General features: G+C 46.3%; 1 protein-coding gene across 1 annotated transcript; it reads right to left on the reverse strand.

The window, feature by feature from the left end:
- Positions 1-33,287: 33,287 nt before the first annotated feature.
- On the reverse strand, positions 33,288-60,357 carry EDEM1 (ER degradation enhancing alpha-mannosidase like protein 1). The gene is made up of 12 exons (XM_043885856.1): positions 59,705-60,357; positions 54,258-54,330; positions 51,029-51,132; positions 49,684-49,855; positions 48,467-48,650; positions 47,211-47,385; positions 45,146-45,266; positions 44,522-44,692; positions 42,447-42,520; positions 41,496-41,592; positions 39,178-39,381; positions 33,288-37,053 (listed from the first exon to the last, which is right to left on the reverse strand). Exons 1-12 carry the CDS (start codon positions 60,214-60,216, stop codon positions 36,964-36,966), a joined length of 1,977 nt encoding a protein of 658 aa, XP_043741791.1. The 5' UTR covers positions 60,217-60,357; the 3' UTR covers positions 33,288-36,963.
- Positions 60,358-63,339: the final 2,982 nt, after the last annotated feature.

Here is a 63,339-nt window from a genome sequence, read left to right on the forward strand (position 1 = left end):
CTCCTTCAACCTGCAGTTTAGACCAGTGGTTGGGGACTATCCTAAGCGGTCTAGTGGTTAAGACTGTGCTTCCAGTGCAGGGGGTGTGCGTTCAATCCCTGGTCATGGAACTAGAATTTCACACAGCAAGTGGCATGGCCAAAATATTTTTTTAATTAAAATAAAAGCACAAGAAACTGGCGGTAGGTCATGGCTGAGTCTCACAGCAGAAGATTCACTGGAGTCCACAACACACATCAGCCCCTCCCTCTGGCAGGGCCCCCATCTCCTTTTCCCACTGGATTCTAGTCCCTGTAAGCCTTGTTGGGCTTCCCGGAGAGAAAGATTGAGGCTTGAAACCGGGATCTGTGCTTCAGTTATTCTTAGAAGATCACCTTTATCAAGGACTTAGACACACCAACATTGTTGCAAAAATGAATCCCTTTTGATTTTTCACAGCAAACTTCTGAGGTGAGAACCCTTGTTGTTGCAATGTAACAGGTGTGGAAACTGTGGCCTCAATGTGTATGTTTATTTGCCTGAGATCACACAGGCAGAAGTGAGGTCACACAACTTCAAGCAAAGCATCGAGCTCCAAAGCCCGTGTTCTTGGTCCCTACACTTCACTGACTTCCTTAAAAAGCTTACAAAAGTCTGTACAAAGACTAACCGGTACACATCCTTCCAGGCACAGCTCAAGCTTCCTTTTCTGTGATGTCTTTTCTATTGACCCACCTGCATGACTCCACACAGAGTATGGATTAGCAGGGATTTCTATTTGTACTGAATTTTCACTTTCTAACCATCTTCTCTGTTTCCCAACTAAACTGTGAACTCCTTGAGGGTCAAAACACTTCCCTGCACTTCATATGTTTGTCCAAAAAGCATAGAGTTTCTCCAGCGTGGCATCTCAGAGTCACCCAGGGGCCTTGTTCAAATATAGACGACTGACCCCTAGCCCTGGACTACTGCAACATTCTCTCCAGGAAGAGTCCCAGCATCTTTGTAAGTTCTCCTGAGGCAAAGCCAGGCATGGAAACCACTTAACTACGGTATCTGAAACAGGTTTACAGATTACAGTTTTCTCAGGGTGTATACCCAGTAGTGGGATGGCTGGGTCATAAGGTAGCTCTATTTTTCGTTTTTTAAGGCATCTCCATATTGTCATACTGTTCTCCAGAGTGGCTGTATCAATTTACATTCTCAACAGCGTGTATGTGGAATGTTAAAAAAAAAAAAGTACAGATCAACCTGTTTGCAGGGTAGACATAGAGACTTGGATGTAGAGAATGGACATGTGAACACAGGAGGGGAAGGAGAGGATGGGATGAACTGGGAGACTGGGATTGACATATATGTACTGCCATATGTCAAATAGATAGCTACTGAGGCATGCTGTACAGAACTTGGAGCTCAGCCTGATGCTCTGTGACGACCTGGAGGAGAGGGATGGGGGTGGGAGGGAGGTCCAGGAGGGAAGGGATATATGTGCACACATGGCCGATTCGCCTCCTTGTATAGTAGAAACAAAAGAGACCCAGGACAGTACTAGCCCTTGAGTTAAGAGGCAGAGCCTGGCCTGACAGAAGGTCACACTCACACACACATCCCAGGCAAAGCTAAACTGTGCTGAGTGCTGTCACAGAATTGTGTGCACGATGGTCTCTAAAGAAGAGGAAATTGGGAAGGCTGCTCCAAGGAGGTTACCCTGGTGGAAGGATGAATACCTATTATAAAGAGTGGGACTGGGGATGAGTTTGGGAAAAGACCCAAGAATATGTATGAAAACAAAAAGAGGCAGTCAAAAATATCTGGGATTTTAAAAAAACCCAAATAACCCTTAAATGCCATTCATAGGGAACTAGTTATAAACAATAAAATAAGCTACATGGTGGAATACTACACAGATGGAAAAATGAATGCAATAGAATTAGATATGCTAATCTAAGATAATCTCCAAGAAACAGTATTTAAAAAAAAAAAAAGCAAAGTACAGAGCCCTGTGAATTGTATAATCCCATTAGTGCTGAAGAAAAAAATCAGGCATGGGAGGTGCGAAGACTGTGCATACACACACATTCACAAAAGCTTTGCCTAAGTAAGAATACTTCTGGAAATAAAAATGAAGTACACTGGAAAGAGTGATTGAGGATAGGAGGCAAAAGAAAGAATGTCTTACAATGTGTTCTTTTCATACCGAGATGCTAATGTGTGTATATTAATTCTTTGTTTAAAAAATGGGTTAAGTATTTTTAATTAATTTTTATTGGAGTATAGTTGATTTACAATGTTGTGCTAGTTTCTGTTGTACAACAAAGTAAATCAGAGCTATACACATATACATGCCCACTCTTTTTAGGTTCTTTTCCCACAGAGCTCAGTACAGAGTAATTGAGTAGAGTCCCCTGTGCTATACAGTATGATCTTATTAATTATCTATTTTAATATAGCAGTGTGTCTATATCAATCCCAAGCTCCCAATTTATCCCTCCTGCCTTCTTCCCTTTTGGTAACCATAAATTTGTTTTCTACATCTGTGACTTGATTTCAAAGTATTTTAAATGTATGCTGTTGGAGATCAAATAAAGGGAAAACAAACGCCATGTAACAAATTGTTCCTTCCTCTTAGAAAGTGTCCCATCACTAGGGGGCCCAAATAGAACCTTGTCAGCTGCCAGGCCAGAGGATGCAGGCAAGGGAATGAGATGGATTCAAGGATTGATGTTAGCTGGATGAGATGCCCTTCTGGGTACCAAAGCGCCCGGAGGCTCCCAGACTCCACATGTGAACATCTGCAGGCAGAGCTTGTATCACCGAATTCAATGAAAGGAGCCCATCATTTAGTACTCCATGAAGTCACTGAGTCCAAAACTTATTAAAACGTCTACATTCTGAAAGTCTGCAAATAAATAATGAAGCTGCACTTAACCAAGATTTAAATAAAGTTAAATTTGTGTCAGCAAACACACTATGGATCGGAATCACTACTTTCAACACAGTCAGGCAGCGTCTACTACAAATATTTTTTCTCGCATAGGCTGCTCCTTGGTTCTGTTGGAAATGGCTTGCCCATTGCCCCTGACCATCTCCTTCCAGCCCAGGGAGCAGTCATATTCTTCTTATGCTCACCTCCAGAGCAGCACAGCCTTTGTGATATGATCATTTAACTTTCTCAGGAAATTTCCTTCAAGCTCCTCATTATTGGAAAAGAATTTTCTCCACTGCCTGCAACCCACTGGTGGGTGTAATTCAAGGCATTATGCCTCACCACCAGGAGGGTGAATGAGGGCGGGAAAGTTAATCAAATTTGGAAACGATAAAGAAACTGTGGGTTCCGAGTGAACTGGTATGTGATTAGCAGCCCACATGATCAGATTTAAAATATGAACACCAGAGCGCCCTGTGGCTAACCTGCAAGGTTAAAGTACCAATCCCAGCACCCCATCCCCAGCCCTGGGCTGTGGCAACAAATACTATCTCCAAAGGCATTATGTCAGTGTCATTGATTTACTGGTTGTATTTCTTGTCTATCATGAACTTCGGTTTTTCAGAAAACTATAAATTGATGAATGTGGGATCACTGACTCAATGGTCATGAATTTGAGCAAACTCCAGGAGATCGTGAAGGACAGGGAAGCCTGGTGTGCTGCAGTCCATGGAGTCCCAAAAAGTCAGACATGACTTAGCAGCTGAACAACAACAATGTGGAAAGTCCCTAATGTGGCACCAAGGGCTTGGGGGTTTCATGAGTACATTTCATGATCAATGAATGTTTCTTGAGTGACTACCATATACAACAGACATTCAGGGACACGTAGTTGACATTTCATCAAAATAAGTCATTGTTCTGTGTGATATTTCTCCAACTATGGGCTTCTCACACTTTTTACCCTAGTGGAAATAGTCTCCTATCTTTCAAGATTCTCCTCCTCCTTCAAGGCACAGCTGAATCCTGCCTCTTTCAACAGTATCCCTGATTCCCTGATATCTTTCTCCTTTGAGATCTCACAGTGCTTTGTATGCTCTTGAGAGTATATTCCATGAATGTCATGATATAATAGTTCCCTGTATTTATTCCTTTTTCTCCTTCCCAGAGGGGAGGATCCTGATTGCTTGATCAGGATCTCTGCCTATGCAGTGCCCAGCAAAGAGCCTTAGAAACAGCAAGCTCTCAAAATTTTTCAAGTAAAGAAGAGAAATTATCGGACTTCCTTGGTGGTCCAGTGGTTAAGAATCCGTTCGTCAAGGTAGGAGACAAAGGTTCGATCCCTGGTCCAGGAAGATCCCACGTGCTGCGGGGCAACTAAGCCCACGTGTTGCAACTACTGAGCCTGCACTCTGGAGCCTGTGCTCTGCAACAACAGATGCCACTCCTATGAGAAGCCCACGCACCACAGCGATGAGTAGCCCCTGCTCACTTCCCCACTAGACAAAGCCCTTCCACAGCAACAAAAATAAGTTAAAAAAAAAAAAATTAACTGTCAGAAAACTAAAAAAAAAAAAGAAAGAAATTACCATGAGATTTTTGTAGAGAACTTAATAGTGGCCCCCAAAATATATGTCTGCCTAGAACCTGGGAATGTGCTTATTTGAGAGAAGGGTCTTTGCGATTAAGTGAAGGATCTCAAGGCAAAATCACCTTGGATTAACTACATGAGCCCTAATCCAATGACACAAATTCTTCTGACAGGCAGAAATGAAGGCTGAGATGCAGAAAAGGAGGAGGCCCTATGAAGGCCCAAAAGAACACAAAGGCAGGAGCTGGAGTGATACCTAGACAAACCAAAGAATGCTTGGAGTCACCAAAGCTGAATGAGGCCAGCAAGAATCCTTTCCAAGAACTATTTGGAAAGAACGTGACCCTGCCAACACCTTGACCTCTAACTTCAGTCTTAAAAAAAACTGTGAGAGAATACATTTCTGTTGTTTTAAGACTTCAAGTTTCTGGTAATTTGCTACAATAACAATAGGAAGTGAACACAGAGTTTCTGGCTTTAAAGCAAATAGTTGGAGGGGAAACACTGGCAGATTTTGTAGAAGGATATCCAAACATAAAAAGACAACAGTAAAATCCAGTGTTACTAGGTGCTATGTGAGTTGCACAGATTTCAGATACAGGTATTCATTCATTCTGTAAAAATCAGTTAATCGCCTCTTAGGCTCCAGGCTCTGGGAACACAACAGTGAACAAGGTGGGGCTGCTCCCAGCCTCACAGAGACTGGGAAGAAACTGCAAAGCCCAACAGCCCCGCCAAGCCCAGGTGGGTGATAGAAAGCAATTCAGAGGATTCTGATAAAATGATAACAAAAAAACTCACTCAGTTTCCCACTTATGATAAAACAAGGAAACAAATACTTCTTTACTTAAAAAAAAAAAATAGCAGCACGACCATGATGATAAATTACAGCAACACTCAGGTTTCATTTGGTGACATAGTTGGGGGAAGTGGGGACTGCAGCAAACCAGAGACATACCCCCACTAAAGGACAACTTCCTCTCCAGTCCCAGCTACTGTCATATGGAAATGGCAGCACAGTATTAGGCTTCCTATTTTTAAGAGAAATCAGAAATCTAGGTTTTTGACTGCCTTGTCCTTTGAATGAAGGCTCAAACATTTAAAAAATGACAAAACTGGAAAATAGACTAGTGCACAGAATCAAGCCATTATGCCTCTAGCACCTTTGGCTCAGATATTAAATGAGTTCAAAAGAAGACTAGCTCTCTCTGAATTGTACCAAAGAATGCACAGAACCTGGTAGACCTGACATGAACCCTGAGAAGTAGGAATGTTCTTGACAAAGAGAGGAAGAATATTCCAGTCTGGGGGAGTTTCTCATTGAATGTGAACCTATAATCAAAGATCACCAAGGTATTTCCAACCCCCAGCTGGGTCATAAAGATAGGAATGCATGGGAATGTTGCCAGATAAAGAAGACACAGATGAATAAAAGGTTTAAAAAAAAAAAAATAAAGCTGGTAAAGAGAAATAAAGGAGCCTTCCTCTTTAAACTCTGTGCTTATGTAAATCAGGTGGAAGAGAAGAGGTTCCTGAATCTTTTCATGCTCACACATATTCAGAGGGAAAAAAAAATTTCTGCTGATCATTTTATGGGAATTCTAAAATTCAGAGACATCTTGGAGAGAGAAGGAAAAAGAGGAAAGTAGTTGACAAAGCTAAAGATCATGTGTATGTTCGTTTATTTATAGTGTGGAGCATCCGCTAAGAGCCAGGAGTTATTTTAGGAGCTGAGGATGGAGCCCTGAATAAAGTAGGCAAACCCCCATCTTAAGGGAGACTCTGAGTCTCCCTTCCAGTGAAGGAAAACAGGTATCAAATAAGCATATAAATACATAATGTGTCAGTTGTGCCAGCCATGGGACTCTCTGGGGAAGAGTTTCAGACAGAGGGAACAGCAAGTACAAAGGTCCTGGGGTGAGACCTACAGCAGCATGTTTGAGGAATCATGTAGGAGGCAGAATTCTCCTCCCTTCCCTGATTACTCCCATGACTGTGCACTGGGATGGCCAAAAAGTTCATTTGGGTTTTTCCATAACATCTTCCTAAAAAAGCCAAATTAAATTTATGGCCAGCCCAATATGTTAAAGTAATTCTGCCACTGACATTAAGATTACTAATCAAAAAAAATTACTAATCAAATTTGGCCTTCACTGAGGATTATCCAAGTGGACCTAACCTAGTCATATGAATATTCCGGGAGCAGAGAGTTTTCTCTGGCTGGATGCGGGAGGGGGAGTCAGAGAGATTCAAAGCATGACAAGGATCCAAGGCACCCTTGCTGGCTTGGAGATGGAGGAAAGCATGTGGCAAGGAATCTGGGTGGCCTCCGGGAGCTAAGACTGGCTCTCCCTTGACAGCCAGCAAGGAAGCTGGGACCTCAGTCCTCTAACCACAAGGAACTGAATCCTGCCAGTAAGTGGAATGAATTCTGGAGTAAACCTTTCCCCAGAGCCCCCAGACAGAAGTCCAGCACACAAGCTGACTTTAGCCTAAGCTGAAAATGTGGTTGAGCCCACCTGTAGTTCTGATCTACGAAAACATGAGCTAACAACACAGGGCATGGGTGTTGGGGGGTTGAGGTGCTACCATTGTAATCACTGATGATACTTCAACAGAAATCCAACAGAAACAACAAGGGCAGGAGTGGAGTTACCAAACAAGACTGTTGAGAAGATCAAGTCTGAGAGAGAGCTGGAGGCTAGAAAATCCAAAGCTTTGTGGGCCTTGGTCAGTCCACTACATTTCAGGCAAATAAGATAGGGCACAGCTTGGAGGGTTTAAGCAGAGGAAACATGACCTTGACTTGATCCTGAGAGTTCAGTACTGCTTGATGAACAGATACCCAGAGAAAGAACTCCACTGATAGAGTTCCCGAGGAGCTCCAGAGGCACTGGTACATACTTGATTATAAAATATTCAGAAGAAGCTGGCAAAACAAATGGAGAATAGGCGGAGAGTTTGGAAGATGAAGCATATCAAAAACAGCATGTAAGATATGCCAGCAACTGAGAAGAGTGAATCCATCAAGAGAGATTACATGAGGCAGCCTGAAATGCAACCATGCTTCCCACTTTCCTCAGTTCCCACGTGCACTGGAGAAAATGCTTTTGGTCCACACATTTCTCTAACAGACATATCTGTGCTGTATAGATTCAGCCTCAGGAATATCTCAAGTTTGCCCCTATGCCTCTCTGGTAAATGATTAATGTATGATTAAACCTGATGATTAGCCATGGCCAGGAATTGGAGAGCGAATAGTCAGAGACTCGGGGGAGGGCACCTTTTATTAGCAGTCGAGTGCTTGACGGTAACTGCCTCCCAGAGGGAACTGGGGGATTGGAAAGATGACTAAGGAGCCCCGTGGTGGGAAAAATTAAACCATAGACCCATGAGATAATAACAGCAATAGAGAAACAGGGAAAGCTTCCCACGCACACGTACCAAGTCAGAAATACCTCAGGTATAATTAAACCCTTCTCCAGAATTTAGCACCTTTTTGTTAGAAGAATCTTTCTTGCAGTCCTCAGCATTCTGTTGCCTGGGCAGAAACCCTATCTCTTGACATTTGAGAGGTTTCTGTACCCTTTTTCAAATAACAGCACTGGCGAGCATGCTTTTGAAAATATGGTTTGTAGCCATGGATGACTTTACCATTGAGTGTGTATACTCCCATCCCATCTGACCCCAGGCACAATCTGTTCATTCCCTCTATCTGCCTTATCTACTTTTGCATCCCCATTTCACCACAATCCTGGGACTGATCAGGTCTTTGGGACCTGATTGTACAGGGTGCTGTGAGATCTTCATGTCTCATGGAGCTGGGGGAGGATACCTTTGTGTTTCCACTGTCAGGACTGGCAACTTGTCCTCAACCCTGGCTCCTGGGAAGCGTGGTTTCTTAAAGCAGGCTGAGCTTCCTCAATTTGGGGATGGCGACTTATGCTGTCTTGACTCATGTCTGATCAGTTTTATCCCCACTGCCAATTTACCCTGCATTTCTATTCTTGCCTGTATTTGCTTTCTCCTGGCTACCTGCTCTCCCTGTTCAAGATCCATGTGTCAGCTACAAACTGGCACTTGCCAAGAGCATTTGCCAGTGACTGAGCAACAACAAGGGCATTTGCCATCTGCCTCTGAGGAAACTGAACCCTGGGCTGCTGCAGCTGCTGACCTTCAACACCCACTGAGGGGAATTCAGGGTAGAGAGTGAGGCACTCTGCTCCAGGAAACTGGTGGAGCAGACATATTCCCAGGAACTGATTTCATGATCCCAATCCTTGCATCTCTTCATAACTAGAAAAGCACTAAGCCCCTTTATGGTAACATCAACTCCCCATGATTAGCAGAAAAACTTTTGCAAAGTAAATGCTTGATTGCATTGAACTCCACCCTCACCAAATTCTTTTTTCTTTTTTACTTGAAGGATAATTGCTTTACAGTATCTTGTGGTTGCCTGTCATACATCAACAACAATCAGCCATAGGTAAACCCATGTCGCCTCCCTCTTGAACCTCCCTCCCATCTCTCTCCCCATCCCACCCTCTGGATAGTCACAGAGCCCCTGTTTGAGTTCCTGAGTCACAGAACAAATTCCCACATACTGACCTTTGCCACTACCTCTTTGGAGCAGTTTACTGGAGCTATCTGAGGTGCTGTCTCCCGGGCTGTGGTGTTCATTTTGCCCTAAATAAAACTGAACTCACAACTCTCACATTATGCATCTCTTTAGTTGACACACATTGGGTCAGAGCCTAATGCTATTGGAACCAACTATAACTGGGAATTCTCTAAATTACAAAAACTCAACATTCAATCACAAAGGGGGACCGTGATGATTTGGAAGATAACACCTATAAAGCATCATGCAGGGAGTTGGCACATGATACTGGCTGAACAAACATGAGCTGTGTTTAGCAGGAAAGCTGGTAAAGAGGGGAAAAACATAAGGATGAAACTCAGAGACAGTGTTCCGGGAGGACAGGAACCTCAGGCTGTGCAAATAGAATTTCAGAATCCTACTTACATGCATGGGGCTGTCCTGGTGGTTCCGTGGTAAAGAATCTGTCTGCAGTGCAGGAGATGCCGGTTCGATCCCTGGGTTGGGAAGATCCCCTGGAGGAGGACATGGCAACCCACTCCAGTATTCTTGCCTGGAAAATCCCACAAACAGAGGAGTCTGGTGGGCTATAGTCCACTGGATCACTAAAGAGTTGGACAAGACTTAATGACTAAACAAGAACTGACATACAGAAGGCCATGTGTAGTAGACCCAGTTTCATGAGCATGGGTTCAGTCCTATAGCCACGGAAACAGAGACTGTGGCACTTGGGAGTTTACTGAAAGCTGTACGAGGGTGGGCATTCTCAGTTTGAAAATTCTAGGGATGCAAAGCTCACTTGAATCCTGTTTTAGCTTTCTGTGTCACAGTGATGACAGTTACAATGTCTTCATTCAATGACTACATATTGAGTGTGCCCATGTGGTAGATGCAGAAGGCAGTAGGGAGATAAACAGTTACTATGCACCCATAGTACAGTCAAATAAATATTTGTTTAAAAAAAAAAAAAAGCAATGGATGGGAGTAAGGGAGAAGGAGGATCTCAGATGGGAAAAATGGTAGTAATCTTTTACTGTGTTCTGAGTTGCTATATGCCAGCCCCAGACACGTCACCACATGTGACCCCGAAACTCAGAGAGAAAGGCACATTTTTCTCGCTAGGAAATAACTGAGGCTCCAAGAGCTGCAGTCCATCACCCAAGGAAAGTGGCAGCATTGACTAATATTGCATCACATTAGCATCTAGCTCTGATGCACAGCCTGGTTTTGGAAACCCTGGTCCAGAGCAAGGCATGGACCAGACTAGTAAGAACAGAAAGATGTGGCTTCCAGGCCAGGGGGAAGGCCAGAGACCACACCATGATTGATTTCAAATAATTGTCTTAGAGAGAAGTAATGATAGACATCATGTTCCAAGTGATGGTTTTGTGCCAGATACCATGCTAAACCTTCCACAAGCACCATTCATGGTCTCCTCCCAACACCCCCTAAGAGGAAGCCTAAGAGGAAGCACTGTAATCCCTGCTATGTGGATGAAGAAAGGGAGGTGACACTCACCTCCCTAACTTCTCCCCTTCTCCCTCCTCACCATGTCCCACACAGACCCAAGCAGAAGCTAGGATTTCAACCTGGAAAAAGGGACTGCAGAGATGAGGGATATGGTGGAACTTTCAACCATGTCATATGAGCACTGAATTAAAACTAGGTTAACCTGGAGAAGAAGATGTTTTTCTGAAACTCTCTTGTTTTTTCAATGATCCAATGGATGTTGGAAATTTGATCTCTGGTTCTTCTGCCTTTTTTAAATACAGCTTGAACATCTGGAAGTTCACGGTTCACGTATTGCTGAAGCCTGGCTTGGAGAATTTTGAGCATTACTTTACCAGCGTGTGAGATGAGTGCAATTGTGTGGTAGTGTGAGCATTCTTTAGCACTGCCTTTCTTTGGTTTGGAATGAAAACTGACCTTCTCCAGTCCTGTGGCCACTGCTGAGTTTTCCAAATTTGCTGGCATATTGAGTGCAGCACTTTCACAGCGTCATCTTTTACGATTTGAATAGCTCAACTGGAATTCCACCACCTCCACTACCTTTGCTTGTAGTGATGCTTCCTAAAGCCCACTTGACTTCGCATTCCAGGATGTCTGGCTCTAGGTGAGCCAGATGTTCACACCATCATGGTTATCTGGGTCATGAAGATCTTTTTTGTATAGTTCCTCTGTGTATTCTTGCCACCTCTTCTTAATGTCTTCTGCCAAAGCCTTTGACTCTGTGGATCACAACAAACTGTGGAAAATTATTAAAGAGATGGGAATATGGACCACCTGACCTGCCTCCTGAGAAATCTGTATGCAGGTCAAGAAGCAACAGTTAGAACTGGACAGGGAACAACAGACTGGTTCCAAATCAGGAAAGGGGTATGCCAAGGCTGCATATTATCACCCTGCTTATTTAACTTATATGCAGAGTACATCATGAGAAAGCTGGGCTGGATGAAGCACAAGCTGGAATCAAGATTGCCAGGAGAAATATCAATAACCTCAGATATGCAGATGACACCACCCTTATGGCAGAAAGTGAAGAACTAAAGAGCCTCTTGATGAAAGTGAAAGAGGAGAGTGAAAAAGTTGGCTTAAAACTCAACATTCAGAAAACTAAGATCATGGCATCTCGTCCCATCACTTCATGGAAAGTAGATGGGGAAACAATGGAAACAGTGACAGGCTTTATTTTGGGGGGCTCCAAAATCACTGCAGATGGTGACTGCAGTCATGAAATTAAAAGATGCTTGCTCCTTGGAAGAAAAGTTATGACCAACCTAGATAACATTTTAAAAAGCAGAGACATTACTTTGCTGACAAAGGTCCATCTAGTCAAAGCTATGGTCTTTCCAGTAGTCATGAATGGATGTGAGATTTGGACTAGAAATAAAGCTGAGCGCCAAAGAATTGATGCTTTTGAACTGTGGTGTTGGAGAAGATTCTTGAGAGTTGCTTGGACAGCAAGAGATTCAAACAGTCCATCCTAAAGGAGATCAGTCCTGGGTGTTCATTGGAAGGACTGATATTGCAGCTGAAACTCCAGTACTTTGGCCACCTGATGCGAAGAGCTGACTCATTTGAAAAGACCCTGATGCTGGGAAAGATTGAGGTCAGGAGGAGAAGAGGATGACAGGATGAGATGGTTGGATGGCATCACCCACTCAATGGACATGAGTTTGAGTAAGTTCCAAGAGTTGGTGATGGACAGGGAAGCCTGGCATGTTGCAGTCCATGGGGTCACAAAGAGTCGGACATGACTGAGTGACTGAACTGAACTGAACCTGGAGAAAAGAAGAATGTAAGAGACACCCACATCATGTATACAAAAGTCTTTCTTTTATGGAAGCTGAACTATATTTGTTGACCCCAGAATGCAGAACTCAAGACATTGGGTGCACTGAAGCTTCTAGTACACCTTCCTGCTCCCCTTACCAGACCCCTCATCTCAAGCCCAGGTGGGTGGACTATTGGCTGCCAGGTTCTCACGGTGGCACCCTTCTGGGGACAATACGCACTGCCGATGGTCCCCAAAGCCATGAGTATATGCTCTGTCCCAGTCACACTATTTGGACCCAAGGTTTTTTTTATTTTTCATTGGAGGATAATCACTTTACAATTTTGTATTGGTTTCTGCCATACATCAACATCAATCAGCCATAGGTATACATATGTCCCCACCCTCTTGAAGCTCACTCCCACCTCCCACCCCATCTCATCCCTCTAGGTCATCACAGAGCACCAATTTGAGCTACCTGCCTCATTCAGCAAATTCCCACTGCCTGTTTTACATACGCTAGTGAGTATGTTTCCATGCTCCTCTCTTCATTCATCCCAGCCTCTCCTCCCCCCACTGTGTCCACAGTGTGTTCTCTAGGTCTACATCTTCCTTCTTGTCCAGCTGGACACCAGTTTTCACACACACAATGACCATCGAAAATCCAGGGCCCCCCCACCCCCCGTACAGTTCTAAATCAGAACTAAAAGTGTCAAAGACTGCAACTTAGAGATAAAACAAATGCCCTAATATCCTGATTTTCTCCAGCAGATAGACACAAAAACCTAAAAAGGACATACCAAATATAACACCTGGGAAATGATGGATCTGGAGTTTCTTCCTGTTGGTAATTTTTACATCCCTGAGGCTTTCCTTCACTTGGATAATTTACAGGTCAATGGTTTCCTTTCTCTTCACACACCTCATGTTTGCCTCCTCACTTTAATCAGGGAAAGATGGAGGCAAAAGCAAAGATGTCTGAGCAAAAAGCAGTGGTGAAAAGCACTAGACCAAGATCAAACATTTATGCTGCGGCAAACTAGCTAACTGATTGTGATATCAAAGGATAATAAATCATTTTTAAAAAGGGAGAAAAAGCAATCAATGTGAACAGTATAATTTGCCTTTCACCAGGCGCTGATTTCTTTTTTCTGGTATTCATCTAACAATGATCGTTTCTGACTTTCTTTTGTCTCATTTAAAAATACATTTCATGTCCCTCCCCCCAGGCAGTCAGATGTGCAGTGTTTTAAACAAGGTATTGTGAAGGAGACATCGAATTTCATATTTTGTACCCTGTGAAAAGGAACACATGTAGTTCTCTGTAGCCCCTGTCTCTTTTTCAGTGGTTCCTGCTGTTGTTACGTGATTGAGAAATTGATTGAACTTGGAGACCAGAGCACTTCAAAGAACAACCATGTTCAAATTACAGATTTCAGCAAATGAGACTTATGCAAAATTAACAGTAGTCAAATAGCCAGTATTTCTCATCTGTAGCTCCCCCTACCCCCTCTACCAAGCCCAAGTGGGCAGCAGGTAATAAATGTAGTTAACAAAAGAAATGTAGAGAACAGGTAATGTAGATTACAAAAGAAAAATGATAATGAATAATCTGACATCTCTGCCATTAATGTTTTCTAAAAATCTGCTCTTTCAGTATTTTAAACAGTACCACCCATCTCGTTGCATTTTTTAAAATTTTTATCACTTCAATTATAAATTCTTCAACAAGGTCATACTTGGAAAATAAATTGCCTGAAGGGCAATTTCCAGTGAAAATGACCTGATTCTTACAGAAAGCGTATTGCATGTGGAATTTGGTTTTTCTGATTTTTTTAATGTATTTATAAAAGCTGTATCAAGATTTAATTCACATACCACACAATTCATCCATTTTAAGTGTACAATTCAATGGTTTTTACTATATTCAGAGTTAATTTATTATTACTATTTTTTTTTTAGTAACCTGTCTTGAGTAATTCTGTTGTTTTTAAATTGGTCTTTTTGGAGAGACTACCCTAAAGAATTTTTAACCTCATGAACTCTGAACTCAAAGAATCAAATACTGTTTTTCTCCTGCCTTGTGGCTTCTTTGTAAATTGTTATTATTACTTTCAGAAGAATTCATTCCACCAGCTGAAGCCCTCTATGCCTAATGTCAGTACAGAAGTAGTTTAATTAGATTATGAAGAGAAGAAGACATCTTCACTCTGAAAAGCATAGTTGGGCTTTGCTACCAGAAAATAAAACCTTTGTTTCCCTCAGCTTCCCTTACACACATTTCTGAGCCCAGCTCACTGCAGGCTGACCTTTGTGACTTCACATTTGCTCAAGGCAGGTGATTTACCAGCAGTAGCACCAACATAAATGAATAAAGGAAAAATCTGTATAAAATATCAATGAACCAAGGTTCACTTTACACACTGTGCTATTATGTGTGTGTGTTTGTGTTTTGCATACACACATCACACACACATGCAGTCATTCAAAGCATGGCTCATAGGTCTGACTGTGTTATGGTTTCCTTTTATAAGAGAGAGAATTAAACTCGAACACTTACTGTTCATTCAATTCCTATACATCATTCCTTCTCACTCTAGGCTTCCTGCACCTCTTAGAGAGGTGGGACCCATGAACCTGCATTTTACACAAACTTTCCAGGTGACTCTGATGGCCCAACATTGAGAAAGCGAGGCTCCTCTGCCACATGCTGAAGACAAGATATTCAAAGCAAGCAGTGAATGGCTTCATGGCTGATACTCAGGGAGACTGATGCACTGGAGTTGAATCCCAAACTGCTATTGTCTGAATGTTTGTTTCCTACCAAAACTCATATGTTGAAACCCTAACTCTGAAGGCAATGGTATTAGGAGCTGGGGTCTTTGTTGTCAGTTAGGACATGAGGGTGGGGCCCTCGTGAATGGGATTAGTGCCCTTATAAGAGAACCCAGAGAGGGCCCTCACTGCTTCCACCATGTGAGAATGCAGCGAGAAGACACCACCTATGGACCAGGAAAAAAACTCCCACCAGAACCCAACCACACTGGTACCTGATCTCAGATTTCCAGCTGCCAGACCTGTGAGAAATAAGTTTCTGTTGTTTATATGCCATCCAGCTGTGGTAATTTGTGATAGCAACCCCCAAAGACTAAGACACTAACACAACTTCAGGAAATTCAGAGCACCAGCAGGTAACAGGGACACCTGGAAGCTGTCACCCCTCTTTTAGGCTGGCCCTCTGCCACTGGACTTCTAAGAGAGATGAAGAAGTGCATTTGTCAAAGACGACCTGTGACTCTCCAACGTGGAAACCAGGCAGGCTTGCACGTTCTTCAACCACAGAGCAGAGTTGATGCTGATGGCTTTGGAGGCTGGGTCATCACAGGTGAGGGAGCTTCTGCCCCAGGTCTAATGACCCCGAGGTTCCCATGCTTTGAGGAAGCCACACCAGTTCCAGGCACCACACATGTGCAGGAATGAGCCTTCAGCAGAGTCCAGGCCCTGCATTTCCATCACCACCAACCTTTGATTCCTCCCAACTGAGATTCCAACATCCTGGAACACCAACGTGCCATAGAAAGGAGACTATACCTTGTCTACTTTCCTGACCCACAGAATCCATGGGTATAAATCACTATATGTAACAGCAATTTATTACACTTCAGAGGGCCCAGAGCAAAGGAATGGAATACCAAATGACTTACGAACATGATGAGAGCCAACAAATTCTATCAAAGCCTGGAGAACAGGGTGTTGTCAGCCAGGCCAAGCACACTGTCCTAAAATCACCAGATTCGGGCTGCTTTCCTCTCTGGTCTAAACAGTACTTCAAGCCCGTGGGATCACTCCCAGACAGAAACTGCAGCACAGAAAGAATCAGCAAGCAGCAATAATGGCTTTAATCTCTCGTGTTGGCTGCCAGAAGCCCTGTGAGGGTATATCTGGATATGCCCTGCTCCATGGGGAGAGTATGATTTCCTCAGTGGTCTGAACATCAGCAGAACCCAGGGCTTGCTGAACCCACACAGCAAAGAATGGGACCGGAATTCTTGCAGGCACAACTGGGCTCCAAGGAAAAGGGTAACCTGATGCCCTTTACTGTTTTCCCCTGAGAAGAAATTGTGAGGCTGTGGTGCTACCCAGTCACTGCTCTCTGGGGCCTCTTTGGGGGATATAAAACACAAGCTTCTTCCTAATATGTATAGTAACACACTACAATAGTCCTACCAATGAATATTCAAGGTTGATTCCTTTAGGATTGACTACCATCATTTGTGCTTCCCTGGTGGCTCAGAGGGTAAAATGTCTGCCTGTAAGGCAGGAGACCTGGGTTTGATCCCTGGATCAGGAAGATCCCCTGGAGAAGGAAATGGCAACCCACTCCAGTACTCTTGCCTGGAAAATCCCATGGACTGAGAAGCCTGGTAGACTACAGTCCATGGGATAGCAAAGAGTCGGACATGACTGAGCAATTTCACTTTCACTTTCTTTTTCACCATCATTTAACCCCTGCCAGATGGACTGGGGTAAACCATTCCTCCTTAACAGCCCCCAAAATAGCAAGACTGTTCCCCTCTTTCAAGAAGTAAACAGCTCTGAACAATTATCTACCACTGTTCTGAGAACTGAGTATTGATCTTGCTCCATCTCAGATAAAATACCTGTCCCTAATCTTCCGTGGTGGCTCAGTGCTGAAGAATCAGCCTGCTGATGCAGGAGACTCAAGTTTGATCCCTGGGTTGGGGAGATCTCCAGAAGGAAATGGCAACGCACTCCAGTTATTCTTCCCAGGAAAACCCCGTGGACATAGGAGCCTGGCGAGCTGTCGTCTACAGGGTTGCAAAGGGGTCGGACACAATTTAGCAGCTAAACAACAGCAACAATCTAAGGACAGCAACTACGTTTTCTGAGTTTCTGATCTATTCTCTCCCCTGCAGAATCTGTTGGAATCATAGGGAAAGAATTCTGGGGTAGATTACTGATGTCTGAAAGGGATGGGAGAACAAAAACATAGACCATAGATTTGCTGTCCTGTGTCTAAACTGAAATGAGATAGAAGGCACTATTTTAAAACAGGATTACTACAAAAATCGCCACAAAAGTCAGTCATCAATGAGAAGGGAAAATGTAAACAAATGCTGTTTTTTTAAAATATTGTTCTTTTTACACCACCAATACTCAAGGAAAGAAAAAAAAAATGTGCAAACTGAGTCCACTTTAGTACGCTCCCAGATCCTGCTACTGATTCTAGTGGGATTAGAGTTAATAAACCTCTGAGATGGAAGATTGAGTTGAAGTTGCTGGCAATCCCACTTCATTTCATTACAGATAATATGTACTCCCCAAAAGTAACTTTATTATTCTTCTGACATCTTTCATCTAATTCAGTTAGATGGGCAGTTCTAGCCATGAGACATGTATGCTGCATGCCAATATATTCTGAAGCTGGGCAACCCCCTCAGTGCTGGTTGTGCATGAAACAGGATCTGACTTGGCTCTGTTCTGTTTTAGGGGCAACTGCAGGTCAAGAACAACCTAGAGTTGCTGACCTCAGCCCCTGAGCACTGAAGTCTCCAGAATGAGCAACAAACTGGCCGTGCTTTAGGCAAGGAAGTTTAGGAGACCTGGATGTTGTGTATGCATGCTTCCTCACTCGTGAGTGTGTGCATGCTGTCGCCCAGTCGTGTCCAGCTCTTTGTGACCTATGGACTGTAGCCCACCAGGTTCTTCTGTCCATGGGATTCTCCAGGCAAGAATACTGGAGTGGATTGCCATTTCCCTCGCCAAGAGATCCTCCTGACCCAGGGGTTGAACCTGGGTCTCTTGCACTGCAAGCAGATTCATTATCACCTGAGCTACCAGGGAAGCTCTTGACCTGGATGTTAGATGAGAGCTTTCCAGCAACATTTTCTGTGGCAATGACGTTCTATAATCTGCCTATCAAATAGGATATCCCTATATGCTCATGGAGCACTCATTGTGTGGCTAATGCCACTGAAAAATATTAATACATTAAAATTTTATTAATATAAATTTAAGTAGCCACAGGGTGAGTTTGGTCTAGTGATTTAATTTCTCCAGCCCTCAGTTTTACAGACCTCCCAAATCCATCCACATCTCTTTGTCTCTCTGCCAGCCCTCTCCTCCTCTAATGCAAACTATTCTGGCTGTTCCTACCCAGGATAGACACCACGGCCTTCTTACCGAGTCCAAGCTCGCTCTGCTTGCTGTTCAACAGGCCAGTGAATCTGAGAGACGAGGGTTGAGGCAAGGAACACGACTTTATTCAGAAAGCAAGCTGACCAAGAAGATGGCAGGCTAGTGTCAGAAAATAATCATTGGAATCTGGATGCCAGATTCTTTTACAAATCAGAGATGGGGGAGGGATGGGGGAGTGGAGAAAAAGCAAAGTAAAAAGGCCATCAGTCTTGCAAACATCTCCTAGAATGGCAAGCCTCAGGCAGGAGATGTGTTAATTTCTTCCTTCCTGCCATCCACAGGTGGACAGGGTTCTGAACAAAGGCACTTTAGTTTAACAGTCAGGCAAAGGGGCAGGATTCTCTGAGGCAAACCATTCTGTATGATCATAACAACAAAAGCAACTAAAAGCAAGTCAAAGAAACTGTTTCAACATAGAGTCAGAATTGGTTTCCTCCCTGCCACAACAGCCTCCTAATTAACCTCCTTGCTGAGTGTGGATGGTGAGCACTAATAAAAATAAAAATTGAACTAAAAAATATCTGTCAATGGCTTCTCAATGCTTTCCAAATGAAGCACAGTCATCAAACTGGCCAGTTGATAAAGTCCTGTGTGGTTTGCTCTGTCTTACTTTCCCAGCCAAAATCTCATGTTGAGGCCCTTTTCATCTGGGTTTCAGCCAATCTGACCTGTCCTTGTCCCTTAAAACTCTATGCTCCTGCCTGCCCCAGAGCTTTTGTACATTCTTCCTTTCCCATTCCTTGCCCTCCCTCACCTTCCCCCTCGCTCTCTGTCATATTCACCCTTGCACATCCTTTAAAACTCAATTCAAGCAGTACTTCTCCAGGAAAGCCTCCAAGACTTTGGTTTCAGCCATGCCCAGACTTCTGGGATCTTAGTTCCTCTATGAGGGATCAAACCCAGGCTCTTGGCAGTGATAGCGCAGAGTCCTAACCACTAGACCACCATGGAGATCCCCAAGATAGACTTTTTTAAACTTCTGAAAAGAACCCAAGCAACACATACTCAGCAAGGTGATAGCAGGAGACACCGCTGCACCCGCCCAGCCCAGCTCTCCCCTCCTTGGGAGGGCCCCCCTTCCCTGCCGTCCTGCCCCTCCCCACCACCTCACCCCTGAGAGTGTCGACTGCTAGAGACACACCGCTGCCCTTTGTCAGATAATTGCCCTCAGGTGGTAGGAATTAGCTAATAAAGGAGGCCCTCAGAAAAGAGGCTGCTATCTACATAATAAGCTCTAGAGATCATGAATACTTCATGGAAACAAAACCACCAACAGGGCAAAATAGTTCTTGGAGGCAAAAAAGAAAATCTTATTTTTATGCATAAAACACAACTATATCTACAGTACATAAACAGGTATCTAGTCTATCTGTGGCATTAAAATTTCATTGTCGGGGGTTGGAGAGGATTAGGGGAAAATGTCTAAGAGGCACCTTGTGCGCATGTGTGTGCCCAGTCCTGTCTTACTCTTTGTGACCCAATGGACTGTAGCCGGGCCAGGCTTCTCTGTCCATGGGATTCTCCCTGGGGCTGGGGGTGTGTGGGGGGGGGAGGGGCAGGGAGGGCGGGGACAATAATGCAAAAAAAAAAGAAGCTGAAGAATGCTACCCTCGATGGATGCTAACTATTGTGGTGATGATGTTTACTTGCTAATTCATGTCTGACTCTGCAACCCCATGGACTGCAGACCACCAGGCTCCTGTCCATGGGATTTCCCAGGCAAGAATACTGGAGTGGGTTGTCATTTCCTTCTCCAGGTGATCTTCCTGACCCAGGGATTGAACCTGCATCTTCTACATTGCATGTGGCTTCTTTACAACTGAGCTACCTGGGAAGCCAACTATGGTACCTGTGGCTTCCACATGGCCTCTTCTGTGGCTCTGGCAGATTCCAGTCTAAGGACTGGTCAGTCCAGACTGCTTCTCCAACACCCCCACAGGGGAAGGCAATGCTTCCAGCCTCCTCTTGTTAGCAGCTCATTTACACTTGGACAAGCCTGGTGATTCTTCTCCCCCACCTCCCTCACCCATGCTTTGCATATTATTAAAATCAAATCATCTCAATGTCTGGACTGAGAAACTTTTACTTTTTTCCTCATTGAAATCTATTTTGAAACTGATGGATGTGTGAAGAACATATGCAATGTAGATCAGCCTCAGAATGACTGATTTTTCATAATTCTGAGAAAAAGAGAAATTATTGCCCTTAGAAGGTGTCATCTATCTGCATACAATTTGGGTTAGAAAGAAAACGTCCTTATCAGGACGTTATTATATAGCTCTCAACCCAGCACCAGAAAACAGTGTAATTTGAGACAATGAATATCATCAATGCCATGAATTCCACGTAATTGTATTTCATTGAGAAAAAGAATGTGTCTCCTTGTGCGTCTTCGGGTGGGGGGAGGCGGGGAAGAGAAGGACTGTGCTGTACCATCTGGACTGTCAGAATAGAGATGAAAAATAACACAGCCGCTCACCCGGCCACTGGGAATGCAGTCACATGTTCAGAAATGCAAAATATGAACACAATTAAGCTAAGGTAAAAAGAAATCAGTCTGACAGCTAATTTTTCTCTTCAATCCAGCCTGCCCTGATTGAGCTCCTACTATGGGCCAAGGGTTGTGGCAGCTGCCCGGCAAATTCACTGCCCTCGTTGAATTCCTTCCTCCAGTCCTTGTAACAGAAGTCGAGACTCAACGAGCCTGCAAGTAAGTGACAGAGCCAGGATTTGGACCCTGTCTCCCAAGTTTGATATTATGACTCAAGGGACTGGAAGAGGTTCTAGATGAATTAGTAAAGAACTGGCTCATCGAGCTGAAAAGTCTAAGGGTAAATGCTTCGGGCATGGCGGGATCTAACAACAATGATCAGGCTCAAACGACGGGATCAGGATACTCGCTGCCTCTCAGCTCCACTTCCTCTGTGTGGGCTTTTTTTCTCAGGATAGTTCATCCTATGTTGCAGCCTCTGAAAGTCCCAAGCCTAAAATCCTCACAGCTCAGTAACTTCAGCCATTATTAAAAGTGGTTTTTACATTTCTTTCTCTCTGCACTGCTGCTGCTAAGTCACTTCAGTCGTGTCCGACTCTGTGCGACCCCATAGACGGCAGCCCACCAGGCTCCCCCGTCCCTGGGATTCTCCAGGCAAGAACACTGGGGTGGGCTGCCATTTCCTTCTCCAGTGCATGAAAGGAAAAGTGAAAGTGAAGTCACTCAGTCGTGTCTGACTCTTCTCGACCCCACAGACTGCAGCCTACCAGGCTCCTCCGTCCATGGGATTTTCCAGGCAAGAGTACTGGAGTGAGTGCCATTGCCTTCTCCTCTCTCTGCACTAGTTTCTAGGAAAAGCCTCAAGACTCAGTCTCAGCACAGCTTGGAACCCGTTGCTGAAGCGTTCGCCATTGGGGGCAGGAGCAGGCACATGAATGCTGATTGGCCAGACTTTGGTTATGTGCCCATCCACCCCCCAAACTGTGGGTGAAGAAAGTCGAATCTTTTAAAATGTGTAGAAATGAAGATCATGGTGTCCTTCCCAGAACAAGGATTAAGAGGGCAGCAACGCACAGTCCTCACCTCCCCCACCCAAAATTCTATCCTCTTACCCTACCCTTAAAGCTCCTACCATGCGCTAACACTGTAGTGTAAACTGGCTTATTTCTGCAAAGGCACATTCTTATCAGCATATCCTGGGTACCCAGAGGAGCACCTGGTACAGAGGAGCTGTGGAATATTTGCTCAGTAAAAGAATGAGTGAATCAGAAACACCAAACCTGCCTCTCAACTAAAAGGGCTTATGTGATGGGGCCTCTTCGAGGGGAGGCTAAATGATCAGCACACCCACTAAGTGCTTAACAAATGCTCAGCACCTGTGCATCCAGGCAAGCAGAGGACAAGCCCCCACTCCCATGCCTCCAGCAGGCAGCAGACGATGCGAGCACCTGCCCCAGTGGGTTGGGAGGAAGCCCCACTGGTCCCCCGAGGAGGGGGACCTGCCACTCTCTACACAATCCCTGAGGCTTCATCATTGACCGGAGACATACTGTTACTTGGACATTTTTGACCGATGTATCAATATGTTCTTAGACAGTGATACAATTAAAATCACTGTGCAAAGTTGTTAGAGCTTAAAACTGATCAAGCATTCATTATATGAAACTTATGATTGTCATTATCGTTCACATTTTGCTCTGTTATGCTTTTGTTACAACCTTGCATATATTATACACATGTTTATTGCTATAAAATTTTCAAAAATGACACATCACAAAATTTCTCATTTCTAAAGGAGCCCCCCCCCCACCCCACATGAAGATCCACTTTATCGACTACCAGCTAAAATAAATGAAAATATTCTAGAGGAAATAATACTCACAGAACTTTAAAAAAAAGTGCTGCCTATAAGTGTAGCCTGCTCTTCCACAGACTGGAAAGCACAGTGAAACATGGTATATTTGTAATAGCCTGTTCTGCACACAGGTGCCTGCTATATAGCCTATCACCCTCTAACAAAACCCTGGATGCTTTAGTAAGACATACAATGTTCCAAATAAACGCATTAGATGCAAAAAAGTTGTTGATATTTATTCCAATGCATTGTTTCCATATTCACTGACATAACAAATCACCAGCCACAGGCATGGTAAAAAAAAAAAAAAAGCCACAGTTTTGGTAAAAAATCCCCCGGTCAGCAACTTGTAAAAGCACAGACTGCAGAACCCACCCCCAGGAGACCCTATTCCATAAATCCTTGGGGAGGCCCAAGAATTAGCACTTTCTGTAAGTTCCCAGGTGCTGCTGCTTCTTCAGGAACCAGTTTGAGAACTGAGCTTTTCTGCAGCAAAATTTTAATACTAACATTAATAGTATTTCCAGTGTTTGGTCAGCAGCTACCGAGTGCCCCAGGGGGTTCATGGGGCGGTACAGCAGGGAGTTGGCTAGAGAAGACAAATTTGCTCATTTTAATCAGTCCCTAAAAGGAAGCCTAAGATGCAGGAGAAGCTCCCTCACAGAGATACCCACCCCCCGCAAGCAGAGATGCCCACCCCAGCAGCAGACTTCTAGACTCATTCTCAAACTGTGGTCCTCTGACCACTGACCTCATAACCCCCTGGAGATGACTGTCTCAAAGTAGCTTCTGAATCAGGAATATGTTTAGGAATCATACCAGGAGATATTTTTAAGGTGCACAGAAAGAGATTTACTGTGAGGGATTGGCCTCACCTGGTTATGGAAGCTGAGACATCACAGGACCTGTCGGCCACAAGACAGAGGTGCGGGAGGCCAGTGGGGTAGCTCCAGTCCAAGTTCTAAGGCCCGAGAACCAGGGCAGCCAGTGGTGTACGTCCCTGAAGATGACTTATAAAACCCTAGAAACAGCAGCGCTTAGGTCCAAGGCAGAGGAAGATGGATGACTTTACCCTGCAGAGAGCAAATTTGCAGTCTCTCTGCCCTTTGATGCTAATCGGGCCTGCTGTGGAGTGGATGACGTCTGCCCATATTGGTGAGGGTGACCTGGATGCCTCAGCCAGGAACCAGGGCTGCAGATGACAGGAGGACCCATGGTCCAGCCATGTTCTCCTGAGTGACATCCCCACGGCGGCCTGGCCCGGCATCTCCAAATTGAACAGGTTCTTATTTAAATAGGAGACCCACTGCGTCAAGGACTGCTGGGTGGTACTTGAATGCAACTAGTCAGTAACAAGAATTTCCCTGAGTTCTCTTAGAATCAAGCCCTACAACTGTAGAAACAGCTGATACACGCAAGAGCGGAAGAAAGGAAAGGATTTGTTAAGCAAAGGCATCCACAGCATGCCAGGCCCTTTACACACACAATTGCTTTAATCCCTGCCAGACCCTATGAGATGTGTATAATCAGCCCCCTTTTACAGATCTGAAGATACTAAGGGTCAGAGACATTTATAGCTAGCCCAGCTAATAAGCCAGAATCAAACCCACCATATTGATTCCAAATGCTGCCCTCTGTCTGCCATGTGGGATAATGGAGAGAAGGCAGGGCAGTAACAAGCAGGAGGCTCAAGGACTCAGAAGCTTCTAGCATCCAGAGTGAAGACTGTTGGGGAGAGACCGTGAAGAGGGACAGACCGAGGAAGCGGTGGTCTGGGAAACTCCCCGGACACTGAGAAAGCCCCCTCCCAAGCTTTCCGCAGAACAACGTACCTGCCCAATTTCACATTAAGCTGGAAGCAACTTCACGAGATGAAAGTCAGACCACCCACCTGAACCCTGAGGAAGGCCTGGTGTGGAAGTTTGCACCGTTCCACGGTTCTTACTTCCCCTTGCTCTGAAGTGTCATCCCCTGACTCTGACTCATGGTGTGTCCCCAGTTTCACTGCCTGGAAAACAGCAACCCCAAGACACGTAGCCCTGTGAGTCTTAACTGAATGATATATGTGAAAAAGCTTGATCCTGAGAGGAAGTCCTACAGAGATGCCCAGTGTCCTCATTGTCATTCATATGTCAATGAGCAGCGCATCCCAAGAATTTGATATAAGATTCCCAAGGACCATGAAATTACATTTTTGCACACTGTGTTTAAAACATGCCAAACACTTTTTTCTTTTTTTTTTTTTTTCTGTACTACTGGTGGCTAAGACTCTTTTTTATTTTCCAAGACACCACAAGGAAAAGTGAAGCAAGAGTGGTCTCTTGTGGAAGTAAACAGTATGTACAACAATTTATAGAACATGAATCACAGGGGGTGGTGTTTTAGAAGTGCATTGGTGGGAAATGGCCAGTTTTCAGAGCGGGTGGTTTTTGAAGGTGCAGGCCTGAAACCTGAGGCTACTTGACATTCTTTCCTTGGGGCCATGAAAATTTGGTTCCTCCTGTTGGCCGCCAGCCTTCCCCCCTCCGCCCTCTCCATCAGCCAGGTGAATCTGAAGCAGGTGTTCCAGAGATAGGCTCTGAGATTCAGCCTTCCAGTGAGTTTCACTGGCTTTGTGTGGGGCATACAACTGCATTTTCTTCAAACATCACTGTCGAAGTGGGGCCACGGTACTAAAGGCTTTCCTTCCTGGATACCCACTCAAAACCAGGCTGCACAACACGGATGGACCTAGAAATTGTCATACTGAGTGATGTAAGTCAGACAGAGGAAGTGAAATATCATATACCACTTGTATACAGAATCTAAAAAACAAAATGATACAAATAAACTTACAAAACAGAGACAGGCAGAGAATGAACCTATGGTTACTAGGGAGAAGGGTGGAGCCGGGAGAGAGAGTTTGGGATTGTCATGTACACTCATGTTTTTAACATGGACAGGAGCCTGCTGCATAGCAGAGGGGCTCAGCTCCCTGTTCTGTGATGACCTGGATGTGTGGGATGCGGGGGGAGAGGGTCAAGAGCGAGGGAATGTGTGTGTACTGAAAGCTGATTCACTTCGTTGCACCGCAGAAACACAACACTGTAAATCAATGAGCTCCAATAAAATAAATAAACACATTACACACATACCTCATATAGTTTTTCTTTAAATGATCATCAACAAGGACCTACTGTATAGCACAGGGAACTCTGTTCAATAGCAGGTACAACCTAAATGGGAAAAGAATTTGAAAAACAATGGCGACATGTATAACTGAATTATTTTGTTGTAAACCTGAAATGGACACTACACTGTAAATCAGCTATATTCTAATATAAAATCAAAAGTTTTTTTAAAAAAAAACCTGGGCTGCAAGCCATTAACAGCCCCCTTGTCTTGGTTTGTATCCAGAAAAGACAAGGAAGGACTAAGGCTGGCATGGGAGGAACAAAACTCAGAGGCTGGGAGGAGCCCCAAAATACTTGGGAGATTTCTCCACAAAGGATGCACGTTGTTTTATGTCCCCCTATTTTGAAGAACATTTTGCCATTTTTTTAGGCTGTGCCAGAAGTGGATGATGACTTGTGTTTCAAGATTTGGGAAGCCAATTTCACATACAATGAGTTTATCTATTACGAAATCCGACATGAACACTGAGATCATCTAAAATATGTCGACCATACAAAGAATAAAAGGTGGGCATTCGTGCAGCCAAGAACGAGCCCAAACTAAGAACGAACATTGCCAGGACCCCCATGTGCCTCTCCAAGCACACCCACTGCAGGGATGAGCCCCAGGCTAACTTTTACAACAATCTTCTTACTTTTCTTTGTAGCTCTCACATGTGTTTGTATTTCTAAGCATACATTTATCTTGAGTTGGCCTTGAACCGCATATAAATGGGCCTGTCGTGCCTCGCTTCTCTGCTCTATAATATTCTATTGTACAAATCGACTCCTTTTGATGAACGTTTGGGTTATTTTCCATGTTTTCCATTTTAGCACACAAAACTGCTGAGAACAGTCTCACTGTTGTTGTTTAGTCATCAAGTCTTATCTGACTCTTTCGTGGCCCCATGGACTATAGCCCACCAGGCCCCTCTGTCCATGGGGTTTCCCAGGAAAGATAGTGCAGTGGGTTCCCATTTCTTTCTCTGGGGATCTTCCCGACCTAGGGATGGAACGCGCATCTCCTGCACTGGCAGGCAGGTTCTTCACCACTGAGCCAGCAGGGAAGCCCAAGAGTGCCATACATCGCCTGATTCCCACAGGCAAGGGATCCTCCGGACTGGAAGTTGGGCACACGTTTTCTGTAAGTGGGAAGATAGCAAATATTTGGAACTTTACAAGCCAGACAGTCCCTGTCTCTCCCAGCTGTCCAACTCTGCCATTGTATCATAAAAGCACCCATGGCCAGATGTCAACAAATAACATGACTGTGCTGCAAAACTTGAAACAACAGCAGACGGCAGGCTGGGTGTGGGCTATAGTCCCATAGTTTGCTGACTTCTGCTAAGGATGGCCTGCTGAGGAGCGGAAACACTGGGGCCGTCCCATCCACAGCTCCATGGCAACCAGAGAGCACACGCCGCACATCCTGGGCCAAGGGCGTGGGCACCCACGCACGCTGCTGGGCCAAGGGCGTGGGCACCCACCCGACTCTGCCGCCTGAGGCCAACGCTTTTGCAAGTTTGCATTCCCACCAGCGGAGAAAGATGCCCCCTGCACTCACATTCCCACCATCCTTGGTATCAGCCATTTTTGGTGAATTTACAGGTAATACAGTAGTTTGGGTTTGCATTTCACTAGTGAGTGGCTGAGTCCTAATTTCATGCACTTCTGTTCTGCCAGCCACCTTACTCCTCTGTAAACTGAAGGTAAGTCCTTTTTCCTTGGGCACTTGAGTGACGGAAGTCCTGTGCTGCTCTATCTCCCTCTCGTCCCTGTGCCCAAACCAGGCTTACACACTGCAGAGGCAACGATGTCGATAATTCAAATGGCGTCTTAGAAGTTTGAAGCTTTCCTACTGAGGAGAGACAGGTGACCAGGACTGGTGGTTGAGGAACTTCCGTGGTGGTTCAGTGGCTAAGGCTCCCGGCTCCCAGTGCAGGGGGCTTGGGTTTGCTCTCTGGTCAGAGAACCAGATCCTGCCCGCTGCAACTAAGACCTGGCACAGCCAAATAAATTAATTAAAAAAAAAATACAGGTGGTTGAGGCTGAGGCCATTTAGTGGGGGGAAGGGACCAAGACAGATCATATTAGAACCCTGAAACCTACTACTGAAGAAGGCAGCATAAGCAGCTGTCTAAGTGGTTTCCAGGGGACCCTGGATCCTATAAAACTGGCCTGGCTGTGGGACGTGGAAAGTTAGGGTATATGTGCAAGTGGAGAGAGTCCCTATTACCACGCCTCCTTCACCAAAGCTACAAGTTCTGGGTTGTTTGTCTGTATGTGGGTTCATCTGTTTATAAGTTCAATCACTGTATCATATATTATTTTAAAAGAATTTATAAGCTCATGTAAAAGACTATAGACCATTATTCAATATTCGTCAATTTACAGAAAGCCAATCTGAGAAACATCCCCCCAGTGGATACACAGTCATCCCTTGGTATCTGCAGGAGATTGGTTATACAAAACCTGAGGATGCTGAAGTCCCTTCTATAACTATTCATAATGAAGTTGTCCCTCCATATCCGTGGATGCAGAACACCAACTGGTATGATGTAGCTAGGGTTTAAGATCTTGGTGCTGAGACCACCCGCTGGCTGGGTGACCTTGGGCTGATGTTCCACCTCTCTGAAACTATTTCCTAATGTGAAGAATGGGAGCAATGACGGGCCTTCCCTCATTGGCTGAGTCTCAGTGTTAAATGAGATAATACATGGGAAAAGCCAGCTACGTTTCAGGGAAAAAACAAAAGCAGTAAAGGCAGGCTGGTACTGTCTTAGTAGTTTTTTTTAAATGCAATCAGAAATATAGTGGAATATCCCTTAAATAAATCCATGTAAACTCTTCTGCCTCAGGACCACTTGTCTTCTATTGAAGTAGACTTGGCTTGGTTTGATAAGGAGAGGCCAAGAGCCCAGCGACTTGCCCTCTTTGCTCTGGCTGCCAGAAGTTGAGATTCCATAACCAGAGAGTAGAGGGGATGTGTTGAGGGTACTCACATGAATGTAAGCCACAAAATGTGCACATTAAAGTGAAAGTGAAAGTCATTCAGTCATGTCTGACTCTTTGAGACCCCACGGACTATGTAGTCCATGGAATTTTCCAGGCCAGGATCCTGGAGTGGGTAGCCATTCCCTTCTCTAGCGGATCTTCCCGACCCAGGAATCAAACTGGGGTCTTCTACATTGCAGGCGGATTCTTTAACAGCTGAGCTACCAAGGAAGCCCCATGCACATTATTAATGTAAGTGTAAATACCAACAGTAGTCAAAGAATATGTAACCAAAATATGTATGAATGAGATGAATCAGGTGACTTTAATTAAAACATTATTTTATGGATTTTGTTATTTATTAGTTTATAATAGTTGTGATTTGCTGTGATGTCTTTCCTCATCCTAAATACATATTCACCTTTAGATTCACTTTTATAATTTTATGTTCTTCTTCTTAAAGGGGTGCCTCTAGAACTTGGATCAAGCCCTGCAGGACATGGAAAAGTTGACAGTGTCCTTCCTACTAGAAGATTCTCCAAGGGACACAGCTGTAGGGAAAGCTCTCAAGCTCTGGTCCCTACATTGGCAGCATCAGTCTTACCTGGAAACTTGTCAGCAATGGAGATTCTCAGGTCTCACCCCAGGCCTACTGAATTCTACACTGAGGTGCAGCCCAGTGACCTGTGTTTTCATAGACACTCCAGGTTAACTGGAGGCACTCTGAAGCCTGCAACCCATTTACTCCAAGGGAATCAATTTCCAGATCCTCAAGGTAAAAACACGCATTTGTACTTTTACCTAACATGGATCAGCTTGAGACCTGACCTATTATCTACCAACTCTCAACACCCGCAGTTCCGTCTTCTACCTTATCAGAGGGCAGGCCTCTCACAAACCCAGAATCCACTACTCTGGATGCACAGCCCTTGTGTGTTTTTATTCTGGGGCACCAAAGGGTCCCTTTCTTGGGCTTCCCTGATAGCTCAGTTGCTAAAGTTATCTGCCTGCGATGCAGGAGACCCTGGTTCGATTCCTAGGTCAGGAAGATCTGCTGGAGAAGGGATAGGCTACCCACTCCAGTATTCTTGGGCATTCCTGGTGGCTCAGCTGGCAAAGAATCCCCCTGCCATGCAGGAGACCTGGGTTCGATCCCTGGGTTGGGAAGATCCTCTGGAGAAGGGAAAGGCTACCCAACCCACTCTGGTATTCTGGCCTAGAGAATTCCATGAACTGTATAGTCCATGGGGGTAAGAAAGAGTCGGACATGACTGAGTGACTTTCACTTCAAAGGGTCCAGGTGAAATATTTTTCGTGTAGCAACCTGCCTTTTCCCCTCCTCCTTGTTGGCAAACAATGCCTTGCTCCAGAGGTTGTCTCCATGCATTTCATTCCTGCAGCAAACTAGAGCACAATCTCCTGCCAGCATTTCTCCACCTCAGAACCCGGAGGGGAGACGACTATTACTGGACATGCATTACCACATCTATTAGGACTGAAAAATGAAGTCAGACTTTTCCGGTGAGCAAATAAGCCACAGTGCCAATTAGCTTGAAAACAAGGATCGACTTAGCCAATTAGATTAAATGATGCATATATTTTCCTAAATTGGATGTGTTAAGCCTGCAGCTTCAAGGTTCTGATGCAAACATATTTAAGGCAGGTCATAAGATAAAGGCACTTATTCTTAAAAATGTATTATCAGAGGTATGTTGCATTGAATATTATTTCTAAATTTCCCAGCACTCCTGAGTATTTCAGGTTATACTAAGTGCCTCTAAATTGAAAAATAACAGATACAAAGAATAATCATTTGATAAATCTTGGAAGACCTTTCTGAAATACATACCACAAAGTGCAAAAGTAAATGACTCTTAGCAACTGAACAAAGCTTTTTGCAAGTCAGTGGTTTCCAATTCTCTGCTTACAACAAAACTAAAAGAGAGCCCAATTAATTTGTCCACAAATGGGCTCTTAAAGATAAGCCCTCATCATAAAGTATTGGGTAATTTTTGGGCAATATTGCTAAGTTCAAATAATTAAGATATCTATATCCACAGATATTTATGTGTAATAGCTATAAAATTTCTTTGTATTCCTATCCACTTATTTCTGTGAAGGAGGTTACATCTATGAAAATAAGGAAAACAATGATAATTGATACTGAAATTCATCTCATTCTGTGGTGATGTTCCAGTGGTGTTCATCCAGATACATGCAATTCAACTAGAGAAGGGAAAAAAAAAAAAAAATTGTTATGTAATCAAAGGAAATTCTTTCAACAAAATACTACCTTTTCAATAATTATCAAAACACATATTTATGCCATTCATATAGTAATTGTAAAGTTAGCTCAATCCTGAAAAAAAATTTTTTTTAATACTTAAGAGCTTTATGATCACAGAAGATATGCTGAACCTTCTATTTAGCAAACTATATTTTGTGGCACACTTTGTGTGCACAGAAAAACTTATAAAGGACTGAAATATGTTCAATGAGCATAAAATTCTGTGGTGGAAAAGGAATAAAGAAGAACATGTTTGAATGTACTTTTATTTTTATTTATTTTCAAATATTTTGGCCACACAGCACAGCAAGTGGGATCTTAGTTCCCTGACCAGGGATCGAACCTGCATCCCCTGCAGTAGAATGGTAGGTAACAAACTTCAATGGTTTTTAGATTTAAATAAATATATTTAAAAGAATAACTTTCAGTGTTGTTTTAAAACATCCCTAAAAAATCAGTTTACGGTGGCTCAGATAGGCTTTCCAAGGACAGAAGCCAGATCTTGGCTTCCATTTGGTCTTCTCGCTAAGCAGGTGTCAAGCTTTGCAAACAAGCAGGAAGTTTCCTTCAAGAATTTGACCAGCCTGCCATGGAAGCTGCCCTTAGCCCTGCTCCACTCACAGCCGGGTTTCCTCACTGTTTCCCGTGATGCAAGAAACCCTAGCCTTGGAAAGGTGGGTACTTGAGGAACACCAAGCTCTTCCAGGAGGGCATTTCTGTCATGTGGAAGCAGTACAGACCCCGAAGTGGCCACACCACCTCCTCACACATCCCCTGCTCACGCACAGAGGTTGTTCTGAGCTGTAAGGAAAGACCCTCCAGAGGAAAATGAGGAAAACATACTCCTCCCTGGGATCCCTGTTTAAAGGCTGGAGGACTGATCCTTGGTACCAAGCCTGACTTGGTCACGATTACAATGAACATGCACACAGAGGCTGCCGCGGTCCAGGTGGCGCACCTTGCACGTAATAACCCACTGAGTCCACCCTATGCACATGGATTCTTCTTACCATCCCGTGTCACGGATGGGAAAACCGAAACAAGATGGTATAAACTGCATAACTTGGCACAAACCTCATCAGTGGTAGAGCTAGGACGTACCTCAAATGGTGTGGATCTGAGGTCCAAACCTCACCCTGATGCTCTACAGGGGCATCCACACAGGATGCTCTAGTCCACTCGCCCCGCGGCGGGCCGAGGCGGGATCCACGGCTCTTCGGCTGTCCGCAGGTGTACTAGGCCGGCCTCGGCTTGTCAGGCAGACTAGCCCATGGGACTTCACAAACACCCACCCTGCCTTACAGGGGCATGCGTTCTGGTACCAGCAGGCACTTCCCATCTCGAGACTACCCTTCACCCTGTAGCAATTCATGATTTTTATAAAGGCCCATCAATATTGCCAGCACACAGAACTGGCACGGCAGGATCTCACAGGGGCCAAATCAGCAGACTCCTTCTAGACACGGTCATGACTCGGGCAGCAGTAGGTACGGTGGCCACCCCTCCGAAAGCTTCCTGGCTCGCGCTGCCTCTGGACCGTGAATCCCATGTTAACCTGTAAGAAGCTGGGAGAAAGGAACTGCTCTGCTTAAGATAACAGAGAGAACTGCTTCCAGGCTCTAGAGAGACTTGGATAAATGGCACCAAGAATTGCGAGTGAATCAGTGCCTGGGAGAAAGAGGCCAAGGTGAAGAGGGTAGGGACGGGACAAAGGTCATCAGAAGTGGCTCTGACCCATATGTGAAGGACGGGTAAATCACGGCGTGGCAGACAAACTGCAGTGGTATTACTCAGGGCTGAGCTGTAAAAAAACAACATAAGGTTTTTATTCATCCAGTTTTATGTTTCCCTTAAAGACTGTGCTCCATATAATGTGCATATGTGAGTACATAAAACAGAAACAAAATGACAACTCAAAAAAAAAAAAAAAAATTCTTTTAATAAAAATTACTCATAAAAATCCTAATAAATTTCCAAGAGCAAGATATTTCTTAGTACATTTATAAAAGAACATTTGCTCCTTTTACAAAAAGCTCCCTTTTAATTTAAATACATTTCTTATTTACAGGTTACACATAAAATATCATTTATAGTTGCAAAGCATATTGCACATTACAGACAGAAGCATTTGTGTATTTCAATAGGTTTTCCCAGAGTTTCCAACTCTAGATTTTTTTCCTTTTGTAAAAACAGATTTACCTTTCTTGGGCATAATAAATAAGAAATACAGCTTGTGTTTTGCTATTTAAAACTAAAAATATCTTTCAAAATATTATTTCTCTGCCTCTCAGAAAGAGGGAAGGGGGTAATGAATCGGGAAGGTCCACAGGTACTCGACATTCTCGCCAGATTCACATCCAGATTCAAGTTGGGAACGCAACCCTGAGCCCTATAAAACCTGGAGACACAGCCCAGAGACCCCCCCTTCTCACTTTCACAAGAGTCCCTGCCCTGCAGGAACAGGCACTAGAGAAGGAGCTGATGTCTGGGAATGCAAAAGGAAAGAAAGATCAGGATTTTTTTTTCCCCTAAAGTTCCTGCTCAGCCACTGAGGGGCTAGGGCAATCATCCAGCCCGACCTGTTAACCAGCATTAAATTTGAAATCAGCAAAAGAGAAAGACCTCCGGAAAAAAGGAATGTCTGATACTGTGTCTGTGAAACCCAAAGCAAAGGATGACAGTTTGCAATCATTCAATCAAGTGAGCTAAGAAAATGGCTGAGGGGTGTTTTTCTTTGGTGGGGGGACACAGCGTGGAGGTGAGAGAGGAATTCAGCTGAGACCCTCAGACTGCACCACGGCACTTTCCAGCCAGGGAGTTAGAGACTAACTTCCATCTGCACAGACACCATCCTGGAGCATAAATACCTAGAAAATTACTGAAGTGTGTGCTCTTGCCCTATGACCCAGGACAGCCTCAGAACCTGGGGATGCAGAAGCTCTCAAGGACAGACTTGAACATAGAAGCTGATTTTCACCCAGGCCAGGACAATCAGAGAGCTAGCAAACACTTCCTTCATCACCTCCTCCTCCTCCAGGAAACGGAATCCCTCAGTTACACCATCTCAACCCGCGAAGCCTGCCCTGGAACGATTTAGAACTCTGTGGGGGTAGATTTCAACTAAACCCACAAAGGTAAGGTAGCTTCCCTCAAAGGTTTGGCAAAACCATTTTCATTGGGTCAACTAAAGCGGAGTCTTTAGACACTAGCTGCACATGGGAATGCAAGGATGGTTTGGACTGTTCCAAAGCATGGAATGTTTGGGATCAGGGTGTTCCCAGGGTAAGTCACAGAGCAAGGAACTTCCCCTGACGCTCCTGTCCTCAGCCCTCCCCTCCCTGATCTCTTCCAACACAGAATAGAAAGAACTGGAAAATCCCTACAGGATACATCACAGTTGTCGACATTCTGATCTTCAAAAGAAAGCACGTTTTGAACGTGGCTCAGAGAACCTTCTCTTGTAACTAGCAAGAGATGGCATTCTGGCATCCAGTCACTGATGGCAATCTGAAAGCTTGGCAACCAGGGTGAAAATGAGCCCCTCACCCTCGGACTCACAACTGGTACAAGTCCAGGGCCTGGATGCTGGGAGGGAACATGTCTCCCATCAACCTGTAGCCCTGAGGTGCTTCTGCAACACTCAGGCCCTGGCCCCTGGTCCAGAGCGGGAAGGGCGATGGGATGCCTGAGCCCACAGGAGGGGGTCTTGGGGGTGTGATCACACAAGAGTGTGATCACGGAGGGCCCACTTTCTTCCCTGAGGTGCCCCATTCTCCCAAGAGGCTCACTGATAGTGCCACCTTGGTTTACCTGGAAAAAAGGTGCAGGGACACTTGTGTATGTGTATGTATTTAAAATGGGATATTTTGGTTTCAATGAAGCAATGAAAACATTGAAAAAATATAGGATATCCTCAAAGAAAATTTCCTATTCAGTAGATGAGACAGTGTTGATAAATAGAATGCTTCTAAAATGAAGGAAAAATGTAAAATAAGAAGCATTTGATGTGTTTTTTCCTTTAAAACAATTTGCACAGTAAATGTTAAAAAGACAGGCATTTATTACTGTGACATTTATTACTGAAAATCCCTTTTCTAGAAATCTCAAAGAACTGAATTATATATCCATTTTAAAAAACAGTAACACAAGTTTTCAAGAAGAATAAAACTCCTCTCTTTTGATAGGAAATGCAATGGCTTATGCAGCACTCTCTTCTAGTTTTAAAAAAACTAAAAATCATTTGAAGTGTGCCAGCAGTAACGGGGGCACCACACACGACCGGTGAAGTTGGAGGTTTTGAAGAGACTTCCTACCCTCTCTGTGGAGATTCATTTCAACCTCCGACGCTACAGGGAAGCCAAGCTCAGGGTTCAAGCCCACCTCTGCTTTCTCTGAGCGCTCTGCACAAGTTCAAAGAGACACAGTCCATTCTCGCTAAGGAAATAATGACAACAAAGAAAAGAGGCGCTTTAGCACGACTTCCTTCCTATATATGCTTGCTTAAAATAGCAGGCTGAAAGGCAAGGACGGGCCAAGAAGTGTTCCCAATCTACCTACCTGATACCCCATCCATCCCCCTTTCACTGTGCTCTCAGCATGGAGCAATGTGAAACCAGCCTGCTGAAACCTCAGCAGCAGCTGTGACACCCAGTGGCCCAGACAAAAACATAAGGCACTGATCGGAAGGCTGCATTACACCCAGACACGGCTCAAGGACGCCAGGGAGTCATCTGGTCATTTCTCTCTCCCGGACTTGGCTAATTGGCACTAGACACAGGAAACGAAAACAAAACAATCCCAACCCAAACACGGTCAGAACTGAGAATCCTTGGTGAGTAGATGCAAGACTCAGATGATCACAGCTATTTTTCTCTCCCTAAAAGGCACCTGGTTCTGAAAGTGGGGGAGATCCTCAGGTAAGCTCATGAGAAACAGAGACCACCGCCTGGAAGACCTACCTGCTAAGCTCTTATCCGGTGATGTGACAACCTAAGAGACTGCCTGTTAGAATTTGGCTCCCTTTGTGAGCAGATAATCTTGTCACTGTGACAATCACACAGGGGGCACAGATGCATAACGGGATTTTTCCCCAGGTGACTGACAGTCACGGGTGGAGACCTGGGAGGGAGCCCAGTGATCCAGAGAGAGGGTAACAAAATACAACAAACAGGGTGGTCAGGGAAGCCACAGGACCTGTTGCACAGACATTCACTCACAGTCCTCTGGTGGAGAGGTGGTCAGGCTGCAGCCACACGCGCGCAGGCAGAGGGGACTTGACTCGACAGACCCCGAAGCAGGAAGCTCTGAGGATCCAGCCAGAGACAGCCCGTCCATGGGGCACGTCGTAAGAGGCCAACTTCTACGTACCTTTCCACTTCAAAGTATATCCTTAAGACAAACCGGGGATTTTATTGAACAGAAGAGAAACACTAAAGTGTGCAAGGATCTACCAGATGTGCACGGGGAGCTGGAAAGAAATTCCTACACCATCGTGGACGGCCAGACTTCCATCCTCCTCCACTTCGGGTCGGGTCTTGGCCTGGCCTGGGATTCAGCTGTTTGGGTTTCAGATGAGAACACACGGGGGAGGGCAGATCAAATCAAGCCAACCATCTGGTCAATCTGTCGCATGTAGATGCTCTTCAGGGGCAGGGCGTATCGCCTCTCATCAGGAACCCGATTGCACTGGAAAGAAAATCAATGAGGTGCCATCTGAATGAGTTAAAACCCTGTATGTTAATCCCTCAGAAGGTGTGACCAGATGACCTCCCCTGGGGTTTCTCATCCTGGCACTGTGGACTCTTTGGGCCTATCCTGGGCACTGCCGGATGGTTAACAGCATCCCTGGGCCTCTCCACCTACATGCCCCTCACCCCTAACCCCCAGCTGTGACAACCAATGTCCCCCAACACTGCCTGATGTCCTTTGAGGAGCACAGGTACCTCCAAGTTTAGGACCACTGATGTAATTTACAGATGAAGATGTAGAGACCCAAGGAAACTAAAGACGTGTACCCAGGGACTTCCCTGGAGGTTAGGACTCCACGCTTCCACTGTACGGGGCACTGGTTCGATCCCTGCTCGGGAAACTAAGATCCCTCTCTCTCAGAGGGGACCTAAGTTTAAGAACCAAACGTGTTGTGTGGAAGCAGTTTCCACCTACATTCATGCCCCTCCTCAGAGAAACACGTTCCTGCTGCTCTTACTAGAACTTGCTTGCCCGGGGCCTTATCTCTGCAAGATCCAGACTGACAGGTCCTTCAGGTGGTCCCCACCCTCACTCCCGGCTCCTGCTTTTTGTAGAAGCTGTGCCTTCTGCCTGTCCCTCTGGAACCTCCCCCTGATCATTCCAGTAGCAGCTGAGAAGCACGCTCCCGAGTGAGCCCTCCTTGTCTTGCCAGCAGGCTAATTTTTCCATCTTCCGTGTCCCAACAGCACTTCACATGGCCTCCTACTGATGAGCACTCCGGGGGAGCAGATCTCCGTCCACACGGGACCCTAAGCCCAAGCAGCACCAGGACCACAGGGACTGGCCCACATCCCCGGCGCCTGGCACGATGGGATCTGGTCTGTGAGGTGAGCATCTCCTTCAGTCCAAGTCAGGGCCCCACCATGCACTCCGCTGTGTGACCGGAACCTTTCAGTGCCTCCCTGCTTCCATCTATGAAGCAGACACACCGACTACCTACCGCTCCCCGGGCTGCTATGAGAACGTCACATACTTAATTTCAGCACTTAGACTGGTGCTCAGCACATGTGAGCTCTATAAATGCTGACTCTGATGGTTACTTTTCCTCTGCTCTTCCCTTTCCTTCTCAGTTGTGTTTTATTCATTTAATCTACACTCCATGGCCTAATGGAAATTTCAAGGACTGTGCTCTGCTCTGGCCTGTCGATTTAGTTCAGAGACTGATAATAAAGACTTTTAATGAGACACGAAGGGAAAAACTACAGTCTGGGACGAGAGGGCAAGCCCTAAGCCAGGTAGCCTGGGGGGAGGTGGCAGGACTCTGGGCAACGGAGGCTTCTCCTGAGGAGGGAGCTGGCGCACAATGCAGCGTGAGATCGTGAGGTTCGCTCTATCACAGGATGCAGCACCCACGTCCAGACCTTCCTGCGGGGCTCGAACCAACACACCTACCCTTGGCTGAGAGGAAGGACTCTCAGCACTTGTTCCCAAACCTCCCCACTGCTCCCGGGACAATCCAGGCGTGCCCAGTTGAGCCCCCCTTTAAATGGGGCCAGATGTGTCTCACACTTTTAAAATTCTTCGGCTTCACTACACCGTATGGCATGTGGGATCTTAGTTCCCTGACAGCTGATCAAGCATGCACCCCCTGCATTGGGAGAGCAGAGTCTTAACCACTGGACCTCCAGGGACGTCCTGACCCTGTCTCTGCACAGGCTCCCTGGCCCTCGGGCTCCTGGCAGGGCTGGCCCACGAGAAGCTCCAGCAGATGGGAAGCGCTGTGTTCACTTTGCCAGCCCCTTTCCCACACAGTCACAGAAGCCCACCCAGAGCAGCGGCTCCTGCCCAGGGGCCGCCCCCGGCACAGGCTTCTCTGCATCAGGGTTCCCATGACCACCCTGCCCACTGGCCCCTCATCCCGTAGCGCTGACAGGCTGCTGGCCCCACGGTGTCCTTACACCCTGATGGCATCTACAGAAACAGCCCCTTGCTGAAACTCTTCTCAAATTATCCAAGCTGCGGGTGCCAGGAATATTCTGTCAGGAACCCTGGATGACAACGTGATGAGGAGTGTTTTCTCTACCTCCACAGACAAATCACCCCCCGGAGATAGCAACTTACATTGGAGCTGGAGTTGATGACTTTCAGCTCCTGAGGTTTAGGCCTATGCCCAGACTTTCCCACTTGGTCCGGCCCTCCTTCTTCAGAGAAGAACTCCTTCCAGGGTGACTCCCGGAGATGTTCGTCCACAGATATAATGTGTCCCTCAGTTGTAAACATGTATCTGGTTCCAGATTTGTGTACTGGGTTCTCCTCATCAAAGAGCTAGTGGGGTAAAAAAAAATACAGATACAATTGTAGCATGTTTGGAACTAATTCATGTGAGTCCAGACTACTTAGAGATAGGAATTTGCTAAGCTCTCAGACCAACCCAGGCTGTGAGGTGTGCATGCTAAGTGGCTTCAGCCAGTCTGACTCTGTGACCCTATGACTGGTAGCCTGCCCCGCTCCTCTGTCCGTGGAATTTTCCAGCCAAGATTACTGGGGTAGGTTGCCATGCCCTCCTCCAGGAGATCTTCTTGACCCGGGATCAAACCCACGTCCCTTATGTCTCCTGCATTGGCAGGCAGATTCTTTACCACTAGCAGCACCTGGGAAGCCCGTGGGGCAGAATCAGCAGTTATGTTTAAGTTCAGATGTCTGAACTTCCCTGACCCCACCTAGACCTAGAGGTTAGAAAGCCCAGGGCTAAGACCCCAGTGACACTAGCCTGTATAGGCCCCAGATGGTGCTCCTCGCCCCGCTCCCCTGAGAGTTCAAGTGCTGGGGTTCAGGAACTGGCCCCCACCTCAGCCCTAAACTGTAAAAACTCCAGAGAGAAGGAGGTACATGGCTTATTCTTCACCGGACCCCCAGGGTCTGGCCCTGACACACATTCCTGCATGGGTCTGTGGGAGCAGGGCACCCAAGGCGGTCCCTTCCTTCAGCAGTGGACGTGAGGGTGAAGGGTGCAGCGAGGGCATCTAGAAAGAAGACCTGCCTAGCAGAGTAGGGACAGGTCAGAGTGGGAGAAGGCAGGTGTGCAAAAAATGACAAACAAGGCAAAATGTAGAAACAGGTCTCTTCAAGATGGGAAAAAACCTTACAGGCATCTCAAGTATTTTACAAAGGAGAAAAAAAACACTCAGTGGGGCTGGTCTGTGTTTACACAGCTCGAAGGAGAAGAACATGGCCAGTCCAGATTCTCCCCCTCCCCCATGACCGGATCGAGTTCTTTCTCTTCAAACACCCTGGGGGTCTCCTTCATTCACTCACTCCAGGATTTGCCCCGTGAGCATCCCAGATGCCAAGGCTGTGGGACACGATGTCTGGAAGAACCACCTGAGCCACTTGGCAGAATGACAGACTCCTGTGCCTGCTTCTGAAGCTTCCAACTCAACATGGCTCTAATCTTAACAGGCTGACTCCAATCCAGCTTCCCCCGGGGCTTGGAAACCACTGAACTAGATACAGCGAACCTATCACCACTGATGGCTATCTCCGGATCTTGGCCTAAACACCCTGCTGTTTCCCCACCAGGAAGTCCCGACCTCTGGAGCCTTGAGAGAAGAAAAGCAGCTTCATGCCCTGGTGCCAATGCCTCACACGTCTACGGCTGAGCAGCCGAGTGGAAAGAGCATTGGACAAGGTATCAGGGCCAGTGCTCAAGCCTCGGCTCTGCCACGTCAACATCCCCGGAACCCAAGGGAAGTGCCCTGACCTCCCTCCAGAGATGGCAGATCCCAAGGGGAAGAATGAACACCGACCAGATGATCCCAAAGGTTTCTTCCAGATCCAAAAGTTCAGTTTCTACCCAAACTGGTGAGCATGTGTGTCTGGATAGGGAGCTGGCCGGGCTGTGGGTCTCACGAGAGCACAGGTGTCAGGGAAAAGGAGATCAGAGACCCTGCTCTTTTCCTCAGAGAAGCCTTCCGACCCCCAGGCTCACAAGGGTCCCCTAGGCACTGCTGTCTGCACTCCACACACTGTGTGACGCTGGTCTCTGTGTGTGTGTGTCCTCGGCGGTACTTCCTCCATGAGGCCAGGAACCACAGGAGACACAGCAACACGCTTTTGTTCTGACAGGGTGGCACCCTGGGCCAGCGAGATGCCCAGCACGGAGCAGTGCCTGCCCGTGTGTGACAGATGGAAGCAAAAGGCACGCCTGCTTGCTGCATAGCACAGGGCCATGCTCTGCGATGACCTACAGGCGTGGGATGGGGGTGGGGAGGTGGGGGACTCCAGAGCGAGGGGACATGTGCATACTTACGGCTCATTCATGCTGTCATACGGCAGAAACCAACACAACATTGTAAAGCAATTATCCTCCCACTAAAAAAAAAGGCACGCTTGCTTTCAGCAGAATGAAACGCTCTGGGTGAATCTCACAGCACACGTACCAGATACAGGTATTTACAGGTCTCGCTGAGGAAGAAGCTCTCCATCCGGTCCTCCTTGGACTTGTCGATGACATGATGCAATGTAGCGTAGCCGCACCTAGGAGACAATCGTCCGGTCAGCCCGCAGTGCTCCCTCCCACCTGCTCGTTCATTTAAGAGGCAGAAGCAATCTATTAACAGAATAACCAAATGATCAAACACCACAGGGAAAACAAAATAGGGTGAGTTTAAAGGCTACCTTTTTTTTTGGCCTCAACTAACTGACTGCAAATTCATTAAAAAGTGGTCTGGCAGCCAAATCACCAGGTGAATGGTTGGGAAAGGGCTATGAGGGTGGTGGAGAATGTTTACCAAAAGCAAGACAAGACACCAAGAAAAATGTCTGGCAGCAAATTCTAAAGGACTGATTTACATTTCATATCCCAATACTTGTAGACTGACTTCTCATTCGGATGGTCTAAAACAGTATTTTGTAAGAAAATATTTTTATTACTACTAGGTTAAGAAAAGCAGGTCACAAAATTTAGTTTTTATACATATATACACACATTACAGACATATATAAATGTATAAAAAAGAGTGTAAGACTCTATACTTAAATGCTAATGGTAGTTATCTCTGCATACGGAGATCACAGTGATAATATTCTACCTCTATATTTTCTATACTCCCTAAACTTTTTAGTATATGTATTATTTGTATAACAGGGAATTAAGTTACTTAAAAAGAGCCCATAGAGTCTGCTGGAACTCTACAGGAATAAAGGTGAAAAAAATTTTAATTCACACTATAATGGGCAGGTTCTACTACACAAAAAGTAAGGAATCTCCCTGCAAAATTAACATTAAGGCTCTGTTCTAAAAAGTAAAACACAAAATAGAATATTATTACCCCAGAATGACTCAAAATAAAAGTGGTCAACAGGAAAAGGAAGGAACTTAGGAAACTAACTTGACTTTTGTGTACTTTTCCAGACTCTGCAGAATGTCCATTCCTACATGGAGGTAGAAGGGATTCTTGGTTGCCTAGAGAGAACATGAGAGAATGTGATCCAGCGGGGCCTGGGAGACATGCCATCCATACACACTGCTGCCTGCAGGGCTTTCCCAAGGAGGCGTGGTCACTTTACCCTGCAGGGTCTTGAGCGTTAAAGGACTAAGGTGTGCTGTGAATTCTGGTCAAAGTGCACCTCCAACCTGCTTAATGCGAATGTGGGGGTGGGGACGGCAAGAAGGCCTGCTTCCAGGGCAGATTAACCCCGCCTTTGGCTCTCCTGATCCCCATCACGACAGGCCCGCATCTAAGGACAAATCCAGTTTCTGTATTGCCTCAGAACTCTTCAGAAATGTCAGCCGCGAGCACAGGGAAACAGGACTTTGCCTCCATTCCACGCACAGTGCTGGGAAGAATTGCCTGGGGACAAGATTTCTGAAGCATCTGCAGAGGCCTCCACACTCTGTTCTCTAATCGCCCCCAGAACACAGACCTGGGGCTGCTTCCTCTTCTGTCACAGGCTCATAGATGGTTTTGTGAGGGGAAGAAAAATTCTCTGGGAGGGCAAGACTTTCCTCCCAAAACTAGTTTAAAAGTTGGGGATCATCTACAATCCATTCCCAGTGCCAACCCCACAGCAGCAGCAGAAGCAAACGACCACAAAGTCACTGTCTCTGGATTAGGAGAGTGCAGGGAGCGGCTTCAGAGGGCAAGGCGGTAAAGCCGAAGATTTCTTTGCTTCTAAGAAAATAGCCAATGTGAGGAAGAAGCTGCAAGAGGAAAGACGCAGTGACAGAAGCCAAGAGCCTAAACCCAAGGGCAACAGACCTCAGCCTAAGGGGAGGCCTCAGGTGGTGCCCGCATGTACCCTCGGAGTGTGAGTGGCCTGACTCGGCCCTGAGTTCAGGGAGGCAGAATCACAGGCTGGCTCCTCCTGACAGGTTACCTACAGCTCACGAGGTCTCTCTACCTATGAGGTCAATTACCAGCTGCACAGGATTTCTCCCTCTTTTAGAAGCAAATGGCAAGGATTTGGTGGGTTGTTTTTTTTTTTAATTATTGAAAAAATCTAAACTACAACACTGGGAATTCTTCAGTGGTCCAGTGGTTAAGAATCTGCCTTCCAATGCAGGGGACGCGGGTCTGATCCTGGGTCAGGGAACTAAGACCCCACGTGCCGTGGGGTAACTAAGTCCATGTGCCACAAGCACTGAGCCCACACACTCGGGAGTCCGTGCTCTGCAACGAGAGAAGCCCACGCGCCACAAGGAAGACCCAGTGCAGTCAAAATGAAAAAAAATAAAAATAAACTACAGCACTAATCCTGCTAGCAGAGCTCATAAAATCTCCTTGCAAGGGCCTGCCCACTACACATGTCATTATACGGCTGCTGAACGGCCAGCTTCTCAGAAAGTGAGCAGCTCTGGGGCTATATTTGCGAATGGCTGGCAGCTCCTGGTGTGTATATATGCATGGCGTGCACAGAGGTATAAATATCTGCCTTAAACTGTGGAGGAAAAGAGTCTTCACAGTTAAAGTGACATTTCCTCTGGCATTCAAGTAATTTCACAAAAGAGAAGACTATTTTTTTTTAAAGGATTAAACAAAAATAGGTATTCAGATGAACCCCAGGTGATTCCCTTGCCAGCTAAGAAAAAGACTTTGTTCATCTGAATAATTTACACAGCCCAGGGTTCCACAGTGCATGAGGACAGAACTGCGTCCCCCCAGGAGAGTTTTTTGGTCCAATATATTTGGAGAATCACTGTGAGTGCCAAATCTGCCTCTTGACTGTTTTAAGGATGGGAAAAACAAGTCCTGGAGTGAAGCCATGAGCCAGCTTTGCAGAAGGTGGGTCACACGTGTGCGTGACCGCAGACGCCTTCCCTGTCCTGTGGAACCACAGCTGACGCTCCGTGCTCACCAGGCTCTGGGCTGGCGGTCACCCCAACAGTCACTGTGAAGGAACTTGGCTCTCCACCTGACAGCAAGCACTCCCTGGGAACCGACTGCCCCGGTCCTCCCGGCAGTACCTGGTAGAGGAGGTACGTGGACTCCACCAGCTCGGGCCTCAGCGGGTAGAAGAGCACGTCGGGGGCCTGCAGCTGCCAGTTGTACCTCTCGGGGAGGGCCCCATAGCGCTTCCAGATGGCGTAGTAGAAGGCATGCAGGCAGATGGCGTCTTCCACGTCCCCTATCAGAACCTGCGGGAGAGACGCGGGTCCCCAGGCTAGGATGGGGCTCTCACAGTGGCAGAACAGCACACACGGGCCCTGGGCTCCCCCTCCACCCACTGGCTATCTGATCCACACACATAGCCGGACACAGACCCAACCAAAGAGCTGCCTGTGGGACAGACGCCACCCCCATCTGGCCACCAGCGCCATATCCCCGAGGACTGCAGAGGACAGAGGCTAGCTCCTCATGAGCAAAGCATCGACGGCTGAGAGATGGACCAGCAACTTCACACCCTCTACTTTTCAGGCAAGGCTTTGCACTGATTCAGTGCGGGGTAATTTTCAAACAGAATAACACACTGTGCCGTGAACTGCCCAATCTGAAGGAGCCAGAGAACGTTCCAGAACCATAAAAAGAAAAGAGGGGACGGAACCCGTTCCAATGACTTCTTTCACTGAGCAAACGGAACTGTGACATACCTGCAGTCCAGGGAAGAAGGCCTGCAGAGAGTCGATCCACGTGTTCATGAGCTGCCCGCTGAACATGTTCACGTTGACGTAGAGGGGCGGGTCCCCTTCCCCCTCGTTACAGGCTTCCCGGCTGAGGAGCAAGCAGAACAGTCAGAGGGGAGAGACACGGCTCTAGCCCTGCTCCTCCGTCAGCCCCCGCAGCTTCACTTCGGTGGAATCAACATCAACCTTTGCTCCCAACACATTCTTTAAACCTTTGGAGACAGACCGCCTCTCCCTGTCAATACAGTACTCTAGCATGAGATGACACCTACTGTAAGACAGAAGTTCTGAAGCTGGCCATCGTAACACGTTGACTTGTCACTGCACTTTGCAGAAAGCACTTTGACATGCAGGTTTGAGTAACATTTCCATGTAATTTGGTATATTTCCCAGCCAATGCAAAAGCATTTCCGTACAGGGCTTCCCTCATAGCTCAGTTGATAAAGAATCTGCCTACAATGCAGGAGACCCCTATTCGATTCCTCGGGCGTGAAGATCCGCTGGAGAACGGATTAGGCTACCCACTCCAGTATTCTTGGGATTCCCTTATGGCTCAGCTCGTAAAGAATCCGCCTGCAATGTGGGAGACCTGGGTTCAATCCCTGGGTTGGGAAGATCCCCTGGAGTAGCGAAAGGTTACCCACTCCAGTATTCTGGCCTGGAGAATTCCATGGATTGTATAGTCCATGGGGACGCAAAGTCGGACACAACTGAGCAACTTTCACTTTCAATTTGGTATAAAGAGTGAGTCAGTTTTGACCTGAGTGGGGAATCCTAGTTCTTTCTGCACAAGAGTCTCATCTCTAATAGAATCCTATACCGTGGGGCCTGGGCCTGGAGGAGCACATCAGAGCAAGGAGCTCACGGATTACCACTCCATTTAGTAAATGTAGGGGCTTTAAAAAGCAAAAAGGACTGAACTCTGGCCAAACAGCCTGTTACCTAAACACAGCACTCGCACGTTCGTACAATAGCTAGGGTGGAAATATGTCCAAGAAAATCCTACCAAGCAGGCAACTCAGTAGCTGTCACTTGCACTGGCCACTAATAGACGCCAAGTGCACAGGGGGAAGAGCCAGGAAGAGAGAGGAGGCAGAGGGTAGAAGCTGCTGCAGCTTCAAATGGCACTTCTCTGCCATCCTGAATGCACAGCTGACAAGCAGCCAACAGTATTGTTTTTAACAAATACGTCATTTTGCTGTATAATAAAAACTAATGCAACACTGTAAACCAACTATACTCCAATAAAAATAAATTTTAAAAAATAAAGAATAATTACTACGAAAACAAACACAGAGGGGGGGAAAATGTGGTAACTGTCCTTCCTCTCATCAAGTATAACGACCGAACCTAACTCCTCTGGAAAGTGAACCAGAACAACTGTGCTACAAGACAGCTCTATGTACAATTAAAGCTGGAGAAACCCAGGGACGTGTCACTCCTTGTGGCAGCCACCCCCCGAGGAGCCCCCAGCGACCCCTCTCACACCTCTGTGCTGCCCCTCACACACTACATCAGCCTTGGTGTGAGTGAACAACAGTCCAGCAGAAGTGCTGGTTGTCATTCCCAGATTAGGGCGTGGAAGCACAGGGTGGTTTCTGGCGGTTCTGTCTCTCTCGGATCTCTCATTCTGGGGCAGCCGGCTGCCATGAGCTGCCTATGGACAGGTCCATGTGGCAAGGAACTGAGGCCTCTGGCCACAGCAGGGAGCAACTGAAGCCTGGGAGGGAGCCCTCCTGCCTGGCCCGAGCCGTGACATGGCTGCAGCCCCCACCAAGAGCTTGTGGGCGACCTCGTGAGAATCGGTGAGAGAACACTCGCTGCTGAAGCCACGAGGTTTCAGGGTAATTTGTTACACAGCCGTAAAGAGCCAACATACCTCTTCATCCCCAAATGACCAGCAAACAACTAGGAGGCAGTAAAATGAGGACAGAGACCAGAGACCGTGAATTACGTGGAAAAGAAAATGAACACTTCACCATACATTCTACCTGCTCAATGAAACAAGAAGACAGACGGTGAGGAGACATACCCTCTTCTTAAGTAGTTCTGAATACTCTGATATGCAGCATTAAACATTTCTAGGTCTTCTTTTTCTCCAAAGAGAATGTAAGATTTCAAGAGGTATTCATAGAAGGAGTCCAGTCCGGCACCCAAGCCACTCTGCTTGCCGACCCAGTGGCCCGTCTGGATGTTCACAACATTGCCTGTGAAAATACGTGGAGCTCGTCAGGACCCAGGCTGGGGGGACAGGGGGCCTCCTACTTCAGCCCAGTGGCCCCTCAGTACCTCCATCCCGCACAGGAAAGAGGAGGCAAGGTGCAAGGCCTCTTGCGTGATTTGACAAATGTAAGCAAGACTGAAAATATCTATATTAGCATTTAAAACTGCTGTATACAAAAGTTTCATGTGACAGGCTGCAAGGGCTTATGGAAAATTTTAAAGTTGACAGTTTGGGGTGACACTGGGTGACAAATGGGGCAATTATTTTATTTCTCCTGTTGTTAAATACAACAAATTTGTGAAAACCTAAGAAATAATAAAAAAAAAACACTTTTAAATGTCAGTGCTTTTGCAATGACACTCTAGGCTCCAGGACCCCCAATCCAATTCCCTCCCAGTGGCAAGAAGAAAATATTTCTCAAAACAAGACAATTACAAGAGGCAACAACCTATTTTAAGATAACATCTTGAGGTACTAAAATACTAATAATTATTGAAGATAAATAATGAAGTACATAGGGGCTCATTACTCATGACCCTTTTTCCTACTTCAGTAGGAAATTGAATTTTTCAGTATGTTTGAAATAATTTCTTAATAACGTCTTGACCAAAATTCTGGAGGAAATAAAGAAAAATCTAATACTGGTTTAATCTGGCTTTCAACCTACTATCACATGGCGAGATTTCTTTAAAGGAGAAAGTCACTCTACCAGTTAACTCTAAATTCCTATATTTGGAACCTCGTACTGAAGCAACATCATTTGCCTCCGAGGCAGCTCTTTTTATAGCATTCCCATTAACAATTATTTTCAAGCGGAATATGCCAAGGGATTCAAATCAGAAGGGAGCCCGCAGATAGGAGAAGCATGATTCCATGCCATCAAACCTTCCAGCCTCCCTTTAAGAGAAAAGTCACAGGCAGGAACACTGAGGGCCCCCCTCTCTGAGTTGTCAATTTTCAGGTTCCGTGGCACAAGGAAAAAGGAGTGGCGAGGAGGGAGGGCCCCAAAGAGGAAAGGAAAGGGGGTGAGGCTCTCGGCGCCAAGGCCTGACAGGGTCCCACACCTAACAATCCCGTGTCGCTGCTCCGCAAGCTCCAAAGGGCTTTCACGGCGCGCCTGGCCACCCACTCAAACGTGGAATCCCCCAGCAGTCGGCTTAGAATCCCAAATTCCACCAGGAGGGAACCGGCACCGGCCGTGCACGTCTCATTATTGCTGTCTGGAGGAACGCCTGTCTTTAGATTCACCTGGGGATAGGAAGAGACAAAGGATTTGTGGCAACAGTGAAGGAACTCGCGTGGCCAGGAGGCCAAGTCGCAGCGACCACACTCCACGAGGCAACCAGGCTCACTGCAGGCGAGTCAGCTCCTGCCTCCCGCTCTACATCGGAGACAAACACGGGGACGAGTTTAAGACACACACACAAGATGATACCAACACCAGAGCCCTGTGTCATTCACAAGGGCCAGTTGTGGGGGAATCACAATAAAGATATTCACTAATATGCCTCTTTTCAGCAGATGTCCAGGTTCTCTTCATGGTTAGGCAGCACCAGGCTTTGGTACAGGGGACAAAGGCAAGCTGTAGAATCATGCAGAAATTTTAACTGAGCTGTTATGAAGCCAGTCCTGCTCAGCAAACATTAACAAATCTCGGGGGCTGGGAGAGAAAGGGCACCCAGCGAGAACGTGACAGCCTGTTCCATCATGGAGGCTCCTGAGGTCTGGCAGCTCTCCACTGGTTACCCAGAGGCTGACTCAATTCCCAGAGGAGTTCTGGGCTCAGCAAATCAGATGCCACAAAGATAGAATCTTCTTCCCGATCTTGCATTTAAATCAGCAGCTAACTTACTGGTCTGTACAGGCTTTATTTGAAAGATCCACATGAAATGTTCAAAACAACATACACTGAACTCCTATGGTATACATGTGAGGGTGTCTGGGGAAATGGACCCAGGTCAGAAACGAAGACAAACTCCCCTCACTGTTTTGTTGTAGCACAGGATACAAACCCCACCTGTAAAAGGGGTTAAGAAGACTGAGAGGAGAACGTAACTCCCTTAAGAGGAAGGATAAGTCAGATATGTCCTATGCCCAGCACACAATAGGTGTTCAGTAAATGCTGAGTGAGTTAAAACCTATGTCTATCATATTTAGGGCTAAATTCTCTCAAGGACACGGATTTTCTCTCCCACATCAGCCCCACTCCTCCCCACAAATAAATTCATCAACAAAGAGTGTTCATTCAGGCAGGAAGTGAGTATGGAAACCGTCCACCTACCCGAGGGTAGGGGATCCCAGTCTTGGTGTTTTCAAAGGCAGGGAGGAGCCTTACGGCCAGGTCGTGAGCCATATGCAACAGCTCGTTGTCGTAATCCTTAATCGTCATGTCACCAAAGGGCTGCTTGGAGTCGGTTATTATTCTGTGGGCAGAGAGAAGGCTCCCCAGGACCCTAAGGACAGGAAAAACAAAAGAATAATAAAAACCATGTTGGCTGTAAAATCCGGTTCAGAATGACAGCAGCAAACTTGAATCCTCTATGGACTTAGCACTGCCTGAATCAGAGGGGCTGAACTTACTGGCCCCCTGACATTCCTTCTGGCCCGACAGGGAACAATCAATTGCTAGCTAAGCACACTGTTGAAAGGGAGAAGGTGATCCGTCCATCTGAGCCCACTAAGAATAATCCACTTCTAGTGATAACCGTGTTTGGTCATCGTCATCATCTCATCACAAGGGAGCGGCCTCCTCATATCACTTTTTAGTACTAATAAACTACTCTTGGTTTCTCTCACTTGGGGGAGAAAACTTAGCCAAACAAGAAAAGAGAAAAGAGCAAGATAACAAATACCAAGTAACTTTTGTAGCTCTGGCTGCCAAACAACATGAAATTCTCCAACTTCCGGTGCAGAGGCAAGGAGGGGAAGAGGAAGAGAAGAGGAGAGAATGACCCACCAAGAGGCGGGGGCCACCAGCTTACATCCCCAGCCCTCAGGGGCCATGAGTTCACATCCTCTCCAGCGAGTTGAAGTGGACTGTGACATCTTTCAGAACTTTAAATAAATGCTACATCTGGAATGTTATGCAATGATATAATTTTCAAAGTTTCAGTGGACTAGGAAAGCCATCACAGTCTATCAAACTAAAAATGTGAGATATAAAACATTAGAGTGAGAGATGGAGGAAGTTAGGCGGGTAGAGAGGAAAGGAGGGAGAGAGAAAGATACACAGGGAGCAAAGTGACCCACAAGGTCAGCAGTGGTTTGCTGCAAGTGGTAGGTGAGATGAGAAACTCTGATTTCTTCAGAAATACACAGGGGTTTTCCTAGGACACAGTGAAGGAAATGAGACCAGACCTAAAGTGAAATCATGAAAAACTCTTTTAAAGGAACACCTATCTAAAATCCACATTAAAGTGTCTTTCTATTTAGCCCCAAATGGAATTACCTTGAAATGGCAATTGTTTCCGTTTGATCCATCCAAAAGAGATGAAAAAGGGACAGTGAGCCCACGAGGTCTACATGGACTCCCTAGCTGGACCCCATGGCCTGTGAACCCTCAGAGTGATATTCCCCTCACTCACACACACAAGAGCGGCTTTCAGTCTGTTTGACAATCCTTTTACCTGATTGTGGCCTCGAAGACTTGGACGGTAGAATCTTTGTCAAAGGAAACTGTGTTGATCACTAACTTGACTGCTTTCTGGAACTCGGATGAATTTCCCATTATCTTTAAAAAGAGGAACACAAGCCATTATGATGGCATGCAATGACGCTGAGGTTACATGATCGGAGGAGCTGGGCCACATCATCTGAACATCTGTACGTGCTATGGTTTTGCCACTCGTGGGAGTAGAAACAGAAAAGCCCAGTTATCTCTTAGAACACATTCTGGGACAGACAGCAAGCCCATTTCCACCAAACTCAAGAACCAGACAGCAAAACTTTGACAATAACTCCTCATAAAATCATTAGCATCCCTCATCACCCCTTCCCATCCTCCCTCAGCTTCACTCTGATCTTATTTAGCAAGGCAGGCATTACAGTTCCTGAAGTTCCTGAAATGAGTAAAAACCAATTCCAAAATTAAAAAAACAAAAAACATGATATTCCCTCTGTTCCTCAAATAATTCAACAGCTTGGGCACTTGGCTCCCAGGAGACTAAAACATCTGGGAAATTGACTCCTTGCTTGTTACCCAGATGTCTGAACACGTTGAGAAATAGTGGTATTATCTTTGGGAGGACAGCATAAGGCCAATGGCATTCAAAACCAACACAACACGCAAGTAACCAGCCCTACGTCCTTTGTAAAAAATATTCTAGAATTATGATTCCTATTTTTGGGTGGGTGGATATGGTATCATTCCAAGCTTCTCTCTCTTATGTGAAGTGCAAATTGAGCATAAAATATGATAAATTAACCTGAACTGAAATGTTTTCATGCTGTTCAAAATTTTATGACCATCCTGGGACTATAATGACAACACAAGGACACATCCAAAAGAAAAAGAAAGAAAAAATAAATGATGTCATTGAGACACTACTTTTTCAAGTGTGTCTTATCTCCTAGTATTTATTGATCTAGTGCATCTTTTTTCTCTTTCTCCCCCTCACTGTTATTTTGCTGTTCCATGCAGAAAAAGTACAGTTTCTTTTCTGGCTTTTAGTTTTGTTTTTCGTTTTTTAACAAGATTATGCAATCCTGCTGCAAGTTGCATCAAGTAGTCAAGAGACTGCTATTGTCTGAGTGTTCCCCAAATACACCTGTTACAGTTTGTTTAAAATGTTAGCAAAAGCAAAGGGAAACCTCAACAGAAGTAACATCTGAAAAAGAAGGCTGCAGTGAACATCAAAGACCGGATATTTCTACCTTGAAAACCACAGAAATGGGTCTGTTTCCCTACAGATGTTCACCAGCAGCCGAATCTGTTAGCAGCTGCAGACGCTGATATGAGCTCAGAGCACCAGCAAGACAGAGGAGGAAGGTTTCAGTGACATATTGTAATTTACCATCTTAGAAGCTACAGAACAGAGTAATGATGCTTTGAAATCGCTCACTCGGGCTTAAGAAAAGCTGGGTTGGACAGAAGCATTACACAGGCTAGACTGCAGAACTTCTCACAGCCTTGAATAGGCTGCTGTGCACTGTGGCTTTCCAAGAGTGGGCAGACTGGGAGATTTCTCAAGTTCGTCTGGGAACAGAATTCTCCTTTGCGGGAGCACACCCTTGGAATCTGAGTTGGGAAATGTCAAGATTCGTCAAAATTCATTTTCTTAACACCTACTGGTACTCCCACACGTGTCGGACACCATGAGGTGTGGACAGAGCGCAGTGATGAACAGAGGCGAGGTCTCTGTGCTTCACAAGCACGGCAGAGAGAGAAAAGCATACAATGGGACCAAAAGAGAGGGCTCAGGGACGAAAGGCGGCCTTTCATAAGCTCTATGTATATGCACATGTCTCGGGATTTTTTTTTTTTTTAAAGCAATACTTGTAGGCTGAGTCAGCCTCTGGTATCTTCAACGAGTTAACTCTAATTAGGGTGAACATACTAGTCTGGGCGGCTTCCCGGGTGGGTTCAGCAGTAAAGAATCTGCTTGCCAGTGCAGGAGACGCCAGGTTTGACCCCTGGCTTGGGAAGATCCCCTGGAGAAGGAAATGGCAACCCACTCCAGTATTCTTGCCTGGAGAACCCCAAGGACAGAGGAGCCTGGCGGGCTACAGTCCACGGGGTGGCAAAGAGCTGGACACGACAGAGTGACTAAACAACAACACTAGTCTGGGCCCATTCTGACGAGTGACGGTAGATACTGACAGGCAGCAGCCGTCACTTGAGAAGGAGAAATTAAAGTGAGAAGGGAAACTAAACTGCTGTGTAACTACAGCCTGGCAGCACGCAACCCTGGACTTCCTGCAGACCGCGAGCCTAGGGGAACACACAAAGACCGCTCAAGCTCTCCCCAAGTTCTGGTAATTCTGCTGCTCGCCAAGACCTAGGACAGCTGTAATGCAAACTTGGCTAGCATTACCCAATTCTAACTCCTGACACTTTTAAACTCTTTTAAGGACAGTTAAAATGCAGGATTGGGAATCGGCTACAGTAAAAATTTTCTAATGGTAAAAGTGTGCTGAAACAATGAAGAAGAGCCAAGAGGTAGTAAAACCAGGTGTACAAGGAAACCTTTTAACATTCTGCTGGAATACAGGCCCTCGCTGTGAAGCAGAGCATATGCATAGGGCAGCCTGGTGATAAGAACCGTGCACGGGGCCTGCCTGTTCTCCACGTGCGAACGTGTGCAGAGGTCTCCAGCTGAGGGAAACCAATAAGGGCTCAGAAGGTAAAGGCAGTCTCCAAGTTGGCAGCCCAAGTCCGGAGTTGGCAGTGTCCACACGCAACTCAGAAAGCAAAGAACACAAGAGTGTTCAGACAGACGGTCTCTTGCAGAGGCTGGGACAGGGCTTGGACTTGCTCTCAGGGAGTCAGGAGCTGTGGGACCTTTCAGGGGGATCTTATCCCCTGGAGATCTTGACTTTCACTTCAGAAATCTTAACTCCAGTAACTGTAAACTGGTTCCTTTAAGGAATAAAATAGTGGGAAACTGGGACAAAAATAGGTTTCCCCAAAATAATGACACTGCCTTCTTCACATTTTTAGGGGGATCACATTTCCCCTCATTTTACCTTCAGTGTTTTTCTTGCTCTCCATGTTAACTTCGTTAAAATAAACAATGACTATGAATACATTCTGAGTATCACATTTCCTGCAATTCTCATCCCTGGGGGGAAGCAAAGGTATTAACTCCAAAATATCTTAATTAACTTCAAAAAAAAATAATAAGGCTGAACACTTACTGCAAGGGTGTCCAACGCATCAACCAGAGTAAGGGAATAATTCCCTAGCACATCATTGATGTTCAGATTTGAACTGAAAAAGAAATGAAATGAAAATTACACAAAGGTACTTTAAAAGAGGGGGAAAAAAAAACAATAAAACTAAACACTCATCAGAAACTAAAATTGCTGGAAGCTTTTATTTATTCAGGGACTACTGTGGATGGATCAGTTGGGCAATGGTCCTTCTGCCACACAAGGGACAACCTCTACAGTGTCACAGGCGAGCAGAGATGCATGCATTTATACTACAGTATAAAAAAAGGGCATGAAACAGGAAGCAAGGAAATGGAAAACAAGTCGTTGCTCTCTCTGAGATCCAGTTTTATCGCCACAGATGATCTCTCTGTCTAGCTTCAAAAAGCTCTGATTTTGAAATCGTTAGGAATGAAAAAGGAGAGTCCTTGTCACATGACCTGTAACTAAAACTTGAATCCAGAAATCAGACACTGCGCAGATTACACACACAAAGCAGCAAATAAATACCTCAACTATGGTCCCCATCTCACTCATCTGTCCTTTGGGTGGGGGAATAAATTAACTGCTTTCTACATTGTTTCACTAACATGTCACCCAAGAATCCCACCCCTCCATCCCAGCTCCATCAATCTTGAGGAGGTTTAACAGGATGGAACTTTAACAGAAACAAAGGCAGGGCTTCTCGTAAGGAGAGCTGTGTTAATGCTTCTGCCACACACCTCCTGCCCCACAATCAGCACCCATCCTGAAATCATCTTCAGGTGCCAACTTCAGGACCGCAGCGAGGTTAACTGACAAGTTCTTTGTAACGCTAAAAAAGCCACCAAGACAACAATAATTTATCTGGGAAAGGTGGGGATGGAAAAAGAGTGAAAGTCATAAAGTTAATTTGACAAATTCTAGGGGGCTCAGTTATTCCCATCCCATCCCCGCAGACCCAGGAAGTACTAATAACTGCAGAAGCTTGAAAACATTTGGAACTGAGGAGAGAAATGAAAAAGATGTAAGTAAGGAGGGAAACAGGATGACTGTTTAAAGGTTATGAGTATGAAAGACCACAGTGAAAAAGCCATAGTTTTGTTTTCAGCAACGGATGCACCGATATTATGACATCTTCCATCCAATCCCCAGACCACGTTACCGACTCCTTGGGTGTCTCTAAAGGGTCGTGTCCCACAGCCCTGGGGACAGCAAGCATCTCTGTGTTCCTGATGCTTGCTCTGCCTCTCAGAGGCCTCCTGTGTGCCTTAGCTGGGGCGAAGCAGGCCCCATGTGGCGCAGGTGCAAACAGCTCCAATACTTCACATCTTCTCTTACCTGAACGTTAGTTTTATGTTGCTTATGCCACTTAGCCTAAGGCAAAGAACGTATAGCAAAACTTTACCTACATTTTGTGCAGCAGGCTATCTAGAAGGGGCTGTCTAGGAACCCGGGCAAACCCGTGTCTCACAGCCATGAAGCCAGCACACGGCACGGCTGAAAAACCGCACCTGCTGCTTCCAGCTGTTGATTCTTTCTAAACACACGTACACAATCGTAAAAGGTCCTCTCAAGACATGAGCTGTGGGTTCAAATCTGCACTTCCAGGGCAGTGCCAGCCAGAAAGGGTATAGGAAGTATCAAAAGCTGGAGGAGAAGGGCAAAGGAGACAGAGAGATCCTCAATTCAGCCAACTCCAGATCATTCTCCTGGACTTGAATATTTACCTCCCTTGCTTTGCTGTTCATAAACAAAAAGCTGGCTCCAAACACCCATCTCAGCAGAAAATGGGGCCCCTCATCACTTAGCCTCCAGGCTAGATGCTGGGTGAACCGCGTGTGACCACCTTCCCAAGCAATACCCTCTTCTGTGGCATTTGTCGCCCTCTCCACTGGCCCTGGCCCCTGGAAGGACTGGTCTGGAGCCCTGTACTCCGTCCCATGTTTTACTGTGCTTTTGCTTTTCAGACATAGCTAAAAGGGACTCAGGTTTAAATACTTCTCAACAGAACACCCTCACAGTCATTGACAAAGAACCGGTACAAGAGCTGTCACAGGAAAAACTGTATTTATGATAACTGGTACTTCCTTCTCTCCATTCAGTCAGACAAATCCACTCAAAAGATCTAAGGTGTTCATTAAAACACCTTTAAATTATTTTCTACCAGATCAGGGTTCGCTGGTGGCTCAGCTGGCAAAGAATCCGCCTGCAATGCAGGAGACCTGGGTTTGATCCCTGGGTTGGGAAGATCCCCTGAAGAAGGGAAAGGCTACCCACTCCAGTATTCTGGCCTGGAGAATTCCATGGACTGCATAGTCCATGGGGTCACAAAGAGTCAGACATGACGAGCGACTTTCACTTTCTTTTCACCAGATCACTGATACACACTCTTTTCAAATGTGCCAAGAGAGAAAAATAGAAAAATGGAGAGGGGAAGAAAGGAAAAAATAAACATCACAAAAGCCTCTGGGCCTAACAGCACCAAACTCTTATGATTCCATTCAGGCCAGCCCACCGTGCAGTTAAGACTGCAGACCTGTTCTGTAGAGATCTTCTTGATCACCATCCAGCCTGGCCAGGAACTCAAACTTCTGGTACAGGAACGGGTACTCAAGAATTGGTAACAGGCTGGGCTCAAAAGTGCTCGTCTTTCCACATAAGTGGCTGCCAAACCACGATGGCACCCCACTTAATTCATCACCTATGGCTATTCATGACCCTCATCCCACTCTGAATTTTTAAGGTTCTTCTCAACCCAGAACAGAGAAGATGGAGAGAACGTTGGCCTTTCATAGGAAATTTCTGGTAATGTTCACAAAGAGTGTTCAAAATTAAAGGTATGTGTTTAAAAAAAAAAAAAAAATTCCCACATATACTTAACCTGTTCAGAAAGCTACCTGGTGCTGGGGTAGGCACAGAGTAGTGCCTACAAACAAACAGTCCCTGTGTTCCAGGGATTTGATATTCTGGGGAGACAAGACAAAGGTACAGGAAGGTGAACTCACAACAGTATTCAACTGTCATGCGATATTAAAACGTGGAACGGTAGCTTCAAGGAGAGGACCTAAAAGGAGAACTGAGTAGATCAAGGACAGTCATCTTCAAACAGTTCAATGACGTCATGGAAAAAAAGACTTGCGCCTGATTCTGAACAGGCCAGGATTTCAGGAAGGAAGAGGAATGTGGAGGAGCCATCCTAAACAAGAGGTGCCTAGGAACCAGTCCATGTGGGAACCAGTATAGGTTTGGTTTGATTTGCTTTCTTGTTTGAACTGCAATAGCGTTGGGCAGAAAGCAAAGAAGGGTCACATACCCGAGGTCTGAAATAACATTGTTGGTTCATGAGATTGCAAATTTTTAATATCCAGATTGACTTGAAGGAACCTGAATTTGGATCCTCCAACCCAAACTGGGGGTGTGAGAGGAACTGAGCTTGCATAGTGATCTGTAGCTGGACAGAAACAGTTGCTATTTTTAAAGTGTTCTGGTTTTATTTATTTCATGTCAATACTCCTCACCCTATCTCCAGTCAAACAAGACAGGCAAGTTAAGCCTTAAGTAAATGTGACTACAAAGAAAAGACACATATGTTTAGCACTCGCATTTCGTTTCTGTACTTTTTACATATTATTCAAATAGTTACTTTATTTTTAACACGAATCATGAGAATTCACTTGACAACAATTATAAGAATACATCTGCTTAAAATAAATATCTAGAGTATATTTATTACTGGCCATTTATTTCAGAGGTATAAATGTGGCCTACTGCTTCCTCAAAGATACTAAAGTCTGAGAGCAGCTATGTTAAAGGAAAAGGAGGAAGAAAAAATAACCTTTCCCTTTACAAGTGGCCAGGGTCTATTCAAGGCTGCCATAATCCCAGAGCTCTTTCATCTCCTCAAAGACACCAAGGCTGACTAACCAAAAGGTTTATTATTAACCTATGGGCACAACTCTTCTCATACAGTATCCCTTCGACATTTCTAACTCCGTCTTTCCAACAGTAACATATCTATCTGTCTCAAAGCGAGCTGACCCCAACTTATCCAGACTGTCACTGAACAGTCAAATCAAACCACTCATCAGCATATGTCATCAGGAAGCAAAGAAAGTCAGTTAAGCAAAACAACTCAATTTCCCCCAATCTGGAAAAGCCCAGTAATGTTTTTTAAATTTTTTAATTAAAAATTTTCTCCAAAAAAAAATTGAGATAGAAAATACACTTCTGTGTATAAAACCTGATACAGTGAAACGTGAAAAAATAACTCATCAGTTTCCTACAATTCTAGAAAGGCCCGGTCCTTTTCAGTTAATCCAGGATGTGCCCATGGCTTCATGAAAAATCATTCTCTCCAAATGCAATTTAAGACAAGAATTTGTAGATAATCAAACCATTTTTAAAACTCTTCAATCCCCTTTAGTGTATGGGTTCCTTTTTAGGACCTAAGGACTGAACTTGGCTGCTTCTCATCAGGTGAAGGAAATCACAAGCCTCAAATGTCCAAAGGCACCAGCAGCCCAACTCCTCCAGTCCCACCCGAGGGGAGCGAGCCACAGAAAGACAGTCACCTATCCAGTCTAACAGGGTTAGTGTCAAGGCACACTGGTTCCCTCCAACTAGGAGTCCTCAGCTGGGAGTGCTGCCCTCTTGGACTCCGAGGTCAACAGCGGTGACCCTCGAGCTCAGCCTCTGCAAACACAGCTGACAGAAGGGGAGGGCTGGCAGATCTTTCCTCACAGCTCTGCCGCCAGAGTGAGGGAGGTTATGGGACAGACCCTACAGGGCAAGGAAGGTCACCCCGAGTATCAGGACCCTAAATCTGGACCACTCAACCTCTCTCTCCCGCTTCCACCTAACCATCCTCAGCCTAAGGAGCAGCCCCTGTCAATCAAGCAGAAAGAGTGTAGCCCTGTTCTGCCTCAAACTCACTGCATGGCTTTAAAAGTCCCTTCTCAGGATCAACTCCTGAATTTTTATATTTTTATACAGTTAAGTTGAAGTTGGCTAGAAGCGGGGAGGTAAGAGCTGGTCTTGAAGCTGCGTTTCAGTTTCATTTGACGTTCACCTGGAGAAAGGGTTGGAGATGGATGTTCAAGCGCCCCCCTCCACCCCCGGCCCCCAGCCCAAGCCACTCCTCGGCCGTGCCACTGTCCCTTCAGCTCTCTGGGCCTCAGTTTCCCCATCTGTAAAAGGGCTCAGCTGCCCAGTAACTCAGAAATTCCAGGAGAATCAAGACAGAAGACAGCCACGGACCCATCCACGCACCCCCCTGGCCCAGGCCGACCTCAAAGCGGGTGAGCCGAGGCGCCGGGCGCTGCCCCCGGGACACTAAACACCCGGGCACCGCCGGGGGAACCCGGAGGACCTAAGGCTGCACCCGCCCGGAGGACGGAAGGAAGCGCGTGCGGCGCGCGGTCCGGGGCGTCGGGCCGGCGCGGGCTACTCACGGGTCCCCGCGGTCGGGTCCTCGGCCGCGGCAGTGGATGGGGTTGAGCTCGTCCTGAGGAAAGGCGTGCGCCATGTAGTTGTCGTAGCCGAACACGAACATGCCCCGCGCCAGGTCGCGCATCTGGGCGCGCAGCTGCGGTGGGAAGGCGCTGCTGTAGCGCTTCTCATACTCGTCCCGGCCGCGGCCCCGGCCGCCCAGCACGTAGCCCCAGTGGGCCGGACCGCACACGCCCTGCCCGGGCCGCCGCGGAGCCCGCCGCCGCCTCCCCTCTGCCGCCCCGGGGGCCGGCGGCTGCAGCCACGACGGCCCCGACTGCCCCCCGGGCCGGTCCGCTGGCCCCGAGGCGGGAGACGCGGGGCCGTCGGGACCCCTCAGGCGCTGGAAGCCGAAGCTGAGCGGGAAGCGCTGGTAGAAGCCCATGCTGGGCCCCAGCCCGAAAACGAGCCACAGCACTCCGTGGAGGCCAAGCCGAAGGAGTACCAGCCCCAGGACGAGCGCTCGCCATTGCATGGTCGCGAGGGCGCCGCGGGCATTATTTTGAAACGCGGGGGGCCTTCCCCGCCGACCACCGCACCCCACGTCCGCCCCACAGCTCCGCTCACTTCCCCTTTAAGGAACTCCCTCGTGACGCACCAGGAACTGGCCCATTGTCCCCCCACCCCTAGCACCTCGGGCCCGGCCGGCCAGTCCCCGCATTCGCCCGCCCAGTCGCCCGGATTGGCCCGGCCCCGCCCGGCCTCGCAGGGAGCGGCCCGGGACTCCCTACCGCGCCATAGGCCGCCCGGACGTCCTCAGAGCCGCGAGGCCCCGCCCCTCCCTTCCGCCCCGCCCCCGGCCCGGCGTCCGGCCCCGCCCCCTGGGCAGTCGGAGTCGGACCGGCTGGCGTGGCGAGTAGGGGCCGCTCCGGCTCGGGACACGGCAACTTCCAGCCAATGGGAGCGCGGCACGGGAGCAGCCAGCTGCCGGACAAGGACGTGGCCACGGGCCCGCCCGGTTCCGTGTAGAGCCTGCTTCCCGCGGACCTGGGACGGAAGAAAACCACTCCAGCTCTAGGTTAGGGATGGTGACAGATAAAAGACGTAAGGAACGAGGAGGAAAAAGGACATTTCTGTAGGGCAGGGTTTTTCATTTGTCTGTTAAATGGTAGGAGTGATGATCCTACTGTTTAACTGAAGACTGCACAAAACGGTGTCCTGATTTCTTTTTGTTATACATCCTACTTGGTACCTTTAACACTTTATTAAAACACGCTAACTTGTAAGAATCTCTCACAGAGATTGTAAAACCCATATTCCCAGCTCCTGTCCACCGAGCTCCAAAGGTCCCGAGAATGTGTGTATAACAAGCGCTCTTGAGCAATTCTTAGCAACCGGCAATCTCAGGAAATACTGAGGTAGGTTATATTCCCTTTGTCAAGTAAAGAATCTTTCTTAAAGGGATCAGGAGTCGGGGGGAGAAGTCAAGGCTGCTACTGCCAAGACCAAATTATTTTTACCGTATCTATTTGTGGCTCAGCTGGTAAAGAATCCGCCTGAAGTGAGGGAGACCTGGATTCGATCCCTGGGTGGGGAGGATACCCTGGAGAAGGGAAAGGCTACCCACTCCCGTATTCTGGCCTGGAGAATTCCTGGGGTCGGGTCGCAAAGTGTCGGACACGACTGACCTTTCACTTTTCACTTTTTCATTTAACCATGTCGCTTCTTGCCCCTCCCACTGCGACCATCTCTCCCTTACACTGTAGTAGTAACCTAACCTTCCGGGTGTGGGAAAGATTCCAGGTCAAATCTTTACCCTTCTGAATCTGCTTCCCATGGGCTTCTGTGGTGGATCAGCGGTAAAAAAGAGACTGCAGTGCAGGAGATACAGGTTTGATCCCTGGGTGGGGAAGATACCCTGGAGAATGAAAGGCAACCCTCTGCAGTATTCTTGCATGGAGAATCCCATGGACAGAGAAGCCTGGCGGGCTACAGTCCATGAGATCACAAAGAGTCGGACATTACTGAGCAACTACACCACCACCGGGAGAAGGCAATGGCAACCCACTCCAGTACTCTTGCCTGGAAAATCACACGGGTGGAGGAGCCTGGTAGGCTGCAGTCCATGGGGTTGCGAAGTTGGACAGGACTGAGCGACTTCACTTTCACTTTTCACTTTCATGCATTGGAGAAGGAAATGGCAGCCCACTCCAGTGTTCTTGCCTGGAGAATCCCAGGGACGGGGGAGCCTGGTGGGCTGCCGTCTATGGGGTCGCACAGAGTCGGACACGACTGAAGCGACAGCAGCAGCAGCAGCAGCATACCACCACCACCATCTTTACATAATTAGTAAGGTAGCAAATGTCAGCTTCAGAGTGATGAAGCTTCAAAGTGATGCCAGCTTTCATGTGATGACAACAGTTTAAGGGTTTTTTTTTTTCTTTTGTTTCCTGCACTGGAAATGTCTGCTAAGTTTGGCCCTCCATAAGTTTAAACCATGTGGCTGTTGTACTGAGGTTCCTGAAAAGTTTGAGAAGCAAGGCCTGATGGTTAGCTCAAATCAGATTGGCCGAGGGACCAGGGGAGTGATTAAGAGGATGACAAAGCTGTCACATGGCATACTCATCACATTCTCAGGGTCAGGGGATTTTTAGGAACACAGAGGAGGTATAATAGGGACTAAGAAGGAACCCAAAGAAACATCTGATTATAATACAAGGTAGCTGGCACATAGTAAGGCCTTTTTTGTTGACTGAGTCTTATTGTTGTCCAAAATCCTGCCTGCCCAAGCGTTGAAAAGAATGTAAAAAGAGTTGGATCCTGGATCTTTTGCCTATAGATTCTTCTCTGTGAAAGGCACCTAGGGACTCTGCTGAAAGTCCAACTTCAGGTCTTGACCCTCTTTCAGGTCTGCCTCCTCCAGAACTTGCAAAGTAAATAAGAATATTAAGGACCATGTTGTATGTTTCCTAACTTATTTTATTGCAAGTTTGAATTCATCATGGTCAACTGCAGACCACATTGGTAATAACTCCTATCTTCACATTAGATACAAGTTCTAACAAAGACCAGGACCCCCCTGGTGGCACAGACAGTAAAGAATCTGCCTGCAATGCAGGAGACTCGGGTTCGATCTCTGGGCCAGGGAAGGTTCCCTGCAGAAGCGAGTGGCTACCTACTCCAGTATTCTTGCCCAGAGAACTCCATTCTTGCCTGGAAATTTTGGATGGGTTCATGGGGTCGCAGAGTTGGGTACAACTGAGCAACTAACAAAAACAAATCTTTTTTTCATAACCAGAGAAAACCCATCTGAATTTTGAAAGACGCTTTTCATGGTCAAACTGACAACTGCCAGTTGTAAATGTTGAGCGAGTTTCAAAATAATTTCACGTGTTCTCATTTAATCTTTGCAGAAAACCTTGTAAGCTCTGTTCCATAAGCCATAAAGGGAAGAAGTCAGGTTGGGGGGCGGGGAGGGGGTCGAATTCTCCAAGCTAGTTGACTCCAGGCAGAAAGAATTATTGCCCTGGTTTCTTACACTTTAGTCCCAGAAAACTCACTGCAACTGGCTGGCCCTCAAAGAAAAAAAAAAAAAAGAAATCGGTCCTTCCCTACACTAGTGTCCTGCACAGCCTAAGATTTAGGGTCAGACTCACAA

The sequence above is a fragment of the Cervus elaphus genome, chromosome 24 (assembly GCF_910594005.1).
Source record: "Cervus elaphus chromosome 24, mCerEla1.1, whole genome shotgun sequence".
In the NCBI taxonomy this organism is placed as follows: domain Eukaryota; kingdom Metazoa; phylum Chordata; class Mammalia; order Artiodactyla; family Cervidae; genus Cervus; species Cervus elaphus.

Coding starts and splice junctions, on each gene's coding strand:
- EDEM1 (XM_043885856.1), bottom strand. CDS start 60,216: ATGCAATGGCGAGCGCTCGTCCTGGGGCTGGTACTCCTTCGGCTTGGC. Junction 54,331..59,704: donor GGACCCGACCGCGGGGACCC/GTGAGTAGCCCG, acceptor TTTCTTTTTCAG/TTCAAATCTGAACATCAATG. Junction 44,693..45,145: donor CCTTCTTCCCTGGACTGCAG/GTATGTCACAGT, acceptor TCTCTCCCGCAG/GTTCTGATAGGGGACGTGGA.